At 53.6% G+C, this 70,191-nt stretch overlaps 1 protein-coding gene across 12 annotated transcripts; it reads left to right on the plus strand.

The window, feature by feature from the left end:
* The first annotated feature begins 7,626 nt into the window (after window positions 1-7,626).
* TNK2 (tyrosine kinase non receptor 2) lies at window positions 7,627-49,561 on the plus strand. 12 transcript variants are annotated; one of them, XM_075556276.1, is made up of 15 exons: window positions 7,627-8,151; window positions 30,227-30,407; window positions 31,438-31,508; window positions 33,271-33,525; window positions 34,519-34,671; window positions 35,042-35,319; window positions 37,130-37,256; window positions 37,530-37,676; window positions 37,795-37,889; window positions 42,622-42,816; window positions 44,988-45,079; window positions 46,234-47,582; window positions 47,675-47,770; window positions 47,899-48,026; window positions 48,818-49,561. In XM_075556276.1, exons 2-15 carry the CDS (start codon window positions 30,245-30,247, stop codon window positions 48,822-48,824), a joined length of 3,156 nt encoding a protein of 1,051 aa, XP_075412391.1. In that variant the 5' UTR covers window positions 7,627-8,151; window positions 30,227-30,244; the 3' UTR covers window positions 48,825-49,561. The 12 variants fall into 12 exon arrangements, with proteins under 12 accessions (XP_075412391.1, XP_075412389.1, XP_075412385.1 ...); XM_075556274.1 differs by lacking the exon at window positions 7,627-8,151 and adding an exon at window positions 23,931-24,055; XM_075556270.1 differs by lacking the exon at window positions 7,627-8,151 and adding an exon at window positions 24,553-24,649.
* Window positions 49,562-70,191: the final 20,630 nt, after the last annotated feature.

A 70,191-nucleotide genomic window follows, 5' to 3' on the forward strand; every position in this document is an offset into this window, starting at 1 on the left:
ATGTGGACCTGACTACTGGAAGCAACCCCTTTTGTAAGATTTGTAACAAAAATGAATGTGGAGTTAATGGTTCTGGTGCAACAGGGGTGGGGGTGGGATGCGGTGGGGGGCGGGGAACGAGAATCCTATCAGTGCTAGCAGAATGGTGAATTCACAGAGCCGCGAAGTTGTCCTGTGAGAGCTTCGGCGCCTAATGATGTCTGACGAAAACACGAAACTCCCTCAACCGCCTGAAGGACAATATTACAGCAATTAATCAAAAAGAAAAGCGTCAAGTCCTCGCTTCCTCTCCCCACCCCATTCAACTTAAATAGTCTTCATCTTCCACAGTCGTACCATTTCTAGATATGTCTTGTAGAGACTGCAGCCAAGTTATCTTGAGAGATCATAAATGATAGCAATTCTTTGTCCATTTGAAGTATATACGTAGCTGTAACAAATCACCCTGTCAGTGGTAACCACTGTCCATGCAATTGAACCTCTGGGATCCAGAAAGCTTTTAAATTGACTTGGCTCTAACTCAACTGTGAAAAGGCTCCTCACACGATCACCTTGCTGCTGATTATATCGCCTGGGGGCTCTGCCATCTTCTCTTTTCCTCCCCTGCCCTCCCCCCTTTCTCCCTGCAGCAGCCCTCCAGCTTGGGGTTCACAAGGCACTGCCATGGGGTCAATTCTGACTCATAGTGACCTTATAGGGCAGGGTAGACCTGCACTGGAGCAGGGTTCTGAAACGACGTCGATAGGAGGGTAGAAATTCTCATAATTCTCCCTCAGTGGGGTTGGTGGTTTTGAACTGCCAACTGTGAGGTCTTTCCGAGACGAGACAGAGCGAGAACTTTAATGAATAGATTTACCGAGGGAGGTTCTGACCCATAGTACAGCATTGTGCTCTGTGGGGTACATCTGCAATGGTGGGGTAACATCTAGGTCGTTCTTTTTGGGGGACAGTGACTGTGTATTCTTCCCATCGTCTCTCGCTGCTTCCTGCATCATTCAATATTTTGTCCGGAGACTCTTTCAACTCGGCTAATTCTTTTGCTTTAAGATATGCTGGTTGTGCTCTTCCTTTCTGGTTTTCTAACTCGAAGTTTTTGCACATTTCATTGTAATATTTTACTTTGTCTTCTCGGGCTGCCCTATGAGCTTGTCTCTTCAGCTCTTTGACGCCATCCCTGCTTCCCTTATGAGGAAGAGTGAGTCTCAGCACTTCTGACATCCACTTTGATCTCTTCTTTCATTGCTGTCTCCTTAATAACCTTGTGGCTTCCTCGTGTGGGATATTCTTCTTCTTCTTCTGTTTATGTGTGATATTCTTGATGTCTCCCACAGCCCATCAGATCTTCTGTCATTAGTGTTCAATGTGATGAATCTGGTCCTGATCTGTTCTTGAAATTCAGGTGAGATAGAGCCAAGGTCGTATTTTGACTCGAGTGGATGTGTTTTAATTTTAATTGTCTCCAGGTTTAACGTGAATTTGCATATGAGCAATTGATTGTTCCACAGTTGGCCCCTGGCCTGGATTTAATTGTTGATACTGAACTTCTCCATCATTTCTTCCCAAAGATGTGCTCGGTTTGATTTCTGAGTCTTCCATCAGTTCATGTGAATGGTAGCCGTGTGTGGTGTTAGAAAAAGGTATCTGTGATGATGTTGTTGGTCTTGCAAAATTCTATCATGAGACATCAGCTTCTTTTCTATTATCCCGACCATATTTTCCAACTGCTGCTACTTCCTCTTTGTTTCCAACGTTTGCATTCTGATCGCCAGTAATTATCAATGCATCTTAATTGCATGTTCGATCAGTTTCAGACAGAAGATATTGGTAAAATTCTTCAGTTTCTTCATCACTAGCTTTAGTTGGTGGTTGGTACATAAGTCTGAATCATAGTTGTATTGACTGGATCTTCTTGTGGATGGACAGACATTATTCTATCACAGATTATTTTTATACTTCATTGGTCAACATTAACTCAAGAGCGAGAAGTTTGCTTTTAGATTTGGGGGTCAATTAATACATTGTAATGACTTTTTAAGGGTTCATGAGAGAGGGGGAGCGGGGAGGGAGGGGAGAAATGAGGAGCTGATGCTTGGTGCTTACGTGGAAAGCAAATGTTCTGAGAATGATGAGGGTAACGAATGTACAAATGTACTTTATATAATTGATGTATGTATGGATTGTGATGAGTTATATGAGCCCCTAATACAATGATTAAAAAAAAGAAAACCAACAATTATTGACTTTTTAAAATTACGTTTTGAGCTGGGCATTTAAGTTGCTTCTTGTACCCTATTTCTTGTCCTGGGTGCTGAGTGCTTGGCCTCACTCTGAAAAGGGGCTGCAATGGTGACTCGGCCGTAGAATTCTCACCCACCACGTGGGAGGCTGGCTTTGATTCCGGCTGAGGCCCCTCATGCCCGCCAGTACCCTGCAAGTAGAGGCGTGCGCACGTGTTGCTATGGCTCTGGTCAGGGTTCTGCAGAGCTCCCAGACTGAGATGGACTCGGAAGGAAGTCTGGAAATTGACTTTTGAAAATAAGCCAAGAAAGCCCCTATGGCTGGAGGACCAAGTCAATGGCAGCTAGCAGCAACAACAAAGACATGTGGGCTCTTGCATGTGCCTGGGCGTAGGCTCTCCTTCCATCAAAAATTACATCATTCTATTTTCTCTTCTGTTATATCCTCTTGGGGGAGGAAGAGATAAAAAGAGGGGGGGGATGAGCCACTCAGAACCCAATAAATTCATTTCACCTCCCACTAATGGATTGCTATCACATTAAAAAAGAAAAAAAAAAGCTCTATTAAAAAAACCAGAACAGAAAACCTTTTAGCCTAATCACTCAGTGACATCTGCCATGCTTGCAGTTATAAGGCCCCACCCCCGCCGAGGATGACTTCGCAGCCTTCTGGCTTGCCCCATGGTGCAGACATCTCCTGGTGGAGATCCTGAAGGGCACAGGCCTCCCTCCCGCAGCTCGGTCTCCCTCACTCAGAACCAGACTGGACAAGTCCTCCTTGCAGAGTGGCTGCTCTGTGGCAGTGACCCTAACACTCCAGACCTGGGAGAGAGAGGCATGGGCACGTTAAAGGGCTGGGGTTACCTCTGCAGCCTCACCCAAATCTCCCTGAGCCTTGTGCTTGCGGTCTGTGCCTCCTCTCCTCCATTCTGCTGCCAGCTCCCACTAGTCCCAGAGTCACACAGTGATGTGGAGATGGACACAGCCCCAGTAGCATGTCCCAGCACAGCCTGCATGCTCACCCTGCAGTGACTTCAGTGGGGTGTTAATGAAGAATAGGGCAAGTCAGGTGGGGAGCAGGGGCAGCGGACAAGAGAGCTCTCTTCTCGATGGAGCTTAAACCTCTAAATCAGCGTTTCTCAACATGTGGGTCTCGACCCCTTTGTAAGTTGAACAACCCTTTCACAGGGGTCGCCTAAAATCATCGTAAAACACATTATTTCCGATGGTAATAGGAACAGAGACGACACTCCTCTATCTGTCTCCAGGAGGGTCTGCCCACATGCAGATATGCCCACATAGAGTACAGGCGTGAAGACTGTTATCCATGCTACACATGCTTCAAGACAAAACTTCATTGAGTTGTCATTAGAAATAAATATTTCACAATATGTAATGACATTGTTTGATGATTAATCACTATGCTTTAATTAGGTTCAAATGGTAACAATGAAAATGCATCCTGCATATTAGATACTTACATGATGATTCATAACAGTAACAAAATGACAGTTATGAAGTAGCAACAAAAATAATTTTATGGTTGGAGGTCACCACAACATGAGGAACTGTATTAAAGGGTTGTGACATGAGGAAGGTTGAGAACCACTGCTTTAAATGCTCCTGCATCATCAGGGCTGGTGAGAGATAGAGGAGGGGGCGACTGGAGACGAGGGGAGTAGGGAGCGAGGGTCAGGGTGAGAAGGCAAGGTTCCCTGAGAGATCACCCCACAGACCAACCAGGATAGATCAGGACCCCAACTTTGTTTGATTTGGAGCTTGATTTACTGGTAGAGAAGTTTGCTCCAAATCAGGTGTTTGCATCTATTGATCCTAAAAATCTAGTTGGTTCAGCTGTTTCAGTGGTTCAGAGAGCAGATTATGAAGTTACAACCTTGGGTTTAGCATCTGGCTTCACTAGTTACCAGCTGTGTAGCTCTGAGCAAGTCATTGAGCTGGGCATCTGCCCGTGGGGCTCGATGTTGTGTTCCTCCCTGGGCTGCTGTGGATGGAACAAGAACTGATACATAGCCTCAACCCCATCGAGCCCATTCTGACCCATGGTGACCCTGTAGGACAGAGTGGAACTGCCCCACTGAGTTTCCAAGGCTGTAATTTTTACAGAAGCAGGAGGCCACAATGCTTTCCTACAGGGCCGCTGGTGGGTTCAAACTGACTGCTGACTTCAGGTGGCCTTAGAGCACTTCACCACAGTGCCCCAGGCCTCCTGACCCACATCGACATGGACAAAAATCAAGCCGACTGCCCCAGAGTCCACACATAGCCACCGTATAGGACAGAATAGTAGGGCCCCATAGGGTTTCTAAGACTGTGAATCTTTACAGGGGCAAACAGCCTCATCATTCTTCCCTGGAGGGCTCTTGGGCTTGAACTGCCGATCCTGTAGTTAGTACCCCAGCACTAACCCACTACACGAGCTGGGTGATGGGTTTTCCCTTTAGAAAGTTTCCACCAATCTTAGCAATTGTAATTACCAAAGGAATGTTGGGGAGGATGGGACGAGGACTCCTCCTCAGGTCCCTTCCCTCACACTAAACACCCTCTTGACTTTCTCCCTGGAGGTCAAGCAACAAGGTGGGAAACCTTAGCCAGGTAGTGGCTAGAGGTGAGGATGGGGTCCTGCCTGCCCCAGGCCCTCTGCTGGAAAAGGTGGATGCTGTTCACACTGAGCACTCCTTTCGCAGAAGGTTATGGTTTCAACCATTTTTGAGTCTCCACAGAGATTCATGCAGTCTCTGGTGAGCTGCTTCTGACCCTTGGACAAAAAGGCTGGCTCTCAAACAGGGCATGCTCCCTGTGACTCCCCCCCTGCCATGCAGGGAGGGGCAGCTTCACTCTCAGGAACTTGCCTGGTGTGCCCTTGATAGAATGGGGTACCAGGGACATGTGGTCAGGAGTCACACCTGAAATGGGAGGGGGTGTCCTGAACCCGCTTTTGTAAACTTCTTTTTCTGCAATGCAGTCTGTTGCTCAGCCACGGGCCCTTTCCTACATCTGTAAGTCTGCCTGCGCCTGTGGGGAATTCATATGTCATCTATCATGATTTTGTGCTGACTTCCCTTAGTTCTTCACGTTACAATTTAGTCACGGGGCCAAATTCAGATGCTATGAAGATGTCATGCTCCCCACAACCAGATGATTGCTTTTTTTTTTTTTGGCCTGTGTTGTCTTTGTCCTGTTTAAGACATAAAAATAGGGTCTCTATAAAAATATTTTAAATATATATATTTGAATCTGGGGTCTTTTCATCCCTCAAAATCACCTCTCCCCACTTAGAATCTGTGGGTGCAGGAGAAACGCAGCCTTTACATACAATGTTATCAAATGATTTTGCCCCGCCTCCCTCACAGGGGAAGGCTCTCCAGCCTAAGTCCCGCCCACCCCACGCAGACCAGGGTTTGGGGAGCCCATTCCCTCTGGTTGCATACTTGCAGGCTTTCTGGTCAGGGTACGTGGGCTCATTGCAGGAGAAGAGAGCTGCACTTTCATGGTCCCTACATGCTTCCCTAGGGAGGCCGGTGGTGCACTGGTTCTGCATTGGGCTGTGATCCCCATGGCCGGCAGTTCAAATCCATCAGCAGCTCTGCGAGAGAAAGACTGGGTTTTCTACCCCTGTTTACAGTCTCTCAAACCTGATGGCTGTGAGACGGGCTTCCCTGGTGTGTGATCCTCAGGACAGTTCCGCCCGGAATTGCTTTATGATTCTGATTTCTTTCAGATGATGTAAAGTCAGGAGCGGGGTGCTGTGTCCCTGAGCTTTTGTATTCTGAACCCGCAGTCCAGGGCTGCCCCGGTGGCCTGAGATGCTGTATGCGATGCCACTGGGAACCAGAGCCTGGCTTTCTCCTGTGGCTGCGGGCAGGGCTGGCTTCCTTTCCCTCGTGCACAGCGGGCTGGAGCCCTGGGCCGCCAGCAGCCGGCCACGCAGCTGGAGCGCACCCGCCGCCCTGCGGAGCCCAGGAGCTCCCTCCCGCGTCGCGACGGGCACCCGCGCCAGGTCCCCTGCGGTGCGGTTCTTCTCTGCCCTGGAGGGCCCTTAGGGGTCAGAAGTGACTCGGTGGCACCTGCTTGTTTTTTTCCTCCCTTCGTCTGGGACCGTTTCTACTTTCATGTCACCAAGGGGAAGCAGTGCCCAGTGCAGCCATCCCTCGTTCAAACCCCATCTCTGCCCCGGCGCTGACGCAGTAAGATTAGGACTAGACGCCAGCCTGCAGTGAAATACTGGCTGGGACATTGGGAGCTTTCCAGCCCAACCTCCTCCTTCTAGACACGAAGCACCGGAGGCCAGGTGAACGTGACCTTTGACACGGTCACCCACTAAGTCGTTATGTGAAGGGCTGCCGACGAAGGAGACTCCCATTCTAGTGCTCTTTCATTGGGTCCCTTTGACCCGTCCGTTGGCTTCATCTACCTTTGCGCCCTTCTAAGGCACCACAAAAAGCCACAAATGGGGCCCCAGCGAGGCGCGTGATTACAGGGAAAAAAGAACGCGCGGGGGCGGGGACGGGGACGCGGACGCGGACGGGGCGGGGGCGGGGCCGGGGGCGGGGCGTTGAGCTGCTCCGGGCTCTTTAAGTGGGCGGTCCTATCCCGAAAGGCCCCGCCCCCAGGGGCGGCGCAGGCGCAGGCGGGCTCCAGGAACCCTAGTTGGCGGCGCGCGGGGCCGCAGCACCTGCGGGGGCCGGGGCGGGGCGCGGCGCCCGGCGGCCCGACGTCGACGCTCGGAGGCGAGGGCCGGAGGCGGCGCAGGAGGGGACGCGACCCGGCAGGCCCCCTGCCCCGGGGCACCGGGCGGAAGGAGCTGGGCGCGGGGTGGGGGGAATCGGTGTGAGTGGGCGCCGAAGGGAGCACCATCTGGAGGGGCGGGTCTGCGTGGCCTCAGGGGGGCGAGCGAGTGCGCGGGGCCGGGGAGACTAGGGGCCGGCGGCGGGGCGCGCAGCAGGAGCGCGGCGGGCTCTGCCTCGCGCTGCCGGAGCAGCAGCCGCAGCGGGTCGGGGTTCTCAGCTGGGGCCCGCAGCAGCTCCGCGGGCTGAAGCTCGGCGTGGAGGAGCAGGGCGGCGTGGGTCCGGCCGTGCAGGAGGAGGGCGGGGTGGGCCCGGGGGTGCAGGAGCGCGGCGGCCGTGGCCGGGGGGCCAGCTTGCCGGCGGTGTGGGGGCCGCGGGACGGAGCGGGCTGGAGGGGCCTGCCACCGTGGACGGGCTCCGCGGGCTGGCCTGTGGTGCAAGAGGAGGGGCTGGGGCCCCGAAAGCAGCACCAGGAGAAGGGAGGAGGCAGCCCCGCAGTGCAGGAGCGCGGGGAGGCTCGGGCCGGGGTGCAGGAGCGGGGGGAGGGGAGTCCACGCAGACTGCAGCAGCAGCCCGAATTCGGGGACAGCTCCTGGGGGGCCGAGGGGGAGGAGTTTGAAAGTTCCGGGGAACAAGAGGAGCGGTATTGGGAGAGCAGCAAGCACCCCAGCCAGGAGGCAGTGGTCCTGGGAGCGACCCCTGCTCGAAGGGAGAGACTTGAACTTGTTGGGAGGGCCCGGCTTGTCGGGCCCCAGGGACCTGAAGGGGAGGGGCGCTTAGGGGTGCAGGAAGAGAATTGGCTGCCCGGGGTACAGGAGGGACAGGTGTTTCGGGCTGTCCAGGAAACCTACCTAGAAGGGAAGGGGTCCCAGGAAGGCGAAGGGCCCCCTGAGTGGCACAGGACTCGAAGGCGCAGACGGAGGAGAAGGTGGTAACTCCAGGGCAGAGCATTCACAGTGGGTAGGATGTAGGGCCGCGAACCCGACAAGAGTTGAAAGGCGGTGCCCCAAGGAGACAGGCTGTGGCCTGCAGGACACGATTTTGCCACCTCCGTCTGAGCATCATCGAAGCCGTGTCTGCAGGGAGGCCGAGGGAGCAGAAGGCAGCAGGTAAGGAAATCCGATGCTGGTCTCCAGACTGCCCTTATCTTTAGCTTGAGGTGGGAAGCCCCGGTGCAGCCTTCAAAAGTGAGGCAGGATCTCCCCCGCAACAGCACTGCATATGCCAACTGGAGTGATGGGGCATCTCCCTAGCGTCTAGACAGCAGTCTAGACTGGCTGGGTGAATGCCAGGCATGGGCAGAGGGAAGAGACGGGCAACTCCAGGGCTGTAGTTTCAGGGAGCCCCTCACTTGCCTCCCCATGGAGAGAGGAGATACTGGGGCCTCCATTCCCTTCCTGGGATGGTGCAGTCAGCACAGAAAACATTCCAGAGGAGGAGGAGGCAGCGGCGCCTGAACAGGACTTGCTAGGAGACACCTTATCATTTAACCTTGTTGGGCACGTGAGCTGAAGTGTGAGTGTGGCAGCAAGTGGCTTGGGCACGAGCCTGACATGCTCCCGCCACACCTTCTTGTCACAGCTTATTTATGCCGAGGGCCATGAGCCAACGATGAATAGTGGGCAGAAGGGCTGAAAGCTGTTTGTGAAGCAGCGTAGACCCCAAGCTGATGTCTACTCTGTTAGATTCTCTGCCTGCTTTGTGGACTGAGCCCTGATCTCTGCCACCCTTTGGAGGTGGGCAGAGGTGGCACCATGGGTTCTGCATTGTCCAGGGCTGCCTCCCCGTGTAGCTGGGAGACTGGGCTTGACAGGAGAGGGCTAGATTGGATTTACTGTGGATTGTGGCAGGACCTGGCTGCCAGGCCCACTCCTCTTTTCTGACCCAGGACAGCTTGGTGAGCTAGCTCAGGGGCCTCAGTTGCTGGGCTGTTCCCAGCTCCCTGGCACTGTCTGAGTTCTTGTCTCCCTCACCTTGCGGTGAGGGTGTGTGTGGGCAGGATGGCCACCTACCTGGGTCCATGTCAGTCCCAATCTGAGGAATGACTCTGAATCAGGTGGCCCTGGACCCCTGCCCATACTGGCCTGGGTGGGGCTACTGCTCCCGGGTGGGGGCGGCATCCCGGGTAGGTAGCCGCTGGGAATGTGCTGGATGAGCCGGTTAGCCTGCACTTCATGCAAGCCCAAACCCGTCTGTCAGCCTCGTCCCACTCCAAACACAAGTACACAGGAAGTTCAACTGCTGTGGTCACGGCCTGGTCACTGGGTCTTCTGGAGTGACCAGAGGAGAGAGGCCTGCATGTTCTAAACACGAACCCACAAGCACCCAACATCACTCACTTGTCTCAGGCTGCGTTTCTTCAAGGCTTCGGCATCAGGCAGATCTGGGTTTAGATCCGGATAGAGCATTCATTTGATATTTAACTGTTTCAGGCAAGAGAATATCTTTGGGCCTCAGTTTTCTTGTCTGTGAAATGGAGAGAAGACTTAGACCTAGCTCCCAGTGCTGTTTTGAGGAGGAATGAGTGTAACACCCCTGGCCCCATGCCCCAAGCATGGCAGATGCATGATCCACAGTTGATTTTAGATCCTTCGCTGGGCCTCAGCTCACGGCTGCAGGAACCTCCTCCTGGCAAGGATCCAAGGGGAGCTGAGCTGGGTGTCCTGAATGTGTCAAAGCCAGACCTGTGTTCTCTAAACCAATCTCTGCCCACCCTGGAAATGGATTTAAAACAATACAAAAACCTTTATTAAGGTGTAATTGACATGTGGTAAACTGAACATACATAAATTGGCAATTTAATAAATAACTTAAACCATTATCACCAACAAATTATTGGACAGATCTGTCATTCCCAAACCCCTAATGGTTCTTTGTGGTCCTTGGTAATCCCACCATCTGCCTCTCCAATGCCATTTCCCTTCCCCACTGACCTGCTTTTCTGTCATGGTACTATTGTTTGCATTGCTTAGAATTTTATGTAAAGAGAATGAGACAGTATGTACCTTTTTAAAATGTCTGTCTTCTTTCACTTTATACTTATTTTGAGATTTTTAAAATTGTAATCGTCTGTGCTGTGATAGTAATCATCCGTTCCTTTGTATTACTGAATAGGTGTTCCATTGATCGAATATGTCTCAACTTATTTTTTCACCAGAAGCGCACAGTATAAGAGTTCTAGTTCCTCCGTATCCTCGTCAACCCTTCATCTGGTCAGTCTTTCCAATTTTAGATATTCTCATAGGCCTGTCCTGCTGTCGCATCGTGGCTTTAATTTGCGTTTCTGTAAAGTTGGCACATTGGAGGTGTTTCATTTCCTCCGACCTCTCTGAGCTAGAGAGACTCACTAGCCCTGAGCAGCCCAAGGCTGAGTCCTCTGAAGCAGAGGTCAGACATGCCTCCTCTCTCCAGCCTTCCCCCAAATCTGACGCCAGCCATTCCTCTGCTCTGCAGAGCTCCGTAATGCACTGCAGTGGCCATACAGAACTCCCAGACCATACTCGGAAGAAGAGGGTTTATTAAGGAAGGAACAACGTACAATTCAGGATCAGAAATGCCCAGGAGGTAGTTCTTTGATCAGAGGGTGTTATTTCCCTTGGGCTCTCAGACCCTGACCTCTGCCCAACCTTAAGGCAGAGGCTTACTCATGCAGTGGGGCACCTCCAGGCTCTTTAGCCCCATCAGTGAGTGTCCAGAGGTGCCCATTGCACCCAGCAGTGATCCTCTGCCCTCACGTGAACAGCTTGTGACCCTCAGGGGCCAGGAAATCCACCATGCCTTCCACTGGTGTCCTAATTCTGCTGCAGCTTCTCACCCTCCCAGGTGTCACTGTTTCCTGGGTTGGCTCTCAACCATCCTCATGCCGTGACCCTTTCATACAGTTCCTCATGTTGTGGGGACCCCAACCATAACATTACTTTCATTGCTACTTCATAACTGTAAGTTTGCTACTGTTAGGAATTGTAATGGAAATATCCGATATGCAGGATATATTTTCATGGTTACCTATTGAATGTAATTAAAGCATAGTGATTAATCACAAAGCAATATATAATTATAGTGAAATATTTATTTCTAATTACAAATAAATGAAATGTCTTGAAGCATGGTGTAGCATGGGTAACAGTCTTCATGCATCTGTGGGTGTATCTGCATGTGGGCGGACTCGCCGGGGGACGGCTAGAGGAGTGGTATCTCGGTTCCTAAGACCATCGGAAAGATGTTTTTTCTGATGGTCTTAGGCGACCCTTGTGAAAGGATTGTTCGACCCCCAAATGGGTTGAGACTCGGGTTGAGAACTGCTAGTCTAGGAGATTCCAAACACAGGGTCCAAAAGATGTGCTCTGCTTCCATCTAAGAAGTTGTAGCACCCCAGACCGCCCTCCTGCCCCCCCAGCTCTGAGGTTAGCTCTTGCTTAAGCCTTGTTGGATAGCAAAACTCGCCAATTCCATAGTTAGGATTCCTACCCATCATTCCTACCCAAGGGGGCCATGTATCTTGTTTGTGCTATTAGTCAGCTGTTCCATCCTCTTAGTGGGTCATAGACAGCTTATTTGCAGGTTTTGCTGGTGGTCCTGCCAGGCAAACACCGGACTGCTAGCTGTAACACTGGTGAGTCAAACCTACCAACTGTTTCTTGGGAGAAAGATGAGGTTATCTGCTCCTGTAAAACTTTACAGCCTTGGAAAGCCTGCTTGCCAAAGGTTGCTGCGAGTCTCAATTGCCAACCCAAGGTCGGTGGTTCGAACCATCAAGCTACTCAACAAGAGCAAGACAGCACTGTTCCCGGAAACGTTTACAGCCTTGAGGACCCTATGGAGCAGTTCTCTGTCCTACAGGGTCTCTGTGAATCAGAATTGACTCCCTGGCAGTGGGGGAGGACCCAGTCACTGCGTGGGAGCCACACAGACCCACGGGAAGGGCTGTGCTAAGTACATAAGTCATTCTCTGCACTGCACCTAGGGACTGATGCGCATCTTTTCACGTGCTTGTTTATTTATTTATTTACATCGATGTGTCTTTAGTGAAGTGTCCGTTCAAGTCATTTACCACCCCACCCCCATTTTACCACTGGGTGCTTTTGAGAGTTTCCTGTACATTCTGGATACGGCCCATTTATTAGATACATGAGCTGTAAATATTTTCTTCCGGACTGTGGCTTGCCCTTTCACTCTGAAGCGTATCTTTGGAAGAGCAGAAGTTTTGTGGTTTAATGCCACCCAATTTATTGTTTTTAAGTATTGTGCTTCTGGTGTCTTAAGAAATGCTTGCATAACCCAAAGTCACACGGTCTCCCTAAAGTTTCATAATGGGAAGTTGCACATTCTGGTCTATGGTCTGTTTTGGGTGGATTCTCGTCTATAGCAAGAAATATGAATCAAAGTTCTTTTTCCCCCCCTTGCATCTGCAAATTCATCTGTTCTCGTATCAATTTGGGGAGAGTTGATTTTTTTTTCTATTTCTTTTTTTTTTCTTGAGAGTTAACATCTTCATAATATCGAGTCTTCTGAGCCATTAACAAGGGACATTTGTTTGCATTTGCTGTAGTCTCTTTATTTCGGTTTTCGTCAGTTTCTGCCTGCTGTGTTTTGTACTTTTGTGTATAGGTCTTACATAGCTTTTACCAGATATCTTTTTACTTAATTATTATCTAATTTGATGCCATTGTAAATATCACTGGAGGCTTTTTATTTGAATGATATGCTTCATAAAATTTCAATTTCCATCTGTTTATGTTGTTAACCTAAAAATACAATTGATTTTTTTCAAAACTATCTTATTGGGAATTGTTACAGATATTATATCATTCCATAGTTCAGTCACGTCAAACAGTATTGTATAATTGCGACCACAATCAGTTTCAGAAGATGTTGCCAACCAGATCAAGGCCAACATGTATCAGAGGGGAGATCAAGTGACAGGTTTTGACTTTTCAAGTCAGGATTATTATTTTGATCTGCTATAGTCGTCTCTCTAATACTCTCAGTTCAGCAATTAGTTTATTGCTAGCCCTCAATCGTGGATAGAGGAGATACAGTGGATTTTTATATCCTGTAACCTTGCTAAATAAACTGTATTATTAGTTCTGGTAGCTTTTGCTTGTAGCTGCTTCTGGATTCTCTACCTATCTTACCAGCTGCTGATAAAGACAGTTTTACCTCTTCCTTTCTGATGTTTATGAGTGTTACTTTTTTTCTTACCTGAGTGCCATGGCTGGGTCCTCTGGCATAATGCTGAGTAGAACAGGCGCTGCCTTGCCCTTGATCTACACAGGAAGGTGTTCAGTCATTCGTTACTAAGTAGCTTTTTATGCGTGATCTTTATCAGGCAGAGGTAGTTTCCTTCTTGTCTTAAACTTTGCTAACACTTTTCATTAGCAACAGATGTTGGATTTTCGTGAAATCCTTTTTCTATAGCAATCAAACTGATAACAGCAGCAGTTCTCAACATGTAGGTCGCGACCCCTTTGGGGATTGAATGACCCTTTTACAAAGGTCGCCCCCTTCATTAACAGTATCGAAGTTACAGTGATGAAGTAGCAAAGAAAATAATTTTATGATTGGGGGGGTCACCACAACATGAGGAACCGTATTAAAGTTTCACGGCATTAGGAAGGTTGAGAACCACTGGATTACAGGATTTCCTTTCTTAGTTTGGTAACAGGGTGAGTTGTATTAGTTGAGTTTTTGAGTGTTAAACCCTCGTTGCATTTCTGGGACAAAGTCTGTGTGTTTGTCAGGCTGGACTAGAGAAACAAATCCATAGACAGTCATGTGTATAAGAAAGAGTTTTATATAAAGGAGCAATTGTATACTTAAAAAAAAATCCCACTCCAGTCCAGATCAAGTCCGTAAATCTGATATTAGCCGATACGTTCAATAGCAATCTATAAATTCCTCCCCAGATTGATGAAACACATGCAGTGACACCAAAAGCAGGGAGAACACAAGCCAGTGGATGGAAAGTCTTGTGGGTCCAGTGGCGGTGGAAGCATCTTAGCGCTCGCTCGTGTGGGTCTCCACATGGCACCTCCAGCTCCAGGGCCCTGGCTCCAGCAGCATAACATATCTGGCTTCCACGGAGGAATCCTCGGGAGAAAGCCATGCCCACATGGAGGCTTCATTGGCTATATCCTGATTGGAAGGCTAGACTCCACCCCTTTGCAAATTGACAGGAGATTATGTAACTGACCCGCTCTACTTGGCTTGATGTGTTATCCTCCCTATATGTTTTTGGATTCTAGTTGCTGATATTTTGCTAAGACTTTTTACGCCTATGTTATGAGGATAGTTTTCTTATAATGTTTATGAGATGCAGCTTTAATCTATTGCAGTCTGCGCTCAGGTGGTATTAAACCAGTGAAAAAGTCCACTGCCATCCAGTGGATTCCGGCTCATAGTGACCCTGCCTGGGATTGCAAATCTTTACCAGAACAGACAGCGTCAACTTGCTCCTGCAGGGCAGCTGCTGGGTTTGAACCACCAACGTTGCAGTGTGTAGCCCAACCATTGACAGCACCGCAGAGCTCACGTGATACCGCTGTCTCCAGCAAACCAAATCCGTTGCCCCCAAGCTGATTCCTATTCACAGCAACAGCAGAGGGCAGGCTAGACCTGCCTCTTCCTTCCTCCAGAGCTGCCGGCGGTTTCTCACTGCTGGCCTTCCGGTTAGCAGCTAAATGCTCGAGTATTATACCAGAGTGCCTCGGTAAATATAAGGACTTAAAAACAGCATCGTGACGAATGTAAACGCTTAGACTAGAATACAGTATATAGAATGTTGAAAGTACCATGGACTGCCCAAAAATCTGTCCTGGAAGAAGTACAGCCAGGATGCTTCTGAGAGGCAAGGATGGCAAGACCTGGACTCATGGACTTCGGACACGTTGTCGAGAGACCCGTTCCTGGAGGAGACAATTGTGCATGTTCAGTAGCGGGGTAGTGAAAAAGAGGAAGACTTTCAACAAGCTGGATTGACACGGTGGCTGCATCACTGGGATCAAACATAACAGCGATGGCACAGGATTGGACGGTGCTTCCTCTGTCACACATAGGGGCACATCAGCCAGGCCCGGCGTGACAGCACTGCACAGTAGCATTACAAAAACAAGGACGTCTCATCCTTAATGTCTTTCGGAGCCCTGGTAGCATGCTGGGTACGCACTGGACTGCTAACCTCAAGGTCCACAGGTCAAGCCCCTCATCTGTTCTGCAGGAGAAAGATGAGACTGTCTATTCCTGTAAAGATTTACAGAGCATTCTGAAGCTCTCTGAGTTGGAATCTATGCAGTGGCAGTGCGTGGTGGCAGCTAATGTATTCACTGTCAAAAAGTCTACGTCTACATACCATATGTACTTGGGTATAAGCCGACCCGAATATCAGCCGAGGCACCTACTTTTACCACAAACATGGCCTAAGAAATGTGCTGAAGCTGGGCTCTGTGGTGCAATGGACTCCTAACTCTTCCCAACAATTAATTCAAAAAGTGTGCGGAAAAAACTCAGCTTATACACGAGTATATATGGTATATTATAAACCCCACACTACATTGATATTGATGTTACTTTGTATAAACAGCTATCTTTTAAAGTGACTTTAAAAGTAAGAGGGAAAATATCTCTTTGCCGTATAGTTGGGATTTTCAGTGCTCTTCAGTTTGTTACAGAAATCTATATTTCTAGTGGTATTTAATTTCCCCCCTGAAGGACTTTCTTCTTATTTCTTGCAGTGTGGATCTGCTGCTGCTGAATTCTTTCAGCCTATGCATTTCTATAAAGCTTTTTTCAAAACCTTTGTTTTTGAGAGACGTTATTGCAGTAGAACTTCATGTTTTCCTCTGTGAGTACTTTAGTAATGGTTTGCCACTGTCTCCGCATGTCCCTCTTACACAAGAAATCTGCTCTCGCCCTTATTTATGTCTCTGAATGTAGCCTGTCTTTTTCCTATCTCTGGCTGCTCTTAAAGAGTCCCCCTTTACCACTAACCTAGAGTAATTTGATTGTGTTGTGCCCTGGTTTTCTGCATGTTTCTTGAGCCTGAGGTTATTGAGTTTTTTGATCTGTGGGCTTATCATTTTCATCAAATATTTCAGCCATTATGGCTTTATTTTATTTTTGTCCCCAATTCTTTCTTTTTCCCTTTTTCACCCCCCTCCTTATTTCTCTTCTAACTAGGATGGGTTTCTCCTCCCCCCCCCTCTTTATCCCCTCCCACATATATGCACACACATACGTATGAAACCACCATACACACATAGACACACGTATACACATATGCTCATATCAAACTCACTGATACCAAGTCGATTCTGACTCCTAGCTCCTCTGCAGGACAGGGTAGGCCTGCTCCTTCATGTTGCTGAGCCTGTAAATCTGCCCAGGAGCAGACAGCCTCGTTTTTCACCCGAGGAGTGGCTGGTGCACTGGAACTGATAGCCTTGTGGGTCGCAGCCTGATGCTTAACCCCAGCACTATCAGAGCTCTTTTATATGTGCTTTAGGCCACATGAAAAGGTCCCATCTCATAGATGCTTTTTTTTAAAAAAATTCTCTTTTTCTGTTTCTTTTTTGAATAGTTCTCTTGCTGTATCTTCAAGTTGTTTCTTCTGCAGTACCTAATCTGACTCTAATTTCATTCATTGTAATTTTTCTTCTCACACATTGTGGTCATTTCTCTCAATATTTGACCTGTGTCTTGTCTCTTACCTTTCTGAACACATGGGATGCAGGTGTATTCACTTTTAATGTGTTTGTCCACGGCGACCCAGCTGTCACCTGGGCCAGTTCTGGTGGGCTGTCACTTATCTTCTTTAATGGGTCATGGTTTCCTGCTGCTTTGCATGCCTGGGAATTTTTCTTGGATGCCGGACAATGTGCATTTTAGCGCGTTGCTTGCTGGGATATTTTTGTATCCTTACGAGTACTCTTGAGCTTTGTTTTGTGATGCATACCGGGGTTGGAAAAAGTCCAGTCCTTTTTTGGATGTTGTTTTTAATATTTGTTCAGTGGGGTCAGGGCAGTGCACAGAGCAGGATTTGATTAGACTCTACTCCACTGCTGCGGCCGAAGAGGCACGTCCCTGGAGACGAGGGCATCATGCTTGGTGTGGTGGGTCGGGTCTCGGTGAACAAGAGGAATAACCACGACAAGCTAGGTGGACATGTTGGCAGCACCAGTGGGTCAGTAATAGCGACCACAGTGAGGGAGGCGCAGGAGCGGCTGTGGTTTGTGTTGTGTGTGGCGTCACTGTGAGCAGGACCTGGCTCGCAGCCCCCTTCTCCCCCCCCCCCCCCCACACACACAACAGCAGCTGAGGCAGGGTCTTCAGGTATTCCCGCCAGTGCTTAGTTTTTCTCAGGCCGCCTGCTGGGGACAGCTGCTCCTCCAGGCCTGCGTGAACACTGGGCCCTGGTCTGACTGCTCCAGTGTTTCCCTCACTTGCTGTGGAGATCAGCGCTCCGCAGAACATTCCAGGGGGACCCTTGTGGAGTGAGCCACCTGCGTCTCCCGGGACTCTCAGCCCCATCTCCTTAAACCCGGGGGCCGGCTGAGTTCCAGTGGCCCAGAGAGGCACAGGGTTAACCTTTGCTTCCTGTCTCTCAGGGCCCCTGCCCTTCATTGCCCACTGCCTTTCGTTTAGTCTCTTTGCTGCATCGTTTTGTTTCAGGCAGGAGGGTAACCCTGGTTCTTGGTATTCACACTCGGCTAAAGATGAGGACTTCCCTTTTCATCCTTCCATTCTCTCCCTTCCCAGCTTCCAGCACACTCACTTCAAACTAACCAACCAACTAACCAAAAGTTGCTGTCGCCTGGTGCCCCCCCCCCCACCCCATGTGTCAGGAACGCTGGGCCGTTGGGTTTTCGGTGACTGATTTGGGGGAAGTAGACTGCTAAGCCCTTCTTCCTGTGAGTCGCCTGACCGTTTCCGCCAGCACCCCAGTGTGCCGGCTGCTTTGTACTGCCAGCAACTCCACTGCCTCTGCGCCCAGGCCTCGGGACTCCCTTCATCCACTGGCCTGTAAACACGGACGCTGTGACGATATGCGGTTAACTGGGTGGACCTGCCCTGTACGGCTTTTCGTTCTCCCTGCACTTTTTGTTGCTTTTTTTTAAACTGGTGTGCTTGCTCAGTTTTCTGTGTACCATTAGCTGTGCAGGAGCCCTGGTGGCATCGTGGGTAGGAGTTGGCCTGCCAGCCTCTAGGACAGCATGTCAAAACCACCAGCCACTCCCGCGGGAGAAAGGTGACCAGTAAAGAAGGCCAGTCTCAGAAACCCGTGGGGGCAGTTCTACGCTGCCCTGTATTGATGCTCTGAATTGGAATCGGCAGCTACCAGTGAGTTTGCTTTTGGGTTCTTCAAACATGACTGAGGGTAGATGCTCTCTCCCTTCCATCCTCTTGAAGACGTTTCCCAGAGCCCTGCGGCAGTGGGACTGGCTGCTCTCCCTTGAGCTTCCTGGGGGTGGGCGTCACTGCCTGTCTCTGGGGGAGCGCTTATTTCTTCCCTTCTGTATCTCCCCCTGGGTTCATTCTTCTGACAGCTCGAGAAACACTGGTCTACACCCCATTCCATTCATCCAGCCAACATTTCGGCGCACCTGCGGTAAGTGAGGCGCTATACAGGAAGTGAAGGTGGGGCGGGGTGGGTATTGAATTTTTCTGCGCCTTCTTTTGGGTTTTTTGTTCCCCAGGTGTGTGTGAGTGTGTGTTTCAGTGTCCCGTTCTTATTTCATGGTGATATGCAAGAATATAATTCCATGCACTGTTTCCTCGCTCTGAGGCTCCATCAGTGGGAACGTTCCTCCCCCAGGTTGCTCTTTCTGCATGTCCGGCACCCCCTGTTGCGTGTGAGAGGTCATCTTTGAGTCTGCTCTTGCTGATGGGCGGAGAGCACACTGAGAGGCCTGGCTTCGTGGAACAGGTAGAGAGAGGAGGACTCGGGTTTCAGCATGGCCACATGCTTACCTTGTTCTCCAGGAGGTGGCAGCCCCCCATTCTCAGTCAAGCCTGTGGGGCTCTGTCCACAGAGCTGCAGCTTAGCCTCTCTAGGGAGATAAGTCCCTGGCCTTTGGCAAGGTGGGGAAGGGCAGCCACCGGTGGCTTCGTGTTGGGGGAGGAAATCTAGGAGTTCTACTTCTTCTTCTTAAACAGCTTTTAAATAATCCTCAGTATTTCAGATGTTCCCAGCTGTCCCCTCTCCTTCCTGGTGTGTCCATGGCCCCCAGGTCCCTGCCCTTTAGAGGATCCTCTGCCACAAGTCAAATGCTTCTCAGCTTGGGATCTGTGGCCCTTGGCTGCGCTGTCCCTTGTCACTGGCTCATCTGCCCTGCAGCTTTCTACCGCTCTCCCACATTTGGGATGTCATTCCAATATATCCATATCTATCTAAATATATAGCTACATAAAATATACGTATATATATATATCCTTTTGTTAGAGTTTTTGTGGGGGTTGGGAAGGAGTGACATTATATATACAGGTGTGCAATCTGCCATCTTTACCTGGGCACCTCTGTCCTCTCTTTAAACTTCCTCACAGAATCTAGGAAATCATTCGGTATCCCAGACATGCGTGGGAAGGGATAGGGTGAGACCCCAAACCCTGCCCGTTGTGTCCCACACCCTTGAGCCAATTTAGTATACAGTCAGGTATGGACGGGACCATCATTTCATCCCTGACTTTCTGGGAAAACGATGGACCGGATTCAGTGGGCTGTGAGGTGTATACCTTGAGGCCCTAACATTTCTTTCTCTCCCCGATTTGGGCCTGGCCCCTTCTGAGCCCTCCAGCCTACTCTCAGGCTCTCTCTTGGGATGGGTGCCCTGCAGTTCAGAGGCCTGGCTGCTCACCACGCTTCCTTTCCCCACCCCACCTCCAGGGCCCAACAATAGGCCCCTTCAGCTCTGGTGCTTGCTGAGGGGGTGGGGTGGGGCCTGGGTGACCAGCTGGGTGCCTCTGCCCAGCCCCAGAAGAGCTCCGGGATGGCTGACTGCTGGGAGCTGGGCTACAGTCGACCTGCTTTCCGGAGACCCCCTGCTGGACCTTGCTTTGAGGCTGCCTGGCGAGGCTGCCAGGTGAGAGGCTGCTCTCCGCAGCAGTGGGCATCCTGTCCCAGCGCCTGGCGGGCCTGCTGTCCATGGGCACTGAGAGTCTGTCACACACAAGTGGTGGGTGGAGGGGGGTGGGGAGTGCAGGCCAGGCCTGCACTCAGAGCATAGCTGGTGGGCACAGGCCAGCCTCCCAGTGCTCACAGGACCCTCGGGGACAGAGGGAAGAGTGAGTTCCTGGCAGGCTGGGTTGTGGGGTTTAGCCAGGTTCTTTCCTCCTTTCCTGTGCTCCCCCTCCCGCTCCTCAACGGGGCTTGAAGAAGGCAAGGCGTGAGGATGAGCAGTCTCTCAGTGGGCTCTGCCTGGCCACCCTGTTGAGGGTTCCCCACCCATTCTTCTCAGCAAGTCTGGATGCCTGCTAAATCCAGACCTCCCATCAGCCCCTGGGGAGTCTAGTGGGAAGGCCAGTGGAAGGCTGCCTTCAGCATCAGAGGCCGAGCTGTCCCTGGGCCTGGGAGGACGTTGTGGGGAGTAAAGTTGTTTAGGGGGGTCTGAAGCAAGAGTGGCTGTCAGGAGCCTGACAGTCCCTGTCCCCATGAAGGTACTGGCGTGAGGCAGGCTCTCCCTGCACGTGGCTGGAAGGCAGCTATGCAGCAGGCTCCCTGTATGTTGTTGCTGTGAGAGAACAGCGGCAAGTGCCCCTTCTCCAGGGTCCGTCACCAATGCAAGCCCTTTCCAGCACCCTCCTGACCAGTTTCCTGCCTTCAGGGTGAAGTAAACCAATGGCAACCACATAACGTAAGAACCTTCGTAGAGACGTGTGCAGAAGGCTCTTAACGTTGACTTGCGGTGCTGATGTCAGGTGTCACAGGGTTGGAACATGGTGGATAAGCAAACACTTTAGAACATTCCTTCGGCTTTTCCACACGCACTGTTAGGTGCCGATTCGACTCTTGTTTCCGATTGATGCTTTAACAAGACACCCTGGAGCCCCGGCTCCACTCGGGGGCAGGAGTCGGAGGGTTACAGAAGAGATGCCTTTTCATTGGGTCTTGACGCGTATATAGGAGTTCACCATGTAGACAAAGATGTAGCCACAGAACAGATCGGAGACATTAAGGTACAAGAGCAGGGGGTGAGCTGCTGCTAGGGCCTGTCCATTGACTTTGACTCCTGGTGCCCGCACCCGATAGAGTAGAACCGTCCCAGAGGGTTTTCTTGGCTGGGGATGGTTCTCTCTCGCAGATCCATGAGGTGGGTTTGAACCAGCAGCCTTTCAGCAAGCTGAGCCCTTACCCCTGTGGGCACCAGGGCCCCTGAGGGGTGTCTAGGGAAAGGCAAATATTGGGCTTGGTTGAAACTTCGAGACACTTGAGGGGACTGGTAAGAGATGGAACTCAAATCTGCAAGGAGTGGGTCCGGAAGGAATTGGTGTGCCCGAGGGGAAAGGGCTCAGCGCAGAGACGGGGAGAGGTAGCCAGGCGGCCATGACGGGTCTGTGCTCCGAAGCACACAGCAATAGGACAGCCGTGTCCTGGGCTCAGTGTTCCTTCTCCATTGTTTCTTCACAGCAGCCCCCACGGGATAGAGGAGGAAGCCAAGGCTTCGATGTTGCCCTAGCTAGTTAAGAAACAGTGCAGCTGCGACAGAGATAGCACATGTGGGCGGCTCTACCCGACAAATTAACTTTCTCACCGTTTCCAAGACCCAAAGTCTGATTTGCCGCCACTGGCTTCCTCTCTCTCCGTCACGCTGGAGGAAGTCTCGGGCCTCTTTGAATTCTGCTTCCGGGTTTCTTGGAAATCTTCACGGGACTTAGCATCTCTCCTACCACATCTCTCTGCTTGCTTCTCTCTCAGATGTCAGAAGGCACCCTACACTAATCCTACCTCACTAGCACAACAAGGATTCCCCCCACTCCCAAATGGGGTCATCGCCCCATTGTAGAGAGTAGGAAACACAACACTTATTTTGAGGTTGGGGGTGGGGATGCAATTTAATCTGTAACATACGCTAAGTCATTTGCCCAAGGCTGTCCAACTAGAAAATGACAAGAGCCAGGATTGGAGGTCCAGGCTGAGGGACTTATAAACCTGGTGGGAGGTTAGAAGCAACCTGTGTTTGTGGCCTGCACAGGTGGAGAGGTAGGGGCAGGAAGAGGAGGGACCAGGGATGAGGCTTCTAGCCCAGAGCACAGCACCAGTTCCAAGGGAGCTCAGGGTGGTGGCTCTGTGTCCACATCTGGACATGTGGCTCTGGCTCCCGGGGTTCAGGAATAGACAGAGTGCACGTGATGCCAAGTGGAGCCCTAGTTGAAGAGCAGGTCCCTCCCAAGGAGCAGAGCTTCTGAGCAGAGAAGGATGGCATTCGGGAGTTTTAGGAAATACTATGTCTTAGAAAATAGCCAAGCTTTAGAAAGAAGGGGAAAGAGCTTCAGGGCCCAGCATGGGGCTTGTGGGCCTGGCACTGCTGGCAGACACACCTTGCCTGCCCTCAGGATCTCACCGCCATGCCATGCTCCACTCTGCTGGGAAGGAGTGGTCCCCTGGTGACCTGGAGCTAGGAAGGGTGTGGACAGAATAGTGTATGTCTGAATCACCCCCTTCTCTTCCTGGGCCCTGGCCAGCCTCCTCCCCGCCCCCATGTGATGCCAGGCCCAGGCTGCTCCGGAGGTGTGCAGTGTGCACTTCGCTCTGGGATAAGGTCCCGGGGGACCAGCCTGGTCTTGGTCCAGAAGTGTGCCCTACACACCCAGTGATGAGGTAAGGCTGCTGGAGCTGGCTCCTTGAGGCAAGATAGTCTGGTTGAAGGAGGAGCTGTAACTTCCCACCCCCACTCCACCCCATGTTGCTTTTCCTTCTTGAGTTTGGAGGAGGCAAAGGTGGGGAAGGCCGGCTTGCAGGTGGGGTTGGCATCTATTCCTGAGAATAGGGTAGGTTGTTTTGGAAAAATCCTCTTGGCCGGAAATTGCATGTCACGTCTGCTGGTGTGGATTTGCCGCTTCACTGTTGCTGTTGGAGGGGCAGGCTGTGGGGAGAGGACAGCTCCTTGCTAAGCAGTGGAGGGAGGCATGCTAGGGGGTATACTGTGGTCCATGTGGGGTAGAAATCTCAGTGAGGTGATACCAGGGAGGAGGCAGGGAGAAAATGGGCAAGTTTGGATCAAGAAGGGATGGATGAGCCAGGCCTTTTCAGCTCTGCTTTCTCTCAGCCCCTTGATTGTGCACTGCAACTGTTCCACAAACTAGTCGGTGCCTTAGATGGAGAGGAGCTTCTGCTTAGAACTGAACCACACTTCCAGCTGCCCTGCCTGGCTTACCATTCCTCCTCCCCAGCATCCTGGCATGTGTGAAGGGGCTCCGTAGGAGGGCCAGCTATGGTCTGAGAACATAGGCAGGGCCCTCCTGAGATCCCTGTCCCCAGCCTGAGGCCCAGTGGGGCAGCAGCATTTTCCTTACCCCATTCCCCACCAGGGCTGACGGTGGCCCAAATACCTGGTGCTGAGGAGTCAGTGGATGCTTCGGATGCCAAGGAAATGAGAGGCTGTTCGGGTGACACCACAGAGCCTCGGGGCTGGAGGGAGAGGAGCGGCCTCCCACCGCCAGCCTCTGGTGGGAATTCCTGGGCTGGCAGTGGCCTCGCCGCCACGCTGGATGCGTAGGGGAGCGCGTGGAGGTGACGTGAGCTCAGCGTGGGTATATATTGGAGCAGCTCCTCGCGGTCACTCCTCCGAGGCCAGCAAAGTCGGCCCTGTATGCCGGCCTCCCCGCCCCCGGTGGCCGTGCACACTCACAGCCAGAGCTGTATTGGGGCGCGGGGGAGGGGTCTGGAGAGGTTAGGCGGGGAGAAGTCAAGGCCGGGCTGTGGGGCGTGGCCTGCTGGGCTGGGCGGGGGCGGAGGCTGCCTCCCAGGGACGCTGGAGCTGGATTTCCGCACTGCCCGCTGGCCAAGTGATGGGAGCCCGGCAGGTGGGCACATTTTGTGCGAGGGGTGGGGCAGGTGGAGGGGTGGAGAGACAGACCTCAGCCCGGATGTCCAGACGGAGGGCTATCACGCAGACGCGGGATGGAGATGTCCGTGGACTTCTTGGATGGACTGCCTTATCTGGGAATAGTGGAGCGGGGAGGTTGAATGCACAAGGGCCTGGGAACTTTAGAGCCCTGGAGGGGTCTGCGACTGCACCGCCGTCAGCGAGGGGACCTCCCTTTATTCCCCCGTAGTCCTGCAGCTAGCATGCCCCGGGGTCGGGTAGGAGCCATGGACGGAGAGGCCCGCTGCTCACTGGCATGGAGTCTGGGAACAAGGGTGGGGAAGGGGAAGGCTGGCGGCAGACCGGTTCGCGAGGCCCGAAGCGGAGCCCCAGGCCCTGGCTGGCGGCCGCCCTCCTCCCTGGAGGATGCTGAGCCCGCCCCCTCAGGACGCAGAGCCGTGACGCGTGCCGGTGCTGCTGGAGGGCGGAGGCTGAGCGAGCTCTCCCTCCCTGGTCCAGACACCGGCAGGTGGGCTCCATGGGGGAAAGATCCACTTACCAGCGCCTGGCTGGGGGTGAGGAGGGCCAGCAGGTAATATGCGGAAGGGTGGGGTTGGGGGGTAGCCAGCTACCCTGGCTCCAGTCCCCGTCATCTGCAGATCATAGAGGGCCCACCCTGTTGTATCAGCTTCGCAGGAGTTCGGGGTGCTTACATTCGGTGACAAACCCTGGGAGGCTGAGTAGTGATATATATTTGTGGGGGTGGACGGGGACGGTGATGCCTGTGGTGGTTAGCTGCTGACATCTGTCTTCGTGTCCCTGGGTCCAGCCAAGGGCCCCAGATAAGCTGCCGGGCACCCTGTGGAAGCATTGTCCGGAACCAAAGTCTTGTATAGACACTGAGACCCTATGCTCTGGACTTTCCCTCCGAGTGCCCCTTCAACTATGCATATCAAAATCAAATGCCCCTGCTTGCTTTGGAAAATAAGGTGACTATTACAGGGCTTCTTCCTCTCCCCAGGGAGATCAAGCAGTTTCTCCCGAGGCCAGCAGAGGGCAGTGGCTGACAGGGGAAGGGGAAAGGGAAAGGGGAGGCTGCTAGGGACTGAATGCCTCTGGACTGGGGGAAGGGGCTGTGGGGCTGGGCCTGAACTCTGACCACGCCCCCAGTGCTCTTACACCCCACCCCCTGCCCCTTCAGTTCCCCATGACTATGAGCTGGCAGCCAGGGCTTGTTCTTGTGTGGCATCCAAAGGAAGGGCCAGACAAGGGGCTCTGGTGGCTTGGGGGCACATCTCTCTGGGTGGTTAGAATTCGGCACCTGGCCATCTTGCACTGGAGTAACCCTGGTTAAACTGTCCTCTGGAAGCTTGGTCCTTAGGCCTCCTGCAGGGTGGTATCTGATGGTGTAGTGGGGAGGTTGCAGGCTTTTTCTTCTTAGTTGTGGGTATGGCCTGAAAACATTTGGGGCAAAATCAACTCTAGTGTGGCCTCAGCCTGACCTTTGTTTGCCCTTGGCCTGCCCTTTAGCTCTGGGCTCAGCCCCCAGACCGATGACATATTTGAAATAAGGAGGCTGCATCCCAGCTCCAGAGCATGGATGGTGGTAGGGGGCTGACTGCTGAAGTGTTATCCCCACCCTAGGGGTCAGTGGAGACCTGGCTGTCAATCATTAAGTCAGCATCAGGGACCATGAGCCCTGAGGGCCCCCCCCCCCAAGGAAAGCCTGGGATGCAAGGACAGGTTCCAGCTACTTACACCCCCCTCCCCCACCCCACCCCACCCCCAGCCAGCTGCGGCCTCCTGCACCGCTGCCAGCTGGACGGGGACAAGAGAGCAGTGTGCAAGAAATGGGGGCTCCCAGGCATGGAGGGGCTGGAGGACTTCCTGCAGCTGTCAGGTGTGTCTGGGGGCTGCAGCCGGGGGATGTCAAAGCAGCTGGCCCTTTGAGAAGGAGCAGAGGGAGTGCTTGTCAGCTCTAGGAACCTGGGGGCCCATTGGGGCTTTGGGGGTCTCTTGGTTCCCCCTAAGTTGGGAGTGTTGATTTGTGTGTGGAATGACAGAGAGACAGAGATCCTACAGCTCAGGGATGGCTTCCTGGCGGGGAATTGGGACAGGCTTGTTTTCAGGGGGCTTTGGATCTTTCCCAGATGGCCTGGAGAGGCCATGCACCGGGTGTGTGGGCAGCAGACAAGGCAACCCCAGGGGAGGTGGAGATCTCTTCCCCCCCTTTCTTGGCTGGACCGCCCCGCTCTGGCGGGCTGCCGGCCCCTATTTCCGTCGGGCACCAGGGTAACAGGGCCACATTAGGGTCTGAGCCAGGAGACGCCCAGCCAAGGCTGGGGTGGGTGGGGGAGGGTCTCCAAAGGGCCTGCATGCAGGCTTCAGGGCCCACTTTCTGGGTCCCAAGCCCCTGGCTCAGGCTATGTTCTAACCTCTACAATCCTAAAAGAGTCTGTGGGGGTGGGGGTGGTGTTTGCAGGCCCCCTTTTGTGTATTGCTACTCCATTCACATAGCACCCGCTCCCAAATCCCAGGCATTGTCTACAGGGGTGGGGGCTGGGGTGGGAGCCAGAGACAGGGGGCCTTGTGTTTGGGGAGGCAGGGGGCCAGTGCGGGTGGCCGGGAGGAAGAACTCCCCCCACCCCCCCATTCCTGCCGCCCTCTTGGCAGTGATTCAGAAAGGTCCTTTTTCAGCCAGTGTCAGAGCTGTGCTACTGGGTGGGAGGGCAGGGAGGGCGGACAGGCGGGTGGGGGAGCCCTGGAGCAGGGCTGGAGCTGTGGCCACTGCACTGGAGAGGAGCTGGAGGAGCAGGACAGAGTCGGGCTGCAGCTAGGAGAGAGCTAACCTGCCCTCTGAGACCAACCAGCTTGCTTCCAGCTGGGCTTCCCACAGCAACAAAGCAACAAGAGGCCGCCCATTCTTCTGCCCCATTGCCCACCCCCTGCGGGGCCCCTGGGGCCGATTCCTCTGAGCAAACCCGCATTGAGGCCTCTGCTTCTCCACGGCCAGGCGGCCTCTGGGTCTGAGCCTCAGTGGCCCCGGCCTCCAGCTCCGTGGAGATGCCGGCAGCCCGTCGGTTCCCTGGCCTTGAGCTCTCCTTCCCTCTTCTGGCCAGACTGCGCCGACGCCTGTACACAGTGAGTGGGGGACTGGGGGTGGCTGAGGGGACAGTCCAGTGAGGCCTGGACCCAGCGGCCTCTCCCACTAGCAGCTGTGTGCTTGTTGGCAAGTGTGACGGAAGTGTGCACAGGGGCAGGTCAAGTGTGTGCGTGCACACGCCGGCCACGAGAGGGGCACGCTCCAGGCACACAGGATGCATCCTTGCTCTCTCCTAGTCCAGCGTGGGCAGGGCTGGAGACACTGAGAGCCGAGGGAACTTGGGTGGGGCTGGTGGGAATGACTCGTCAGGGTTGCCCAGGGCTCTGTGGCAGAGACAAGCCTCGGACCCTTACCCCTCCTGGGACCCCAGTGTTCTTCCCAGTCTTCCCACACCCCACCCTCTGTCCAGGCAGCCCCACGCCCCTAGGGCAGTTCCCAGCTGAGCAGGGGAGGACAAACCAGACTGTGCTCCCTAAATAGTTTCCGGGAGGGACCCTTGGGGTTTCCCCTTTCCTGACCAAGCAGGGCTGGGGAGCGGCTGCCTCCTGCCCCAGAGGAGAGGAGCGCTGGCGGGCCTGGCCCCCTGGGCTGGGGCAGCAGGCTGCTCTCCCTGGTGGGTTAGGAGCCCACGCCTCAGGTGATTTTGCTGCCGGGAGAGGCAGTGCTGGGCAAGGCCAGACCGTTAACAGAGTCAGCCTGGCGGGTGGTTTTCACCATGCACCTGTGGGGCTTGCTTCTGGAAAGAATAGCAGCCCGCCCACTTCGCCCCCAAGGGTGTAACATGGTTCTGTGGACGATAAACGAGTCAGTGCAGCTAAACACTTAGAGCTGTGTCGGTGTACGTCCTGATCTAAGCTGAAGTATTAGACTTCGTTGTTGTTGTTCCTCCTTTTAAATCAACAGAAACGCGACCTGTCAGTAAACCCTGGGTGTGTGTATGTGGGAGGGGGGTGACCAGCTCTAATATGAAGGCGGGTGACGCAATGGAAGATCACGGGTGACCTGCCACGTCATCTGTCACTGCTGGGACATGGCCACACCAGATGACATGATGAAGCTACCTTAGTCAGGTGCTAAGACCTCAGGTAGCCCCCACACACCCCAAAGGTGATGGCCGCACATGCCAACTGGAGGGGAGCTTTGAAACAAGAGAGGGTGCTGTCTTTATATGACATTTTCCCCTCCACGTGCCGAACAATTTTTGTCAAGTTGTGAACAGAAAGCAAGGTTTGGTGTGTGTCTGGTCCCCATCCCCCCGAGTCCCAGCCCCCGTTCACATGGCAGTTGGATTCCAGGAAAATGCCTCAGCACAGTGCTTTCCTGCTCCTGTGGAAATGGAGCCAGGTTCGAGGTCGGGGTGGCCACAGAGCAGCCCGCGGAAGCCAGAGCCTGCCTGGGGAAGGCAGCGATCTGCCTGGGGGCAGCACAAGTGTCTCCCGCTCACAGAGATCGAGTGAAAGGAGGCATGACTGCACCTGTCAAGCTGGAAAACTTGGGAGACCTGGAAAAGCAGGGCAGCCCCGTGGCATTCCGGCTGTCACGGGCGCCACTTCATGAAGGGACCAGCTTGTGTGGCTGTCCTGCAACGACAGGTCTCAGCTACCGTCCACGTCTGAATGCCACTCCTAGTTGCTACCATGTGGATTGCCACTCCTTGCAGCGCCCCCACATGCTTGCCGGGCTGGAACGGGGCACTGTAGAGTCCCAATGGCCAATTGTCCGTGGATCCGCAGGCCTTTCTCCCAAAGCAGCTGCAGATGGGCTTGAGCCTCAGCCTTCCAGAGAGCAGCCGCTGAGCACGTTTACCAGTGGCAGTTCCCAGGGACTCCTATGCTGCAGCCCCCAAACTTTGTGACAGCTGACATGCCCCTCTCAGGCTGGACAACCCTCTTAAAGGTGCAGCATTGGGTCGGAAGATCAGCCATCTGGTCCGGGCCCTTGGTGGTAGAGCCTGGCTTGAACAGAGACTTTCTAATCCCAATTGGTCACTCCGTGTTCTGCCCTGGGCTGCCCGAGACAGTCTGAACTCCTGGCACCACTGGCAGGATGTCTGGGAACTGTGGGGGCAGAGGACTCACACTGGGCCTGGCCTGTGAGCGCCTGCCCCGCTCAGTGCAGGGTGTGAGGAGACTCAGGCACAAGACCACCTCTGAGTGGTGGAGAAGGGGCATCTCCTGGTCTTTTTCTTCTTGTCATTTGCTCAGTCACACTTGAACAGGGGTCCTGGGCTGGCCTTTGGAAGCCCTCAGTGCTGAGAAGTCTTCCTCGGCCTCTAGTGACCTGGGCTGCTTAGTGATGAGGGTTCCACTGGTCTATTTCTCTGAGAAACAGAGCGTGTTGGACAGAGGTCACTCACTGGTGGCTCATTGGCTGACAGTGGCCTAAGATGTGTTTGGTTTGGCCAGCCCCGGTGCGTGTTTGTGTGTGTGCGTGAGAGAGAGAGAGAGAGAGAGGTTTGACTGATAAGTGACTACAAGGACGGAATCAGTAACGTGTGAAATTTGGAGTGGAAACAGAGTCTGCAAGGCTAAGTGCAGGCTGGTGGCAGCTGGCTTGGGGAAGGGTTGCTTGGTGACTGTGCAGAAAGAATACCCTTTGGATTTTTTGTCCTCAATATCGACTCCTCTCAATGGCTGGCTTGCAATTACGCAAGCATTGCACTGCCTTCAGGTGGGCGAGTCAGAGGCCAGCCTCTCCGGCTGTGTGTGCTTGCACGGCTAGGTGACTGAGTGGCTGTGGGGGGAGGCTCTCTTGAGAGCGGGTGGAGCCCAGGTAGGCTCATCTGGCCCAGAGCTCTGGTCCTGGAGGCCGTAGGGTGACACCTGACTCCCGACCCCTGGGCCGGAGCTTCATCCCAGCCGCCCAAAGTCTGGCCTGTCACAGTGGTATGGGGGTGCCAGGTTCCTGGGCAGATGTTTTGGGAAAGAGCAAAAGGCAGCTTGAGCCCTTGTAGACAACAGCACCTTGGGATGTGGGTGAGCCCAGGGCATCTGGGGCAGGGTCCCCCATAGCTCCGTGTATCCTGCGGCCTCTGAGCCTTCCCACCCCCGGCCTGTCACCCCACAGAGGCTGGGGAGCAGCAGCATGCAGCCGGAGGAGGGCACTGGCTGGCTGTTGGAGCTGCTGTCTGAGGTGCAGCTGCAGCAGTACTTCCTGCGACTGCGCGACGACCTCAACGTGACCCGCTTGTCCCACTTTGAGTACGTCAAGAATGAAGACCTGGAGAAGATCGGCATGGGCCGGCCCGGTAAGTGGGATGTCAGCCTTGTTTGTCCCCTCCCCACTGACCCTCTACTGCCTGTGCCTGCAAGACTGGGGGCTTCCCTTGGGGCGGGCCGCTGAGCATGGTGGGAGGGCCTGGTACGCACAGAGAGCAGCCTGGGCCCGTGAAGGGGACTGGAGCAGCGCAGGCTGGTTCGCTGAAAGCTGGGGCACGCGGGATTCCTTCCATGCCACTTTGGGATCCTGCAGACATTTGTGGGGTGTATTGCTGCCCTTTCCCCCCCCCCCTGATGGGCCTAGGATTCAGCCTATTCTGTGCATCGTTCTGAGCACCAGGCGTCAACATCCGAGATCTGTGTGGAGAAGGGAAGATACCCTGCCAGCCCGCCCCAAGTGGCTTGTTAATTTTCTCATTGCCTCTGTCTACTCAGCCCTGTAGTGTCCTTTGTTATCAGTCAAGAGTTGAATCAAAGGCAGAGGATCTGGTTTGTCTCTGTCTGTCCCTCTGTCTTCTCCTCTCCCAGCCTCTCGCGTGCACAGAGTTCTCCAGTGCACGCTGAGCTTGTTTCTTACATGTGCATTTGCCTGCAGTATCTGCACGTCAGCACTCCCTTTAGGACCGTAGAGTCCAATGGTTTGCTGGGCATAAGACCCGCTAGGCAGCCTTGTGCCCAATTAGAGACTGACCCATATTACTTTCTGGCCAGGATAGTTAAGCCTGGTGCTGACAGCTTAAGCAAATTATATAAGAGAAAACCAAAAAACCCAGAAAATTCTTACTTGTGCCCTTGATTTTACCAAGAGCTGGGTGCAGACCATGCCTGTTCAGCTTTGGTGGGTAGGCCAGGCCCCTCCATCCAGCAAGGGGACTACAGCCTCAGAGTGGAATGCCCTGGACTTCTGGTTACAGACGCCCCTGGCTGTTCAGGATTGGTGTCATTGCTGCCACTGTCTGAGGCAGTGCCCAGTGGTGAGCCCAGCTCTGTTGGGTGGGCAGTAACAGCCCTGGGGAGTGAGGCCATGCTGATCACCCTGGGCTTCCCCTGACCTTGCAGGCCAGCGGCGGCTGTGGGAGGCGGTGAAGAGGAGGAAGGCCATGTGCAAGCGCAAGTCCTGGATGAGCAAGGTGGGTGGACGCCGGTGGGATGGCAGGGGCAGAGCTACGGCACACCCCCACGTCCATCCTAGGAAACCTCCCTTGCCACTGGGCAGGCCTAATCTCCCCATGCTCCCCTCCCATTCTGTCCAGGCCTCCCTGCTCCGGGTCTTATCGGGCTGGGCAATTGCAGAACTGCCTGGCTGAGTGTCACCTCTGCCCGAGACTGACACTGAGCTGCTGTTTGCAGAGCACACAGCTCTGCCTCTGGCCCTCTGGGGTCAACAGCAGACCTGGCTGGCCAGCCAGCCTTCACTTGAGCCCTAGCTCTGCTTGAAGAGTGGACCCTCCTTCCCCCACTCTCTCCAGTGGTCATCTGGCCCAGTCCACAGCTTCCTCTGCACAGCCTACCCCCTCCCCAGCCTCTGCCCTAATTTAGCTCTCTGGTGTGAGTTCCTGGCCTGACTCAGTGGAACTGTGCCCATTGTCTGGGAGACAATGAGAGAGGAAGTACGCCAGCCAGCCAGGGAGGACCTTCCTTTCCCCACTTCTGGCAGGGGGCTGGGGCCTGGGGGGGATGGGGGGGCAGAACAGATGGGCAGGGATTGGGCATCTCAGTCTGCCTGGTGGCAGTCCAGGCAAAGGGGCTGTCTGTCTCCTGAGAGCCTGTGGCCTCTTCTGGGGACACTGTCCTGGTCCTTTGCCCGGGTTTTAGGAAAGGGCGCGCGTGCTTGGCGGGTGAAGGCGGGGAGAGGAGCCCCTTGTGTGCTGTGCAGGGCAGCAGGGCTGCCTGCCCAGGCTGTCAGTAAGCCTCTGTAGGCTCCCGCCATTCCCTCACAGCCTGATGACAGTCCCTCCCTGCAGGGATGGCTCTGAAGAGCCCTGTGAGCTGGACTGTCCCAACATGTGTAAAGGATTCCAATTTGGGGGGTGGGGGTGGAGACACACCGAGAGCCAAGGCCAGAAGATGCCCTCTGGTTACATGGCCCCCAACCCATGCAGAGAAGGCCCTGCCAGCCTTGGGGGTACCTGGTGGGGGTAAACTGGGCAGAGTCTGAAGCCTGAAGGGCAAGCTCTGGGTGCCCCAGGGAAGTGGCCATGTCAGACTGTAGGGCCTGCTCTGACCAGCTAGGCCGCTCTCCTACTCCTTGACCTCTGTCCCCATCCTCTGCAGCCCAGGCCTCAGAGTGCCACCCACCCCCCCACCCCCCCAGCTATAGGCGCCCCTCCAAAAGCCCAGCTGTCTTCCCAGGCTCTTCCCCAGCAAGGACTAAGCTGCGTGTGTGACACACACTCTCTCTCTAACCTCAGACTAAAATTATCCCTCTCCTGAGTAGGATAAAGGAGAGCTGACTCCCTAGGAAGGGTGGAGACAGACAGCACCAAATGGTCACCCCAGAGAAGGGGCCAGGGCTAAAACTGGACAGGGCGGTGTTTGTAGAGGCCCCTCGGACTCTGCTCCATCTACGAGGACCGGGGCTGGCGTCTGCTGAGCGAGGAGGGGGCAGGGGGGGCCACACACAGGAAGGGAGGGGTGGGCAGAGGGCTGGTGGAGACACTTACGTCACCTGCCCGGATGGGGATGGGGCGGGTGTACAGGCTGTAGTGGCCTGTCCCTGACCCGGTGGTGGCTGCAGGCGAGGGTGTGGGTTCTGGTTTGGGGTGTGGCCTGCAGGGAGTGTAGGTCCCTAGGCTGGCTGCCCTCGGCCCCTCAGCAAAGCTAGGGTTCATCTGAGGATGGCAGGTGGGCTGAGCAGGACAGGCAGGGCTGTGACTGGCTGTGGGGCCTCAGGCTCCCCTCTGGCCCCGGGCTGCCTTCACACAGGTGTTCAGTGGGAAGCGGTTGGAGGCTGAGTTCCCTCCTCATCACTCTCAGAGCACCTTCCGAAAAGCCTCGCCCACCCCTGGGGACCCTGCAGGGGAGGGGCGCCTGCTGAGCCTCACCTGCCTCATCGGGGAGAAGGACCTGCGCCTCTTGGAGAAGCTGGGGGACGGCTCCTTTGGCGTGGTGCGCAGGGGCGAGTGGGACGCCCCCTCAGGGAAGACGGTGAGTGCCGGCCTGGGGCCTGAGGGGTGGGACGTGCGCTGGTGGTCAGTGCTAGTGAGGTGTTGTGACATGTGACCCCGAGGGGCCTTGAACAAGCAAGCTGCTGGCCAGGGCAGGTGCAGTCTCTGTGTCTGCTCTCCAGCAAGGTCCCGGCCTCTGAGTTTCTGCTCCGGCATGGTCTTCATGTGGCCTGGCCTAGCTCTTCCCATGTCAGCTCTGCTTGCTTAGGAATCTCTCTTCTTATTTCACAAAAGACACCCCGCACTGATCTTGACCCCCTTCCCCTCTAAGTACGACTGTGACCACAGGCGGCTGGCTGAGAGCTTCGGGTTCACAACACAGGTTCAGCCCTTCACAGACAGACCCAGAGAGACTGGCAGGGCCCTTTCCCTGCTGGGGTGGGATTGGGACGGGGCCGGTCCCCTTTGCTCGGGAGCCGTGCTTTGCACATTTCTTCTTTCCTCTTTCAGTCCTGGAAGTAATAGTGCTCCTACAGGTTGGGAAACTTAAAAACAAGAAAGAATTCAAATTGCCTGTCATTCCCACCCCCCACCCACCCCCGCCTCAAGTATTTTCTTGAGTTTGCGGCCTCAGATACATTATACTCAAGAGTGGTCCGGAGAGTGGTGACGCCTGCTCGGCTCCCCCAGGGCCCCTCCAGAGATGGAAATAAGGCACCCCCACCCCTAGCCCCACAAAAGTTCTGGCTTCTCTCACCATTGGTTACTTTTTCCCCTTGGGATTAGATTTCAACCCTTTTCCTTCGACACTAAAAACATTCTTTTAACACTCTGTTTTATTATATTACATTGACACTTCTTCACCTTGAGAATCCCCTCAGCAAGGGAGATGCAGGCAGTGCCCCCGGGTGGGTGGACAGCCGGTTAAACCTGGGCACTGAGCCTCCCAGTGACTGGAACCTGGATCTTTGAGCCGAACTGGGGGAGGGGTGGACTGGTCACAGAGTCAGGACCTGTCCTGACTCCCCTGCAGGTGAGCGTGGCTGTGAAGTGCCTGAAGCCGGATGTACTGAGCCAGCCAGAGGCCATGGACGACTTCATCCGGGAGGTCAATGCCATGCACTCGCTTGACCACCGCAACCTCATTCGCCTCTATGGGGTGGTACTCACGCCGCCCATGAAGATGGTGAGTGCTGCTGGGAGGGGTGAGGGCTAGCCCCGCCCCCTGTGCCTCACTTGGCCCCCAGAACCTTATTTGATCCCCAATCCGATATGACCAGAGAGTGAGTCAGCTCAGCCCAGCACCATGTGTCCACTGGCACGTGTGCCCAGTTCGGGGTCTTGGCAGCAAACGGCGCCCCTAGGAGGGGCCGGCCCTTGAGGTTCATCTTTGGGATAGCTAGCCTGAGCCTTTGGGGGCTGCTGTGCTCCACACCCCAGTTTCCCACAGAAAGGATCTGCCTGGAAGAGGAAGCCCAGCCAGGGGACATGTGGGGCCTGGGTACCGTGAAGGGGGCTGATCTGACGTGCCCCTGCGGCTCCCACTGTGGCTTCAGGTGACAGAGCTGGCACCACTGGGCTCGCTGCTGGACCGACTGCGCAAGCACCAGGGCCACTTCCTCCTGGGGACTCTGAGCCGCTACGCCGTGCAGGTGGCTGAGGGCATGGGCTACCTAGAGTCCAAGCGCTTCATTCACCGTGACCTGGCCGCCCGCAACCTGCTGCTGGCCACCCGGGACCTGGTCAAGATCGGGGACTTTGGGCTGATGCGCGCCCTGCCCCAGAATGACGACCACTACGTCATGCAGGAGCACCGCAAGGTGCCCTTCGCCTGGTGAGGGCAGGTGCTGCTGCTGCACAGGGCCTGGGTCTACCCAATCCCCGCCCAGCTCTGGGCCTCAGAGCTCCCTGGACTTCTGCCCTGCACAGCCTTGCCCCTGCTTTTGCCATCAGGAAGCCTCCAGGGTCCCTGTCTGGGTCTCAGGGATAAGAGCCCTTGGAAAGGGCTGTGGACTCAGGTGGACAGCATTCAAAGGCTTCTGGGGGTTCCGTCTTTAGGACCAAATCAGAAACGTGGGGAAGTTAGCCCAACCGAGTCCAGGTAGAACCAGCAGCAGGCAGGGCCTTGTAGACGGTGGTTTGGGGTGCCCCCACCTCTTGTACTGGTACCTGGCCCTGCCCTGCCCTTTCCTGAGACCATCATGGCCCCATGGCACCCGTAGGGGGGTGGTTTCCCTGCTTTGGGGTTGGGGACTGGTTCTGTTCTATTTGCCAGCACAGTGGTTTGGGGGCACCCTCAGCACTGGGTTGTAGAGTCTCCCTGGTTAGTAATGGACTTTATTTGGAAGGGGCCCTGGATTATGCCTGCTGACCTGGAGTAATTAATAGCACCCCTTCTGCACTCAGCTTCCTGGTTTGGGGTGGTAAATTAATAAGTTCCCTTGAAATTTTTTTTTAATCGTTGTACTAGGGGGTCATACAGCTCCTATGACAATCCATACATACATCAATTGTGTATAGCACATTTATACATTCACTGCCCTCATCCTTCTCAAAACATTTGCTCTCCACTTAAGGCCTCGGCATCAGCTCCTCATTTTCCCCCTCCCTCCCGCTCCCCGCCCTCACGAGCCCTTGATAATTTATAAATTATTTCTGTTGCCGTTGAGAATATCCACAGCAAAAACCTAAGCCAGTTCGAGTTTCCAGTGGCGGAGAGTGTGCTTGTCAAGCTAGTGTGGCCCTTCCCCTCCTGTTCTGGGTGCTTTGTTCTCTAGGAACAGGGGCTCCACCCTGACGCTCCTCTCTGATCATCCCAGTCGAACCCAAGAAGATGGTTCTGAAAGGAACCTAGTGCTCCAGGCAGACATCCCTTACTAGCTAATGCTAAATTACTGTTGGGTTTGAAGGTTAGTTAGGGGGCTCTTTTGGAGGAAGGATTAAAAGTTATCTCAGGGTAGTCACTCGAAACTGTGGTGTCCGTGATAATGTGGCGTCCTCCATTTCCCCCTTTTGTTCAGGACAGCGCTGTAGAACACTTGCTGTCCGGCCACCTTTCTGCTGCAGCCCTTGTCTGCCCTGGGAGGGTGGTGTTCGAGTCACTTCAGGGCCCCTAGTCTCTTGAGTGGCAGGGCCAGCTCCGGTCACAGAGAGATCTTTGTATCTGCCTCCAGGGCACCTCAGCTCACTGGAAGATCCCTTTCCTAGTCCCACCCCTCACCCAGGAAGGCACCCCAGAGGGAGTGTGGTGGTGCTGGGTGAAGCCTGTGGAGTAGTTTCTACACATTGGGGTTCGTGCCCAAGCCCTAGCCAACTTCCCCACCCACTCCTTGTCCCAGGGCCCTCCCACCGCCCCACCCTTAGCCCAATCAGAAGCCTCCTAACCTTGCCCTGCTCCACCAGACCCAGTGCCACACCGCCCCTCTCCCAGCCCAGGCTGTATTTCAACAGAAGGCCCAACTGACCTTCTGCCTCTATGCATCTGTATGATCCAGGGACCACCCCTGCCCACTGCACCCACTCTCTGGGGCCTGCAACTGAGTCTGGCACGCAGAGGGAGCGGCAACGGTGACTGAATGGGCTGGTGCAGGTGGTCTAACAGGCCTCTGTTTGTGTGGCCATACGCCCCCTCCCCTCACCGCCAGGTGTGCGCCAGAGAGCCTGAAGACACGCACCTTCTCCCATGCCAGCGACACCTGGATGTTTGGGGTGACGCTGTGGGAGATGTTCACCTATGGCCAGGAGCCCTGGATTGGTCTCAATGGCAGTCAGGTGAGGCACTGGGGGCATGCTCCTTATAGAGTGGGGGCAGGGAACGGGGTAGTTCCCAGCCTGGCCTTTTGTGGTTGTTGGCTCTTAACTGGTCCCAGGTCCCAGTCCCCTCCAGTCCCCAACCCCATGCCCAGAGTTGGACAGCTGAGATAGGGGACTGCCACAGTGTTCCCAGGGAAACAGCCAGAAGCTGCTGGAGGGAAGGTGGGCAGTGAAGCACCAGGTGCCCTGCTGGCCCTCTGACTCTGCAGCACCCTCCCACCCCCACCCCAGATCCTGCATAAGATCGATAAGGAGGGCGAGCGCCTGCCCCGGCCTGAGGACTGTCCCCAGGACATCTACAACGTCATGGCCCAGTGCTGGGCTCACAAGCCAGAGGACAGACCTACTTTCGTGGCCTTGAGGGACTTCCTCCTGGAGGTGAGGGCAGGGCTGCCCCCCCCAGGAGCTGGGTGTCCAGGAAAAGGGAGGGATCACCCCGTCTTCATGGGGGACCCTAGGCTCAGGCCAGATGGCCGGTGACCTGTCTTGCCCCCAGGCTCAGCCCACGGACATGCGGGCCCTTCAGGACTTCGAGGAAGCGGACAAGCTGCACATCCAGATGAATGACGTCATCACCGTCATCGAGGGAAGGTAGGGTGGCGCTGGCCAGGAAGGAGGGAGGCCAGGCCCGGGTCTGCTGCCAGCCTGCACGTTTCCTCGTCTGGCCCCGCCTCATTGCCCTGCGCCCCTGGGCCCAGCCCTGGCTGTGTGGGGCAGGGCCAGACCGCCATCATGGTTGGGGCTGGCCTGGCCTCGGGGCCGGCAGAGAAGCGAGGAGGGACTTGGGGCAGGATGGCTTGGGAGCTCCCGAACATTCCGGCCCTGGCCCTCCCCCCCCCTCCCACCTGGCTCCGAACTATTGACTCTGGGAGGGCCTGCGCCAGCCCCACCCTCTTCCTGCGGGTGATGGGGGACCTCTCTTCCCGGGAGCCCTCTCTGCTGCTCTGGTTCCTGGACGCCCTCCGCCCTCCGGGGTGCCCCCACCCCAGCCTCCCCTCCCCTGCCCACTCGGTTCCCCGCCCCTCCCGCCCCCACACGGCGCACACGCGTCCGCCTGCTGCAGCATCTCCCTGAGTCACCGCACCTCAACCTGCCGCCGCCGCCGCCCTCCTGCCCGCCGGCCCGCCCCTGTTATCTGATCCCTGGTGTCGGAGGAACTGGTTGGGGCAGGGGTGAGGTATCTTTGGGGCAGGGGGTGAGCCCTGAGACAGGAAGAGAGGGTGAGGCCCAGAAAACGCCCGCACCACGCTGCTCCCCCTACCCGGACGGGCAAGCACTGGGCAGAAGGGAAGGGGGCTGCCTCGCTCAGCCTTTTCTCCCCAGACTTCAAGTTGGGGGCCTGTGGCCCGCGCTTAACCCTTGAGTCTCCAGGGAGAGCTGGCGAAAGAGGCTCCCTCCCCCCACCTCCCCACCCCTCTGCGGGCCTGAGTCCAAACCAAGCGACAGGAGCCCCACCAGCGCCCGCTCCTGGCTCCGTGAGGCCAGGGAACCCACACTTGGGGCCCAGGGGATGAGGCTGACACACCCTGCCAACACATGGCCCGGAGACGGGCTTCTTATGGGGTTAGGGGGGGCGGTGAAGTGTGGGTGGTGGTGCAGGAGAGCAGAAAGCTGCTGAAGGGAGGCCTGGGAGAGGCGGTGGGTTTGGAGCCGAGGCACGATGCTCCGGGGAGCTTGTGGAAGTAGAAAGATTAGGGGTGCGGGTCCTGGGGCATGGGGTGGGCAGAGTGGCTGCTCCTGCTCTCCTGGGAGCCCCTGGGCCAAGCAGCACTCCCTGGGGCCAACAGGGCACTCCATGTTTAGGGTGTGTGACCAGCTGGCGCCTACACCCCAGGTCACAGCCAGACAGCCAGAGCTGAGGCGGCAGTGGTGGGTGGGCAGAGGAGCCGCGCCCCCTAGGGCCTCCCAGGCCAGGGGAGGCCCCAGGGCGGGCCGGCCCCACCCTTCCGTCACAGCCTCCACTTGGCCCCAACTTCTGGCTGCAGTCTCTCCCTGCCAGCAGTGTGAGCCCCTGCGGCCACCAGTGCGACTGGGACCACAGCACCTGCCCTTGGTCCCTGCAGTCACTTGCTTGGGTGCCGGGAGGTGAGGGCACGAGGTGTGCAAGCCGGTGAGGAGTTGTGGGGTGGTGTTGGGGACCCAAGCTGTAGCTCTGTACCCTTCTTCCACATCCCCGATAAGGGGTGTGTGCTTGGCTGACTCCATCTCTGGTATTTTTTTTGGGGGGGGGGTGTCCATCTGCCTGTCTGTGTGTCTGAGCCTGGCTCTCCACGTCTGTGTTCTGCTCAGCCTGGAGTTCCTTCTGCTTCCAGCGTGTCTGTTCCTGGAGCAGTCTAGGTGACTCCGGGCTGAGTGCTCCCCAGGGTTCAGCAGTGGCTTTGGGAGGACGGCCCCCAGGTGACCATGAGCTCTCCACAGGGAAGCAGAACTGGCCTTTGGTGGGAGAACCCAACCAAACCACCCACTGCTGGCAAGTCAGTTCTGACTCAAGACACCCAGAGTGGTTCTGAGGCTGTGCATCTGCACTGAAGCAGACAGCCTCAGCTTTCCCCCACAGAGTGGCCAGTGGGTTTGAACCGTTGACTCTGTAGTTAGTGGTCCAACCTGTGTCCAACACCACTCACAATGCTCAGTTCCAAACTCATTGCCACTGAGTGGGTTCTGACCCACAGCGGCGCCCTAGGACAGGTAGGCTTGCCCTGAGGCTTCCTGAGGTTAAAATCCTAACAGGAGCAGAACGCTGAGTGCTGGGTTCAAACTGCTGGCCTTGGAACTCACACCGCCCACCACCTCTTATCTCCTTCCTTTAGTGAAGAGGTGGGGAGGGGGAAACTAAGCCGAACCCACTGCCACTAGGTCAATTTTGACTTATAATGATCCTATAGAACAGGGTAGAACTCTCCCCCTGTGGCTTTACTCCTGTAAAGATTTATATCCTCCATCCCACAAGGCTGGAACTCCTTACAGAAGTAGAAAGTCTCATCTTTCTTCCATGGTGTTACTGGTGGCTTTGAACTGCTGACCTTGCAGTGAGCAGCCCAACATGTAACCCATTATGCCACCAGAGCTCCTTGAGAAGGGGGCAGGGTATTAAAACTCCATTGGGGGCCCTGGTCCTAGTAGCCTCCTGCTGTGTGCTTGTGCATGCGTGTGTGTGTGTGTGTGTGCGCGCGCGTGCACCTGTGTGTGTGTGTTGAGCCAGAATTTTGTGTGTGTGTGTGTGTGTGTGTGTTGTGTTGAGCCAGAATTTATCACTGGGCCAGGGCTAAGGGCTACTTAGTAGCCAGGGCTACTTCCAGAACTGGGGTTACTTCAGCCAGCTCTCTGCTCAGGCCTCAGTTTCCCATTTTGTCCACCTCTTCTTGTCTGGACACTGTTGGGACATCTGAAGGGCGGCAGGAAATATGAGTCTCAGGCTGGGCCCTCTTCTTACTCCCCCGGGACACCCCATCTGTCTCTGCTTCCATGACTGCCGGATGGTGTGCCTGGCAGTGCCATGGAGACCGGGTCTGTTCATGGAGGGGGAGGGGGATGACCAGACCAGTCTCAATTCCCGGTCCCACAGGGGATGCAGGGGCAGAGAGATGCAGAGAGAGTTGGGTCTGAGCTTTGAAGGGCGTGCTGCTTCTGGGTATACTTGGGGTGTCATTCCCACAGGGCCTCTCATGAACTCCCTTCCCTCCTCCCCCCCCCCAGAGTTAGCATGTTCTCTTCTCAGCAGGGTTCCGGGGGCTGTGTGTGAAGGAGGGTGGTCTGGGTGCTCCCTTTGCTCCCACAGATGGGTGCAGAGGAGGTGGTGCTGGGCCAAGGGGAAGGCAGAGAGGAGGGCCTTGTGCCGGCCTGACCATGCCTGGGTCTGCGTGCACAGGGAGGAGTGGGCACAGCTGAGGGGGGACCAGGTCCTGGACACCAGCTCAATCTGCGCCCAGCATGGCGTCTCCACCTCAGCCTCGGCATTCCCACCGGAGTTAATGAGCATCCCGGAAGGTCCAAGGTCTAGGCCCTGGGTGGGTGTCTGGGCGGAAGGGGAAGGTCCGGCTGGTGGAGCCGGAGGTGGGGAGAATGCCTTGGGGCCAGGTGTACACACACACACACACACACACACACACCCCACCCCCCACCACCACCACCACCTGCACCCCCACCCCGCTGGCCCTTGAGCTCCGAGATAGTGCTCTCTTTGCTCCCTGGCCGGACCCTCCTCTTGTCAGGTGTTGTCCTCTTCTTCCTTCCTTCCCACTTGGGGGCTGCTGGTAATCACAGGCCGGCTGTGTCCGGGATGGGTGCCCCTGTTTACGAGGAGATGGACCCCTGCCCTTGCTGGCCACTGCCGCAGCAGGAGGCGACATCACCCCCCCACCCATGCTGGTGCAAGTGTCCTCCAGCATCGCCCCAGGCCTTCCCCATGGTTGCACTTCAGAGCTCCCAGTGGAGTTACATGTGGGGGCTGGCAGCAAGGGTATGGAACAGCAGCATGTGGCGGGCACCACTTGGGCCTGAGGTCCTCTGTCCCCATCATCAAAGAAACAGTACCTCACAGCCTCCCTGGCTTTCTCCACTCCTCCCCCATGCCATCCCGACCCTGGCCCAGGGTCTTGGGTTAGATACTGTGCCCAGCTGGGGACCTGGGCCCCACAGCAAAGGGCCTGGCTCTCTCTCTGGACTGTTTTACCAGAGAGCAGCTCCCCAGGAGCCCCTGGGGGTACAGTCAGCTAGTGTGCTCCTTGGCTGACTGCAGGGTTGGAGGGTCAATCCCACCCAGAGGCACCTGGGAAGAAAGTCCTGGAGCTTGCCTTCTGAAACCCCGTGGGTCCCCTGAGGCAGGCCTGCTCCATGACAGTGAATTCTGGGCTTCCTTCCTGGGAAGGGTGGGTGGGGGGGTCCTGCAACCTCGCCAGAGGTATGGTGGGAAGCCTGGGAGAGGAGACACCCGCACCAGGGAGGGAGACCTTGGGCTGCCCAGAGCTGCCCACACGTGCCGGTCTGCACAGAGGAGGCGGATGATAGCCGGAGGGCTGGGCCCCAAAGCCCACTGCTGAGGCCCAGGGGCTCCCGCATCTCAAAACTGGACTGAAATGTGAAATTGATGTGTGTCCTGAGTTGGCTTGATCTCTGCCCACGGGCAGGTTCTGTGTCCTCACGTGTAAGCTGTAGGCATAACTGACCTGCCTGCCATCGCCCACACCAGGCCCAGGGTGGCTGCCAGGAGGTGGTGGGCTGATGCTCCTGCACCCTGAGTCCTCACGCTTCCCTTCTGCAGAGGCGGCGGATGTGAGCAGGTCCCCATCCCCGCCCAGGGCTCACTGTCGCCTCTCTCATGCAGGGCTGAGAATTACTGGTGGCGTGGGCAGAACACACGGACGCTGTGTGTGGGGCCTTTCCCTCGCAATGTGGTGACCTCCGTGGCAGGCCTGTCAGCGCAGGACATCAGCCAGCCGCTGCAGAACAGCTTCATCCACACAGGGCATGGGGACAGTGACCCCCGCCACTGCTGGGGCTTCCCAGACAAGATCGACGAGTGAGTGCTGCCTGTGGCCGGGCCCCAGGCCTGGGGCTCCCCACTCTTGGTATCATCACCCCACTTTCTCCCCAGCCTCACTCTGGCCATTCTCCTCTCCTGGCACACTGCCTGTCCCTCAGGGGCTGGTGGGCAAGTCTCTGAACTTCTGAGGCTTGGTTTCTTCATCTGTAAGGTGGGCTGTGAGGATCCAGCTCTCTGGGGGAGACTGGCTGGTGCCTTCCTGGTGCTGGCTTCTGAGAGACACCCCTCTGCTGGTCTACCTCTTCCCAAGTCCACCTTCCCAGATCCTGTGAGCCTGGAGTCCACGGCTGCCTTTCCACAGGTTGGACGCCAAGGTCGTCCATTCCAGAAGCGCCTAGCCCCAGTTCTACCAACGTGGGCAGCAAGAGGCCCTCCCAAGGCAGGGACCTTGGGAGCACAGGGTGCCCTGGGCCGACCTGAGAACTCCCATGCACTGCTTATCAGCATCCCACCTCACCCCACCATCCCCACTCCTGACCCCCCCTGAGGCCCTCGGGAGGTCTGCTCCCACTACCCCACCCTGACGGCAGCCTGCCTCCTATCCACCAGCAGCAGCTTCCGTTTCTTCCCCTCTCCTGATGCCTTGGAATCTGGTGAGATAGGGGTTCTGTGTGGGGTTGCTAACAGCAAGGTCAGCAGTTCGAAACCAGCAGCTGCTCTTCGTGAAAGAAAGACGAGGCTTTCTCCTCCCATAAAGCCTCAGACACTGAAGCCCACGGGACCATTCTACCTATAGGGTTGTTGTGAGTCAGCAGCGACTCGGTGGCAGTGAGTTTGGAGCCCAGGCCTGTCCTGTGGGCCCTCGCAGTTCTTTGGGCTTAAGGACCACTGTCCTGAGGGGTGGGTTGGGTTTGAACTGTGTCACAGCGCACCCATGGACTTGGGGGGCCCACAGGCAGAAGGACACTTCTGCTGTGGGATAAGGGTCTCTCTGTCTTCCCCTCCCTCTGCAAGCCCCCAGCCCCACCCCCACCTGCTGTCTCTTCCCTCATCTCTGAGCACCCTTCAGTTCCTGAAGACCACACTCTGCTGCAGGGAGGGATATGGCGGGGGTATAGATGCCGGGGCTGGGATGATCCTCCCCCCCTGGACACCGGAGTCTGGAGAGGTAGCCTCTGTCTGGGTCAGGCGGAGGCGGGAGTGGACTGTGTCCTTAGCCAGAGCCCCTGTGAGTGAAGCGGGTTCTGTGTTGGTGTGGCCACCCCACCTGGCGCAGTGCCCGGGCGGGGGCCGAGGCTTGTTTAAAGGACAGGCTGAGATCATCGGGGCACCTGTGCTCCTGGAGCACTGGGAGAGGAATTAGTCACTTCCTGTGTGCCCCGCCCCAGGGACCCACCTTGAACTCCAAGTGCCAGGCCTCCGGACCTCTGCTGGCCCCTGACCTCTGCAGCCTTCTCTGGCTGGCCCCTCTGGACCCCCGGTTTTACAGGGAAGGCATGGCAAAGCGGAGCCCTTACCCACCGGGACACAGAGAGGGGTGGGGGCCGGGTGGGGGTGGAGGGTGGGGCAGGTGTCTCTTGCCTCGAAGAACTTTTGAAGGCCGTGGAGAACAGGGCGAGTGTTTAGATGCCTTCCAGAGGAGGCCCCATGCCCTCTGCCCCGCTCCCCAGCCCTGCCCCATTCCACCCGCCCTGAATCAGCCCCCGTGACTAATCTCAGATACTGACAGTTGGGCAGGGGTGAGGGCAATCAGGAGCAATGTGGGCAGGGAGGGAGCCACCTCTGCTCCCAGCCCAGGCCCTGTACCTCTGGCTGTGGGGCACAAGGGTACCTTGCCCACCCTGATGGCTGCCTCTGCCTAGCCCTCCCAGCAGGCATGGCAGAGACATTGGATCACTGGGAGGTGGGGGAGCCTTGGGAGGACCCACTCTGCCCTGTGGGGTGGGTCTGGAGCCCCTGCAGCCTCCGCTCTGCAGCCTGGGGTGGGGTCTCCGGCCTCTCTCCACCTGATGCCAGCAGCAGCGGGGCAGGCTTGCCACTTAGCCTCCTGTCCGATGAAGGCCTTTGTCAGTATGGTCCCTGGACCCCTTCCAGATTCCGTTGGCTGCCTGGCCCTGGGGACCAGCCCAGAGTCTCTGCAGGGGGCTTCCTCCAGCCAGCCTAGCCTGCTGCTGTGTCCTCTGACCCGGCTCTCTGCCCGCACACAGGCTGTATCTGGGGAACCCCATGGACCCTCCGGACCTGCTAAGTGTGGAGCTGAGCACCTCCCGACCCACCCAGCACCTTGGAAGGGTGAAAAGTAAGCTCTCACAACTCCCTGGGGTCCCCGCTTCTTTGGCTACCCAGGAAGGGGGCAGCAGGGGACAGCTGTGTCCCTGGCTCCTGCTCGCGTGGGGTGGAAGGAAGGCGAGCGGCAGCTGTATCCGCCGAGGTGGGCACTCTCGGCCAGGCCCATCTCGGCCCCCTCCCCGCCCTCCTTGCCTGTGCCTTGCCCAGATCCTGGCTTTCCTCACTTCCCCCTGATCCCGCTTTCCTCGCCCGAGCCAAAGCTACCCCCGGGCCTCACCAGGCCAGGAGCCTCATGCCATCCGGACCCTGTGCCTGCCCTTCTGGAGCTCTGGCCCCATCCTGCCCGCTCCCTCTGCTGCCTCCCATTGGCTGCGGGGTTTGTACATTCATCAGCCATTCACCACTCTCTCTCTCTGTCTGCCTTTCTCCACCTCTGCCCGCCCTTGCCTCCTGTCTGCCTCTGTCTCCCCATCCTCTGTCATCCTCCTCCTGTCTCGTCTGCATGGCCCGTCTCACAGGGGAGCCTCCACCGCGCCCTCCTCAGCCCGCCATCTTCACGCAGAGTAAGTGGGGCTGTGCCGGATGCCTTGGCTCCCGCTCCCTCTCTCCTCTCCTCTCTCCTCTCCTCCCAGAAGGTACAGAGCCTGGCAACCAGTTGGGCCCAGTTGGCAGTGTGTGCTCTGAGCTTTGCTGCTGACCTAGCCCAGCAGGCCTGCCTCCCGCTTCGTGGCCCCGAGACCCGGGGCTCCCAGAGCCTGCCCTGGCACCAGCTTGGCCTGCTCTGCCACTCTGCCCCTGGGGCATGGAGAGGCCCGTCTCCCTGGACAGTGGGGACTGCCTGTACCTGCACTAGTGGTGTGCGTGGGGCGTTACTAACCAGGGGCCCAGGGAGGGGCTCTGTGGGTTTGTGGTGGTGGAGGGGCCTCGAGGCAGGCGAGGGTGAGTGTGCTTGCTCCCATGGTGGTGGCAGGAGCCCCCAGCCCAGGCCAGCGCTGACCACACCCCAGACGTGCGCCTGGTGAATTCAGTGGTGCTGCCTTTGGAGGAGCAGGGTTGGAGAGTTGGTGGGAGGTGCCGGCTTCCTTCTCCACTCCTGCCCGCCCCCTCCCTTGCCACCACCTGACTGTCCTCCCTGCTGGGGTGTCCCTTTCCTTTCCGTCATAGAGCCAACCTACGACCCTGTGAGCGAGGACCAAGACCCCCTGTGCAGCGACTTCAGGAGGCCAGGCCTGCGCAAGCCCAGCCTGCCCAGAGGGCTGTGGCTAGGGAAGCCGTCCGCCCGGGTGCCGGGCACCAAGGCCGGCCGTGGCGGCGGGGGCGAGGTCACACTAATCGACTTCGGAGAGGAGCCCGTGACCCCAGCCCCACCACCCTGTGCCCTCTCCCTGGCACAGCTAGCCATGGATGCCTGCTCCCTGCTGGACAAGACCCCGCCCCAGAGTCCCACGCGGGCACTGCCCCGGCCCCTGCATCCTACGCCGGTGGTGGATTGGGACGCTCGCCCCCTGCCCCCGCCGCCCGCCTACGACGACGTGGCCCAAGACGAAGATGACTTTGAGGTCTGCTCCATCAATAGCACTCTGGTGGGCATGGGGGTCTCTGCTGGGCCCAGCCAAGGCGAGACCAATTACGCCTTCGTGCCTGAGCAGGTGGGGCGACCCCCACCCCTGGAGGACAACCTGTTCCTTCCGCCCCAGGGTGGGGGCAAGCCACCCAGTTCGGCCCAGACAGCGGAGATCTTCCAGGCCCTGCAGCAGGAGTGCATGCGGCAGCTGCAGGTGCCCCCCGGCTCACTGGCCCCCTCGCCCAGCCCACCGGGTGACGACAAGCCCCAGGTGCCACCCCGTGTGCCCATCCCCCCACGGCCCACACGCCCACGAGGGGAGCTGTCTCCAGAGCCCTCTGTGGAGGAGGAAATGGGACGGTGGCCTGAACCTGCTTCTCCTCCCCGGGTTCCCCCTCGGGAGCCCCTGTCCCCGCAAGACTCCAGGACCCCTAGCCCCCTGGTACCACCTGGCAGCTCCCCGCTGACATTCCGCCTCTCAAGCTCACCGGGGAAGACCATGCCCACGACTCAGAGCTTTGCCTCCGACCCCAAGTACGCCACACCCCAGGTGATACAGGCCCCTGGTCCTCGGGCTGGCCCCTGCATCTTGCCCATCGTCCGAGACGGCAAAAAGATCAGCAGCACCCACTACTACCTGCTGCCCGAGCGCCCGCCCTACCTGGAGCGGTACCAGCGCTACCTGCAGGAGGCCCAGAGTCCCGAAGATCCGGCCCCCCTGCCTGTGCCCCTGCTGCTGCCACCCCCCAGCACCCCGGCGCCCGCTGCCCCCACTGCCACTGTTCGACCTATGCCTCAGGCCGCTCCAGACCCCAAAGCCAACTTCTCCACCAACAACAGCAACCCAGGGGCCGGCCTGCAATCCCTGAGGGCTGCTGCCCGGCTGCCACAGAGGGGCTGTCCTGGGGACGGACCAGAGGCTGGACAGCCTGCAGACAAGATCCAGATGGTGAGCGCCAGGCCTGGCTGCATGCAGGGTGGACAAGGCTAGGGGGGCCCCCAGATGGGTCCACATGGTGCTGATGGGGTGGGTGTGCCCAGCTGCAGGCCATGGTGCATGGGGTCACTACTGAGGAGTGCCAGGCTGCCCTACAGAGCCACGGCTGGAGTGTGCAGAGGGCCGCCCAGTATCTGAAGGTACCACCACCACCTCCTGCCTGCTCTGGCATTTAGGGACCCTGAAGGCTGGTTCTGCCACCCCCATCCCTGTCCCCTGGCCCTGCCCACACCCAGTGTGCCCCACAATGCCGCCCTTTGCCCTGCAGGTGGAGCAGCTCTTTGGGCTGGGTCTGCGGCCGAGGGGTGAGTGCCACAAAGTGCTGGAGATGTTCGACTGGAACCTGGAACAAGCGGGCTGCCACCTCGTGGGCTCCTGCAGCCCCACCCACCACAAGTGAGCGAGCCCACCCTGCCCCTCTGCCCGGCCAGGAGGGCTGCACACGCACCCCAGCTGGTGGGAGGGAGGGCACCCATCTCGAGGAGCCAGCAGGTTCTTTAGGCCTGGAGGTTTCCGTTCTTGGCCACAGTCGGAGTGAGAATTTGGAGCCCTCCAGGTTGAAAACGCTGCTTCCTACCACGGTCCACGTGGGCCGCAGTTAGTCCCGTCTAAACAAAGGGCTCTCACCTCTTCTGGTCTTCCTTCAGGCCAAAGCATAACAGAAATTAAAATTATAATGGTAAAAAGAGTGACCAGCTCCCACCCCCAAATTCATTTTACTTCCTTTCTGCGAGCTTTAAAGCGCGCGTGTGTAAACAGCAGACTGTAAACACATACGTGGAGTCCTGATCAAGTCAAAGAGCAGGGAGCAGGGTCAGACAGGTACGCGGTTTGAGAGTCGGCAGCCTGCATGCCCACCCCCACCCCGCACGTGACCCTGGGCAGTGCTCCCTGTTCCTGGATGGGGCTGCCTGTCACCCAAGAGCCGGCACACCCCACTGAACATCTGTTAGGCGCCGTCTCTGGCGCTTCTATGAAGTTACAGCCGGATAAGCTTAGGCGTCGCGGTAGCGCCCTCCACCCCAACACTCTTAATGCTCTATTGTTTGATTGAAAAGGGCGCGGAGGACATCCCAGGATGATACATTCCAAAGGTATTGGCCAGAGCGACAGCAGAAGGCACGCTGCCCTCTAGTGCAGCGAGCCGGCTGACCAAGGCCGTGTGCTTCTTGTTCCCCACTCTTCAGGCGCTGAGCCAGAGGGCCTTCCGAAGGGATCACTGGAGCCCACCCATCCCGCAAGGGTGGGGTGATGTCCCGCCGGGCCTGGAGGACTTGTGGGCAGAAGGAGGTCACGGCAGCAGGGACCGGGAGCCCCACCTGCCCGCCCCCACTGCCGCCTTGCGTGCTTGTGCAGCCTTGGCGCCTCCGGGTAGGAGGGAGCCCCGTGCAGGCAGGTCTAGGGGCCGCCTAAACAGGCCCTGCTGGCAGACCTGCCTTGGGCTCCAGCACATGGCAGTGACTGGAGTGGTGTCCCTGGCTCTGCCCAGGGAACCAGACTGAAGGGTAGCCAGGCGTGCCCTACGAAGGGAGGGTGTGTAGGCTGCCGAGGAAGGAAAGAGGACCCATCCCCTGCAGGCCATCCCGAAGACGGACGGCCCCTTCTCCAGGGTCTTGGTCAGCATGCAGCTTAGGCCTCCTGTGGACATGCCGTGCTGGCTGGTCTTAGTAGCATGTGCCTGGAAGTAGCCCGAAGCGGCTCAGGAACAGAGACCAGGTGCCAGGCCACTCTGGCAGGGACCAGGGCCCCAGGCCCCAGGTTGGAAGGAGACCAAGGGGGCAGCTGCCCTGGAAGAGTACCAGGGCTTCCTCTGACCCCAGCTCTGCCCCTGCGCTGTTCCATGTTTCCACCAGCCTCGTCGCCAAAGTTGCTGCCCCGGCTATTGATTCCCGCTTCTTCCAGAGAATAAAACTGGTGTCTATTTTACGTTACAGCTTGGTCCGGGTCTGTTTCTTTTCATCTTGGTCAGCCGCTTGAACACTTTGCAAAGCTCTCTAAGCCATGTGGCCCGGCTGCCGGCTTGCAGCACCGGTGGAGGCACGGGGAGGGAGTGCAGGGGTGGGAGGTCTGACTCGTGCTTGACGGAACCACTGACCCTCACGGCCCATGAGTTTTGCTCCCCAGGAGAATGGCCAGAAATGAACTCGATGAGCTGCAGCAAACCCCAAACTTTAGTGACTAAGAGAGCTTCCTATATGAATTAGTTTTTAACTTACCATATATACTCGAATATGAGCCAACCCGAGTATAAGCCGAGGTACCTAATTATTACCTGGGAAACCAGGAACACTGATTGACTCAAGTATAAGCCTAGGGTGGGAAATGCAGAAGCTATTGGTGAGTTTCAATAAAACAAATGAAAATAAAATTACTAAAAATTGAGACATCAGTGGGGTCATGTATTTAAAAATTTATTTTAAATCAAAAACATAAATAAAAGGACAAGTCATTTAACATTAGTAAACCAGCACAGTCAGTGGAAAATAGGTTCAACAAAAACAATAAGGTATCAACAATGATACCTGAAGAGTGCTATTCCTTGAGCTCAATCAGCAACCAAGCTAAACTGTAAAGAGTTAAAATCCTTCAGAACTGGATCCCTCATCATCATCCGTATCCCAATGCAGAGCTTCAGCTGGTGTGAGGTCATCATAGACGCTGTCCTCACTGAGATCGCCATCATCACCATCACTGCTGTCATTTTCATACAAAGCGCAGTCTTCACTGCCATCCATAGCATTACTAATACTACATTTCTGGAAGGCACATCACACCACGTCTTCTGGAATGTCTTCCCATGCATCTCGTACCCTCTTTGCTATTAACTCTATGTCAGGCTTCCTAAGATTTCCTCCTTATGTTAGTCGGGCTTGACCAGATGACATCCATTCATGTCACATCCTTCGCACACCGTCTTTAAAAGACTTATTCAAAGATACACGTCATAGGACGGCTCTGATTGGTTAGATGTGAGTAAACAAACATTCAAAGCCCTGCAGTGTCAGCGGGGCTTTGAATGAACAGCAGAGAAACGGCAATCACCCGAGATAATGGGCGCTCATCCCATTACCTCGGGTGGGGTGGGGGGACAGCGAGATGTTACACCTCGCTGGGGTACCACTGACCCGTGTATAAACCGAACCAGTTTTTCAGCACATTTTTTGTACTGAAAAACTCGGCTTATACATGAGTATATACGGTATTTTAACTGAATCAGATATTTACATGGCTCCAAATTCTAGGTAGGGACTGCGTAGATCACATGGGTGCAACGCAGCCCGTTGGGTACTATCATTGGGTGACAGGAACTGGATGCCAGCACACCTCAGCCCCAGGTGACAGCAGAACTGCCCCAGAGGGCTTTCTAGGCTGGAATCTGGGAGCAGGTCCCCAAGTTTTCCATCTGCAGAGCCGCAGGGTGGGTGCAAACCACCAAGCTGTTGACTAGCAGGCAGGTGCTCAACCATTGAGCCGTGTGAGCTGCTGCTAATCTTTTGACCAGTCCTCTTGATGAAGAGACGTTTGGTTATTTGCAATCCCCTTGGACTAACAATCACGTATGAGGGAGGAGTTTTTCACAAACAGGTCAACCTGAACGATGAACCCTAAGAAGTGGAAATCCTGGATCAGAGTATTCCCCCCCTCCCCGCCCCCTTCCGGGCGCCTGCTAACCCGCCTTGAATGTTCACTCCCACAGGTCTGTGAAGGCTTGCTCTGTCGCCAGCTTGACGTGGTGCCAGTCTGGTGGGAGGGAAACAGTTTGTGTGGTTGATTTTTGCGATATTTTCCCATGTATTTGGTGAAAGTTTACCCAGCAAGTTGGATTCCCATCTGACGGCTTACACACACATTGCTCAGTGACGTCAGTACAGTTTCCACAGTGTGCCAACATTTGTACTCCTTGTGTCCCGGCTGTGTCCCGTAATTCTAACTTACATTCCCTTTCCAAAGAGCCTTGTCAAGTAACAAAATACACATAACGTCGGGCACTTCAGCGACTTGCCACGTACGACAGCGGCATGGATCACAGCCGTCGCGGTGTGCTCTGTTTCCGCAAACCTTCCCCTGGGTTTAGTCATGAACACAACTCGCCGCCCTCGCCGCCAATGAGCCCATGCCGACTCCTAGTGACCCCGGGACAGGGTAGAACTGCCCCTGCGGGTTTCCGAGACTCACCTCTTATTTTTAAACAGTTTTTTCTTCAAATGTCAGATTTCTTTATTTCAAACGTGCACATTATCATGTTCATTTAAATACAAAAAGTTCCTTTTTTAACAATTTTATCGACACACACAACACTATTCAGTAGTTCGATTGTACACGAAGAGGGTACAATCACTACCACAATCCGTTTGAGGACATTTCTTCTTTCCTGTACTCCTTAGCTCCCCGTTGCCCTCTAACCTCCCCTGCCATGCCCCCAAGGAACCCATTAATCTAGTGACTGCCTCTCTAGATTTACCTGTCCTGAATTTCATATATGGAAACTCACAGTCAAAAAGGAAGTGGGACATATTAAAAACTACAACCGATTTAAAACGGTCAAGAGGGAGATCAAAGGATAAGGTGTTCCAATTTAACCTGGCCCCTCTGCAATCATCGCTCTCCAGTGCACTTTCCGTGATCGCAAGGCTGTTCACGTCGCTGGAGGCTTAATCCATGTGGATTTACCTTTACATTTTTTTCATATTTCATATTTACACCGACCACTGTCTCCCTTCCCTACTTTTCTGTTGCCCGTCCCCCTGGGAGGGGTTATATGTAGATCATTGTGATAGGTCCCCCTTTATCCTCCCACCTTACCTTTACCTTCCTGGTATCTCTATTCTCATTACTGATCCTGAGGGGTCTATCTGTCCTGGATTCCCTGTGTTGTGAGCTCTCTTATCTGTATCAGTGCACATGTTCTGCCAGATTTGTAAGGTCGAATTGGGGTCACGATAGTGGGGGTGGGGAGAGGGAGAAAGCATTAAAGAACTAGAGGAAAGTTGTATGTTTCATCAATGCTACACTGCACCCTGACTGGCTCATCTCTTCCTTGTGACTCTTCTGAAAGGGGATGTCCAATTGTCTACAGATGGGCTTTGAGTCTCTCCTCCGCCCCCAACCCCCTCATTCATATCCATATGATTTTTTTTGTTCTGGGTCTGAAACAACTTTTAAATGGGGTTTTAGAGGGAGATCAAATGATAACATATTGCATTGTAACCTAACTACGTCTGCCATGGTCAACTTTACAGTTATCTCTGTCCGATAACACGGCTATTCACGTCCATCCACTATGGTCAAAGGGGAGTCACCTGAGGCTTAATCTATCTGTGGACCCTGCAACTGGGTTTTGGGATTCTACCATCATCCATAGCCTTCTGAAAACCAGGTGTTCACCATGTAAGCTCTACTGCCGTTTCCTTTTTTGGGTTTGAATTATACTCTTTATATTCCTTGGATCACACCGCCTGGTGTGCTTCTTCCATGTGAACTTAGTTGACACCTCACTCAGATGGTTGCTTGTCCAAAGGCAAGCCTTTAAGAGCCCAGACATAACCAGGCACCACCTAGTTTCTTCACCACACTTTGCTACAGCACCATTACCTTCAGTGATGTCTCCATAAGGGTGAGCATTAAGCAGGGACATGCCAAATAAGAAATCATTGTTCTTAGATTGGGGCTAGAACTAAGTGCAAGCCCCAAACTCATTCATATATCTATGGTTTATATATTTCTCTGGTTCACCTTAGAGGCATGATTGTCATTTTATGTTAGAGAACATTATCAACCATCTCCCTGAAACATAAGGTAATTCTATTGATAGCGTTATTAATTTAGCCAATGATATAGGCACTTTTGAATTCGTTTCTACTCAAGCTTCTGTAAACTATACCATGGACTAAGCACATGATGACCTTAGACACTGGCCTTATGGGGAATATGGCATCCCTGAAAGGCCACACCAGAGGGACTTGACCGGAAAACCCATCGAACGAACTGGGCCCTACCTCAAAACTACTTGTAGGCCTTGGACTTAAGACTGAAATTCCCTGATGAGAGAAGAAACAAATGACAGCCACCTCCAGACTGTGGGGTTGGCGGTCATTGGACCTGGGTTAGGATCCCTGTCTTAGGGGGTGTCCAATGAACGGGGACCAAGAACCACCATCTATTCACTGTCCCAATGCCCTCTTCACATTAACATGGCATGCATTAATCTGAAGGATAATAGTAAGAACAACTCATGGATTTCAGCTTGCAACTGCATTATATTTGCATGCCCTTCTTTTCTCAACAGCTCCTTAAATTCTACTATGCCTTTGGAGAAATTATTGATGTTCTCGATGGAATCATTGATTGATAAGGTGCTTTTATTTTATCATAAAATTATACTAAGACCACTAAGGTAAACCAGAGGCCTACCTAGCCTGGGACAAGCAGATGAATTCTGGACTCCCACTTAATTCTAGCCCCAGTCCAAGAGCAATTAGTTCTTATCACATGGACCAGCTCAACACTTGCTTTCATGGCATGATCACTGAAGATAAGGGTGCTACAGCAAAGTGTGGTGGAGAAAGCAGAGATAGGCCATCAATTGGAATAGTGTCTGGGGGTCTTAAGGGCTCATATTAAAACAAACAGCCATATAAGCGAGGAGTCAACTAAGTCCACACGGAAGAAGCACATCAGCCTGTGTGATGCAAGGATGGTCAATAATAAAATCCAAATATGATGAAGAGAAAGGTATCACAGCTCATTTGTGAGCACCCAATTTGTCGAAGGCTCTGGAGGCCAATGGGAGCCCCCAATCCACCTGCAGAGTACCTAGTCGGATGAAGCCTCTTGCAGATGCCCTCTGGTCACCATCGAGGGATAAGAGCAGCTTTGCTTCCGGACAGGGATTACTGTAAACTTGACTATGGTGGATGGAGCCGTGGAATATGATACCACAGTTGACCTCCCTCTTGACCCAAACTGAATTTGTTCTAGGTTTAAATATTTCTCAATTATTCCATGACTGAAATTTTCTCTCTGGCATATTTTAATATTGCTGGTGGTCATTTATCCCTTTCTCTGAATTTTATTCTTATTTTTATGTTTTTGTTTATTATTTCTGATGTTTTCCAGTTTATGAAACACAGAAGGATTGGGTGCCTAGAGCCAGAGCTGATACAATGCTTCATTGGGGATGAGAAAGGAGCTTGAGGGGGATTGGGGAGCAAATAATGACTGCAGGAGCGGGAGGGTGCACGAGAACTGACGGTGATGATGTATATACAACTCTTTTTAAAAGCGGCTGAACTAAGGAGTGTATGTGAACTTTATCACAATAAAATGATTAGGAAAAAATTTTAAAACGATTGAGAAAAAGACATGAGTCGTTGACTTATACAGACTAAATCCTTAAGTAACTGGACACTTTACACAAACAACGGGGATCATAATAGGGAAAAACTTTCAATAATAGTCATTGACAGCAGCAGAACCACACCTACCAGAATTAATGCATGTCATAATAAAGCAAGGAGGCCGTTAAATTAATAAGTATATGATCGTCCCAGCCCACCCTCCCGGGGCACCCTCAAGGCAAGAGATCCAAACCAAAGTCCAGTGACAGCCAGTTCTATACCCTTGGGATAGCAGTCATCCGCTGTGTCTCCCACTGCGGATTTCAGCTTGAAGTTCAAGGGCTACAGGTGGGTTTGAGGTAAAGCCCAGTTCCTGTAGTGGGATTTCCACATCAAGTCCTGGTGCGGCCTGTGCTAGTCTCGGTTGACTAGAGAAACAAACCCATAGACCATCAAATGTGTCTAGGAACTTTATATCCAAGCGTAATTGTATATTAAGAAAACATTCCAGCCTAATCCAGATCAAGTCCATTAAGTCTAATATTAGCCCATGTGTCCAATACCAGTCTCTAAAGTCCTCTTCAGATTCACACAGCACATGCAATGACGCCGAATGCAGGAAGATCACAGGCCAGCAGGTAGAAACTTGTGGATCCAGTGGCAGTGGAAGCATCTCCACAGTGGCGTGGCTCTCCATGTGGCTGCTCCAGCTCCAGGGCGCTGGCTCCATTAGTTTAGTTCCATGTGACTCGTCAACAGGAATGTCTCCCAGGGCGAGTGTGTGTCCTGCCTCCAGGGGAGACAGCAGTTCCCAGAATCCTCAGCAGAAGGCCATGCCCACCCAGTGGCCTCATTGGCGATGACCCGATTGACAGGTTAGACTCCATCCCTTTGCTCAAGTTGATTATGTAACTGCCACATGGCCTATGGAAAGGACAGAGTCTAAAGACCCAGTAGTCTGTAGTAGATGGCATGGTCACCAAGGTCTAGATAGAAACTAGGTCAAAGGTGTCCAATTAGAAACAGTACCAAGTGTATTCTCCTCTTGAGTTCTTTATAAGTAAAGTGCTTTTTCCCAATGGGTGGTTGCTCCTTCCCATTTTCCTACCAACGGGAATGTCCTCGCCTTCTTTAAGACATAACTGCCCCCCATCTTGACTTGGATTTCCAGTAAGGGTCACTTAACACTCGGGTAGCAAGCTTGGCTGATTTGGGGTGGCCTTAGCACAATGTCGTATGGTTTCTCCTTCTTACCCCATCTTGAGAAACTGACCCCAGCTGACCTGCAATCTGCTCTGTCTTTCTCCTAAGGAGCAGCTGGTGGTTTCGAACAGCTGAACATGCAATAAGCCAAATGCAGTCGGTCTTTTTCTGAGGGAACATGGTGTTTACGAGAGAACTTTTATAGTCATATGCCCTCCGATTTTACTAACCATTCACTTTACAACAAAATACAGAGTTTTTAAAATGCAAGTTGAGGAAGTGTACATGCATTGAATAAACAAATGCTTCAGAAATCCTTATCGGTGCATTACTATGAACAGAAATATTTTCTAAGGAAACAAGAAAGCATTACTTGTATTCCTCCCCTTTTCCAAATTGCCCAGCCGCCGTGGGTAGAGGCTGGGTGCTCCGGGAGCAAACACTCTCCCTCGCCCCTCAAAACCACTAAGAAGACACTTTTGTTTCTATGTATTTGCCTCATTCATATCAGTATGTGTCCTTTTTGTGAATGACATTGAATGAAGCTACCCCATGTGTATTTCCTTTTCTATAGCCAAAAAGAAAAATCCAGTGTCATGGAATTAATTTTGACTCATAATGACCCCATCTATCGATACAGAGTTTCTGAGGCTGTAGATAGTCACAGGAGCAGACAGTTCATCTGGTGGATTTGAGCCACTGACCTTGCAGCCCAACACTGAACCCACAGCTCCACCAGGGCTCCTTTAGCTGTCTGTGAACCCCCTTCTTCTATTTAAAAAGAAAAGTTGGGTTGTTGATCTGTTTTCTTCCTGGTTAGGGGGAACTTTTTATGGCTCAAGGAGATTAGTCCCTGAGCTGCACACATCATCCAGACTTTAGGAAAAGTAAATCATAAGCAATCTCTGATCACATGGCTTTGGTAAAATCAAACGAAGTTCCTCTGGGCTGGGCCTGGCCTCATCTTCCTGTGTCTGCCATTCCACAGGGAGAAACCGCTATCTGCGAAACTGCTGAGGGCCAGGTGCCCTGAGCTTTCAGAATAGAAACGTGCAATGCATCCTGTTTACAAAGACTTGGGATTAAACATTGGTCAAATATCAAAGGGAAAAGGTAGTTAGGTAAACTTTGGCCATGACTATTGGTTCTCGGAAAAGTTACGTAACCACTCTGAGCCTGTAAACTGTTGTTCCGGTGCCGTGCCGTTCCCTCCAACTCAGAGGGGCCCAAGAGCAACAGAATGAAACCCTTCACCGTCCGCACAAGTGTTGTGATCTGAGCCCATTGCTGCAGCCGCTCTGTCAACCTGTCTCTTTGAGGGCCTGCATCTTTTTCACTGCCCTTCTACTTACCCAGCATGCTGTTCTCTCCCAGACAACCTCAGTGCTGTAGTGGATTACATGGTGGGTTGCTAACCACAAGGTCCAAATTTTGAAATCACCAGCCACTCTGCAGGAAAAAGATGAGGCTTTCTGCATAGGAGGTCTGGTAGGGCTTGATCAAGGGCAATGTAACCGAGATGAATTACTGAAACCCAAGTGAAGGCTGAGCATGATAATGGGACAAGAGGAAAGTAAAAGGAAATAGAGGAAAGAACTAGGAGGCAAAGGGTATCTATAGAGGTCTAAATACAGGCACGTACATATGTAAATATATTTATATCTGATGATGGGGAAATAGATGTATGTGCATATATTAATAGGTTTAGTATTAAGGTAGTAGTAGATGGACATTGGGCCTCTACTCAAGTACTCCTCCAATGCAATACTGGCATTCCATGATGCTCACCTTCCCGACACAACCACTGAAGACAAAGCGGGTGCATAAGCAAATGTGGTGAGGAAAGCTGATGGTACCTGGCTATCAAAAGATATATAGCATCTGGGGTCTTAAAGGCTTGAAGGTAAACAAGAGGTCATCTAGTTGAGAAGCAGCAAAGTCTGCATGGAAGAAGCACACCAGCATGTGTGATCACAAGGTGTTGAAGGGATCAGGTATCAGGCATCAAGGAACAAAAAATCATATCATTGTGAATGAAGGGGAGTGCAGAGTGGGAACCCAAAGCTCATCTTAGGCAACTGGATATCCCCTAACAGAAGGGTCACAGGGAGGAAATGAGCCAGTCATGGTGCAGTATAGCAACAATGAAATGAAACATACAACTTTCCTCTAGTTCTTTAATGCTTCTACCCCCCCCCCACACACACACACCCACACTATCATGATCCCAATTCTCCCTTACAAATCTGGCTAGACCAGAGGATATACATTGTTACAGACAGGAACTGGAAACACAGGGAATCCAGGACAGATGGACCAGTGCTGAGCGTGGCGATACCCGGAGGGTGGAGGGAGGGTGGGGTGGAATAGGAACCAATCACAAGGATCTGCATATAATCTCCTTCCAGGGGGATGGATAACAGAAAAATGGGTGAAGGGAGACATCGGACAGCATAAGACATGACAAATAATAATATTTTATAAATTATCAAGGGTTCATGAAGAAGGGGGGCAAGAAGGGAGGGGGGAAATGAGGAGCTGATACTAAGAGCTCCAGTAGAAAGAAAATTCTTTGAGAATGATAATGGCAACAAATGTACAAATGTGCTTGACACAATGGATGAATGTATGGATTATGTATGATAAGAGTTGTGAAACTTGGGACTGAAAGAAAAAGAGTTGTATGAATCACCAATAAAGTGATTAAGAAATAAATAAAATGAAAAAAATTAAAAAGATAAAAATATAAACTTTATTTCTCAAAAAAAAGAAAAAAGATTTACAGCTTCAGAAACCCACACGGGCAGTTCTACTGAGAGTCTCCATTGACTCGACAGCAGTGGATTTATTTTTTGAGTTTGTGGTTTCTCCTGGTAACACATCCAAAGTACATGAGACTGAGTCTCACTATCTGAGGCAGTTACAGAATCTCCTGTCAATTTGCAAAGGGGTGGAGTCTAGTCTGTCAATCAGATTGCAGCTTGATAACCTCATTTGGAGGTGCAAAGGAGATAAAAAGCTCACTGGAGGCCAGACCCACATTCTCTGCTTGTCTCCCTAAGAGACATTCCTGTTGAAAAGCCACATGAAGCTACGCTGATGGACCCAGAGCCCTGGAGCTGGAGGAGCCACGTGGAGATGCACACCAGTGTGGAGATGCTTCCACTGCCACTGGATCCACAAGACTTTCCACCCACTGGCCTGCTGCATGAGTCTGAAGAGGACTTAATAGACTTACTAGATAAATGGACTAATATCGGATTTATGGACTTGATTTGGACTGGGCTGGGATGTTTCCTCAATATTCAATTGCTCTTGGATGTAAAGCTCCTTCTTAGATACCTATGAGTGTCCCTGGATTTGTTTCTCTAGTCAACCTGGACTAACACACCATCCCAGAAGCATTCTGCCTGGACTTTTTTCAAAACAGCTTTGTTGGTTCTCGGTCAGTTCACAGTTCAATCGTCTTCATCCACAATGTAACTCAAATGCATCTCTTCTCTCCCAGCTCTCCTTCTTCCCTGGTCAGCTTTCAAATGCATATGAGGTGATCAGTAATGCCATGGCTGGGCCAGGCGTTACATGGTTTGGTTTCTTGACTGCTGCTTCCATGAGCACTGACTGTGGATCTAAGTAAAATTAAATCCCTGACCATTTTGATGTGTCTCCATTTATCATGTTGCTTTCCATTGGTCCGTTGATTTGCAAGCCACACTGAAGGCCATTTCCATCGGTACGTGCTTCAAGTCCTCTTGACCTTCAGCAAGGAAGGTTGTGTCATCTGTGTATCACAGGTTATTAAGGAGTCTTCCTCCAAACCCGATTCCATTTCTTCATAGTCCAGGTTCTTGGATTATTTACACAGTCAAGAATTACAGTCTCAGAAACTCACAGGGGCAGTTCTACCCTGTCCCCTATATAGTCACCTTGAGTCAGCATCACCTTGAGGGCAGTGACTTTGGAGATAGAGATTGCATAGAAGGGAGAAGGGATATACAACCCTGACAAACACCTTTCCTGATTTTAAACCACGCAATCTGCCCCTGTCTGTGTACATGTTCCACAGAAGCAGAATGAAGTTTCTGGGATCCCCATTCTTCTCCATGCTACATCCATAGTCTGTTATGATCCACACAGGCAAATGCCTTAGTATAGTCAATAAAACACAAATGAACTGCTTTCTGGTGCCCTCTGCTTTGAGCCAAGATCCTTCTGACACCAGCAATGATATCCCTTGTTTGATTTCCTCTTCTGAATCTAGCTTGAATTGTTGGCAAGCAGGTCCCTTCAGTAACATTTTACTTGCATGCGGCAGTCAGGATATTGCTTGATAATGTCAGCATTCTGTTTGGTCACCTGTCTTTGAGACGAGCATGAACATGGACCTCTCTCTATTGTGTGGCCAAGTAGCGGTCTACCAAGTTCCGTGGCATAGATGTGTGTGCTTCCAGTACCGCATCAACTGGTGGAAACATTTCGATTTGTATTCCCTCGATTCGTGGAGCCTGGGATTTTGTTAATACAGTGTGGTCTTCTTTCACTACTATTGGTTCTTGGTCATATACGACCTCTTGAAATGGCTGAATGTCGCTCAGTTCTTTTTGGCACCGTGATTCTGTGTAGTCCTTCCCTCTTTTGACGCTTCCTACCTCTTTCAATGATCGCCCACGGAATCTTTCAATATTTCTTTTTGAGGTTTGACTTTGTCTTCCGTTTTCGCAGCTTCAGAAACACCGGGCATGTTCCTTCCTTTCGTTTTTCTAATTCTAGGTCTTTGCACATTTCGTGAAAATGCTTTACTTTGTCTTCTCAAGTTGCCGTTTTGAAATTTTCTGTTCGATTCTTCTTTGCTGTCATTGTTCAGCTCTTTGACTTCATCATTTCTTCCCTTTGCCTTAGCTGCTCTATAGGCAAGTGCGAGTCTCATAGTCTCTTTTGACATCCACGTTCACCTTTTCTTTCTTTCCTGTCTTTTTTTCCAAGCATTTATTGGCATATAATTCACATATCATAAAATTCAATAGTTCAGTCACATCAAGAAGAGTTGTACAATCATCACCACACTCGGTTTTAGAACATTTTCTTCACTCTTTTACTCATTAGCTCCCAATTTCCCCCATCTTTTCTGACATGTCCCACAACTCATCTGGTCTTTGGTTGCTAGTTTTGAATGCGTCAAATCAGTTCTTGAGATGGTCTTGAAATTCAAGTGGCATCTACTCAGGGTCATGTGTTGGCTCTCATGGACTTGGTCTAACTCTCTTCAGCTTCAACATGAACCTACAGATGACCCACTGCTAATCTGTTCCAAAGGTGGACCCTGGTCTTGCTGGGGTGGACAATATCGAGATTCTCCATCATCTCTTCCTACCGATAGAGTCAAATTCATTCCTGTGGATTGCATCTGGTGAGATCCACATGTACAGTCACTGTTACTGGTGGCATCGCTTCCAACAACACAACAACACAGCAACCACCACAGTCTGCCAAACTGAGGAGTGGCGGAACCTTTTGACTAAAAACAACAAAGCCTCCCTGCCACAGAGTCCATTCCGACTCATAATGCTCATATGGTTAGAGTAGAGCTACCCGGTGGGGTTCTGAGATATGAATCATTATGGGAGCAGAGAGCCTCATCTTTCCCCCCGTGGAGCACTAGCGGCCTTGAACTGCTGACCTTGGGGTTGGCAGCCCCACTTGTAACCCACTGCCCTGCCAACTGGAGAATAAGTCTTGCTTTACAGACTGGAGTGAGGATTCAAGGCCACGTAAGGGAACCATTCGGCTTGTGCACGTCCACATGCATATCCCAGGAACAGAATCATCATGACAAGTTTCATTTCTCATGTTTCTGCCGGCCTGTCCCATACAATACACATGGCTTGCGGCTCTGCATGCAATTGTATTTCCCTCCTCTTCCTCTTATTTTAGGAAGCAGATCATTGTTTTGCTGGACAGTGATCCCACATAGACAAAGTGGGGAGTTTGGACTCCGTTAAAATGTACGTGCCCCGGCAGCATTTCCGAATCCATACGGAGCTCGTGTGTTTCAGAAAGCCTTTGGGCATAAAGAGCGGAGGGGGAGCTATGCTGCTGGGGCTTCTTAAGGGATCAGGAAGCCCAGTGTGCTGTTTACACAGAGATACCAGGGGCTTCAAAACATTGGTGGGAAAGTGGAATTAAAGGTAATGGAATTTTCCCACAAATTTTTGAAGCCTCCACATATGTAATGTGTTTTTTGTTGTTGGGACGTACACCCATTCCGAGCCCCCACATGTTCAGTTCAGTGCGCTGAGCACATCTTTGAGTGGTGTGGTAGTTACAAGATCTGGTGTCAATTTGAGGATTCAGAGTGAAGGGGTGGGGTCTAGCCTGTCAATCAGCTTGCTGACAAGTCTAGCTTGATGACCTCATTTGGAGGTAGTAAGGAGGTAAATAGCTGGCTGGAGGCAAGACACATGCTCACTCGCTTCGAGACATTTCTGATGAGAAGCCACATGAAGCTATCCTGATGGAAGCTGAAGGAACCACGTGGAGACCCCTGCCAGTGCTGAGATGCTTACAATGCCACTGAATCCACAAGACTTCCCACCTACTGGCCTGTGATCTTCCTGCATTCAGCGCCATTGCTTGTGTTTCGTGAGTCTGAAGAGGACTTTATAGACTGGTATCGGACATATGAGCTAATATTGGCCTGATGGACTTGATGTGGAATGAGCTGGGACATTTTCTCAATACTCAATTGCTCTTGTATATAAAGCTCTTTCTTATGCACATGTGAGGGTCTATGGATTTGTTTCTCTGGTTTGCCCAGACTAACCCAAGTGGTTCCACCCTTCTCCTCCTCCTCCTCTGAGTTGCTTCTGCCTGTCACCACAAGCCCACTGCCCTCAGCTTCCTATCTCATCATTCAAAGTGTTGTGCTCCATCTGATCCCATGTAGACCCTAAAAGAGTATAACACTGAAGACGGACATTCTTTACTAGTTAAACACAATGCTCATTTGCTTTTAAGAAGACGGCAAGCATGATTTAAGGGTTTAAGATGCAAAGTTTTCTCAGGGCAATAGTTTCAGGAATTCAGTAAGCCCCCAGGGCCCCAGAGAGTCCAAGTTCCATGCGGATTTGAACCAGTGCATGGTTCTTGCTGACCATCTAGCTCCCCAGATCCCAGGTGTCCCGCTGGGTTCTTGTAGGTAGACTAGAGAAACAAATCCACAGAGACTCATATCGTCATATGTATACAAGAGAGAGTTTTATATAAAGGGTAAGTATACATTAAGAAAACATCCCAACCCAGTCCAGATCAAGCCCATAAATCCAACATCAGCCCGCCCATATGTCCGACACCGATCTACAAAATCCTCCTCAAACTCACAAAACACATGCAAGAACGCCAAATGCAGGAGGTTGGCCGAGTCAGTGAGTGTGTAAGCATCTCAGTGCTGGCAGGGTAGGTCCCCATGTGGCTTCTCCTCAGGGATGTCTGGCAGGAAGTGAGCCTTACCAGCTGAGCAGGGAACTGGCTAAGGCAGTTCCACACTGGTTGGACCATCAAAGAGCAAGGGACAAGAGAACAAGAAAGGCAAGGCTCACAACCATTTATCTCTCTGCCCTTCAATTAACCCCACATGTGTTTATCGGCCAGGTTGGCATAATCAACCTTAACTATCACAGGTAGCTAGAGACAGGGCGTTGTCCCTCCCATGCCTGTACAGGCCCCCTAGAGGTTGGAAGGGAATCAGGCAAGCATTAAACATCTATAGAGACCTTAAATGGGCATGCTTAAAATCAGGCCCCAAGCCAGGTGGGCGGTACACCTGGGAAACCCAAACTAGGCCCAGACCCATGACCCCACCCATGTGGGTTTAATTCAGCCAATGGGGTCGGTCAATGCCTTCGACCGCGCCTCCCAGCCAGAGGATTGAAACACCCTGGTCTCTGACCCTGCTCCTCGCGGCAGGTGGAGGTGGGAGGCGTACACTCCACGCACCGCCTGGGGGACCTAGGTGCCCGCCCCGGGCCTGCTTGGGACCCACATGCGCCCGTGCTGGGCCTGTTCGGGACCCACGGCCCCTTTTTCCTCACACCCTCTCCCCCAGCGCCCGCAGGGCCGCCCGTGTGGGTGCGCTGTGCCACGAGGGCGCTAGTGAGCCCCAGAGCGGCTTCCCTGAAATTGCGTGTCCCCTTTGGAGACTGTAAAACCGGAATCTTCTCCGTCCTTCACAAAAACCCACTTGGATCACAAACGGGCTTCAGTGTGCGGATTCTTTCTGTGCGAAGCCAAGAACCGAGGTCTGACCCCCCTCGAGCAACCTTCACCTTCGCTCCAGCCTCCAGCTCCTGCCAGCATCTCCCGGATTTGCCGACAAGCCCTTCAAGGGAGGATGCTGAGAAAGCTGAGTCAGGCTGGTTTGCCCAAACGGACGATCAATAATGCAGCGAGGCCACGCTGGCACCTTCCCAGGGCCAAGGTCTGAAGAGGGGGTGCAAGCTGAGTAGGCACAGTCTGGCCCGAGAGACTGTGACATCATTCTGGCAAGATGGCAAGTGACTTTAAAATCCTTCTGCTCCAGGGGCCTTGGAAGCAGAGCAGGAGGTGACAGTGGGGGTGGGGGTGAGCAGTGCCTGTGCTCTGAGGGGAGGTGGAGACATTGCATAGGGCTGCAGCTGTGACCACCAAGATGCCCGGCACCCACCCTCCTGCTGTGGAGTGGGGGGGATTCCTGTGATCCTGGAGCAGGAGGCAGCGAAGAAGGCCTCGCACAGAAACGCTGAGAAGTGCCGGCTCTGGCATGGGGCGCCCAGGGGAGAGTAAGCAGATCATGACGTGGCCTGTGGAGGAAAGTGGCTTCTAGGGCGTGCTGGGAGCTCAAAGGCAGATGGGTTATTTTAGCAAATTATTTTATTCAGCACGTTTAAGGTGAAAATGTATACAACCCATTAGTTTCCCACCGGTTATTCGGGGATAGCAGTTACCTGCCTCCCATCCTGTCCTCAGTCTTGCTCCTTCCATCCAGGCTGTGCTGTTTCCTCTTATTTCCTGTCCCTGACCTCCCCTTCCCTTCAGAGGTGACAGGAGCTCAGCCGTCTGACCTTTGTGAGCCCATGTGATCTTAGGGTTAACTATCATCTCCGGGAAGAGTCTCCGGGAGCCCTCTAGTTCAAGCAAAGCAGTGAATCTGGACTGTTTCAGCAGGTGAGCTCTTTCCCACGTGTTTCTCCCCTCCACTCAGGGTCATCTGTGGTGGCCCGGATCAGGATGGTCACTGGTGGTGGTGGTTAGGGTCCCTTGAGCCGCTCCCAGCCCCTAGTGACCCTGTGAACAAAAGAACAAACCACTGCCGTGTCCCACGCCCTCCTCACACTTGTTCTTGTTCACGCCCACTGTGGCGGCCACTGTGTCCATCCATGTCACCGAGGGCCTTGCTCTTTTCACTGCCCCTTCTCCAGGGACAGGTGGCTCCTGCCAACATGTCCAAAGCATGCAAGATGAAGTCTTGCCTGTAAGGAGCACTCTGGCCATACTCTGCCAAGACAGATTGATTTATCGTTTTGGAAGTTCATGGTACTCCCAATGTTCTTTGGTTTTCCTTATTCAGCGTTCATCTTTCACAAGCATAAGAGGCAATTAAAAATGCCATAGCTTGGGTCAGGGGCACCTAGCTTCTTCAAGACTTTGAAAGAGGTCTTGGGCTGCAGGTTTACCCAATGGTATGTGTCATCGGATCACTTGACTGCTGCCTCTGAGCACTGACTGGCTCCAAGCAAGACGAAATCCTAGATACCTTCAACTGGTAGTGGCAACTGAGACAAATCAATTTGTGAGCAAATGAATAATCCAGAAATTTGAACTTGTGGGAAGGAAGGACAGCCAACTCCTAGAATCCATGAGACCAGTGGTTGAGGAAGGCCAATCTCGTGCCTGCCCCCCGGCAAAATTATTACTTGAAAGATCTCTGAGATCAAGAAGAAAGATGGGAGGGTAAGTTACAGTCTCCGGGGCGGGGGTGGGGGTAGGGGTGGGGTGGGGGAGCCAGTTCTACTCTGGTCTGAAGGGCAGTCCGTATTTTGAGAACCTCCAGTTGTGTGAGGCAGCAGCACCACCTATCGGCAAAGTGTGATATTGCAGCTGCTCAGACAACATTTCAGATCGGAAAAGGGATATTAAGATCTGGTGAAGTCATTGCCCAATCCATCAATCAAGTCCTAAGCAGTTGGTCCAGCTCCATGGCTGCTTAGAGGGGCCTAGCTCAGGGAAGCTAGGAGGGGTGGCGACAGATGGGGTTGGCCGGGATTTAATTAGAAAGGGGGTGCGGAGGCATTGCGCAACTAAACCAGGGAAGGAACCTGCCTGCTCTTGGCTGCCTGGAAGAGCGCTGAGGGCTGAGCACAGGGCAGACAGTGACTGACAAGCTTCATTTGAGAAGCCCCGCCTCCACTGCATTGGCCTCGAATGCCATTCTTCTGCTTGTCATGCGCGACCATTACTGAATTTAAAAACACAGGAAAGTGTAAATTACCCTGAAAGCCACCTCGGTAGCCAGGTTGATCTATTTCCTTCAAGTTAAAATGTTTCCTGTGCCCACGGATGTTGTATGGATTATGGTTTTCAGGTCCCAGGTGGCACCAGGGGAGCGCTGGTGGTGCAATGGCTTTGGGTTCTGGGTGACACAGTGATTGGCACTCACGTTTGGTGGATTGAAGCCACCCAGGGGTGCTGTGGAAGGGAGACAGTCCGATTCTGTAAAGATGGCAGCCAGGGACACCCTAGGAAGCACAGCTCTTGGTGACTGACCCTTGTCAGAATGGACTCTGGGCACGCACCACAGTTTTAAAAACAACGCACCCGGCAGGTGGTTCTGGTTGCAACTTGCCCACCTTAGCATTGTATACCTCAGCCATTTTTCCTGTCTTTAATCCTTCGACTCAAAGGAAGAAGACAGCCTCGTTTTCAACCTGTGACTTAAAAAAATTTTTTTTTATTAGGGGCTCATACAATTCTTATCATTATAAACCTGTGACTTTTGACTTCTTCCTTCTTCTTTTTTTTAAAATCCAGCTTTTCTGAGAGGAACCTTTAGAAAACAATGGCTCCTGGTGGCGCAGTGGATTAAGCACCAGACTGTTAACCACAGGTCAGTCGAGGCTCCTAGGGAGAAAGACGAGGCCTGTCAGTTCCTGTGAAGAGTTACAGGGAACCCGCCTGTATAAGGCCGGGTCGACTAGAGAAACAAATCCAGGGACACTCATCCATGTGTGAAAAAGGGCTTTCTATCAAGGAGTAAATGGATATCAAGAAAACATCCTCCCACGCACACACACTAAAAGAGCACATGCCAGCCCTGTCCATAAGTCGGATACTAGCCCATAAAGTCCTCTTCAGACTCTGCATGCAGTGATGGAGAATGCAGGAAGCTCACAGGCCAGTGGGTGCAAGAGTCTTGTGGATCCAGGTGGATCCAATGGTGGTGGAAGCATCACAAGGCTCTGTAGGTCTCAGCCACCTGGCTCGCCGACAGGAAGAGAACCATATTTCGGTGGCACCTCTAAATGAGGTCATCAAGCTGTGGCCTGATGTAGCCACCCCATTCACTTTCCTATCTCCAAGTTGACACTGAATTTTGTGAGTACCCCACGTACAGAGCACGTCTACCCTGTCAATAGGATCGCTATGGTTTGTAACTGACTCCACAGCAGCAGCTTTGGCTTTTGACGCCTCAGTTGTTGTTAGTGGGTGCCACTGAGTCAGTTCCCGCCCATAGTGACCCTCTGCACAACAGAAGGGAGTGCTGCCTGGTCCCACGCCTCCCTCACAGTTGTTGCTGTACCTGAGCCATCGTTGCAGCCACCAAGTCAATTCTTCTCCTGGAGGACCTTCCACTTATTCACTGCCCCTCCACTTTACCAAGCATGATGTCCTTCTCCAGGGACTGGTCTCTCCTGACAACATGTCCAAAGTACATGCGACAAAGTGTCACCACCCTTGCCTCGAAGGAGCATTCTGGCTGTACTTCTTCTGAGACAGATTGGCTTGTCCTTTGAGCAGTCCATGGTACTTTCAATATTCTTCTCCAGCACCACAGTTCAAATGCATCGATTCTTCTTCAGTCTTCCTTGTTCAATGTCCAACTTCCACATACATATGAGGCAACTGAATTCGAATACATCAATAATATAAGACACTCTGTATAATGACAAACACAGAGTCTCACTTCTTTCTTCCCAGACAGTTCCAGAGAAGCCACCAGAGGCAGCGAGCAGCCCTCTCAGGGGCAGGCCTGGCCACTGGAAGGGCACAGCCTGGAGGGAGGGCCCTGGCGGCTGATCTCCATGGGGCTCAGGGAAAGACGCTGGCTGGAGATGCTGGCAGGCTGAACCGCAGAGGAACAATGGCAGGTCTGAGCTGGGTGATAGGCAGAGATGCTATGGGCTTGGGCTTCCTCCACCGCCCCAATCCATCTCCTGGGTAGCACTGCGTTTTGAAGAAGTGATTTGGCTGGGGTGCATCCTGGGGTGAAGAACATGCTATTTAACCACAGGTTCCTTTAACATGCCTTTGTTTTTCTTCCTCTCAGAGTTCCCTTTTGGGAGAATTCTTCTCTCTAGCTTTGTTTCTCTACCAGAAACTTTTGTTAACATATTGCCAAGTATACCAAGTTGGACACTAACTATTAAATTACAATACTGTCAACGAATATTCAAAGTATCATCTACTACCAAAAGACCGGACACCTCTGTCTTGGAAGAAGTATGGCCAAAATGCTCCCTAGAGGCAAGAATGGTGAGACTTCATCTTGCCTACTTTGGACATCTTGTCACGAGAGAAGCGCGTGATCCTTGGGAAAGTAGAGGCGTGCTGCAAAGAAGGGGGCCCTCAAGCAGATGGGTTGACACCGTGGCTGCAACAATGGGCTCAAACGAACATCAATTGTGAGGATGGCGCAGGACCAGGTGATGTTTCATTCTGTTGTACACCGGGTCGCCCTGAGTCAGGATCAACTCAACGGCATCCAACGAGTATGTCATTCAGTCATTTGTTCAGTCATCGGCAAGAGTTCCTGCGTACCTGGTATGAGCCTGGCACTGTGATGGGAGCCAGAGGTGCAGTTGTGAACCAAAGAGAAATAGGTTCTCAGGCATCGAAGTTGTTTAAAGTAAGGGAAGCTGTTGGCCCAGATAGTTCCCCCACCAAAATAAAAGACAGATTTCTCCAAGAAATCCCCCCCCCCAAATCTCCTTCTTTGCCTAATGATCATTCTCTTTATAGAACTTTTGGAACATAGAGAAATAAGATTTCTACTAACCCATGGTTCTAACACTTGAACACAACCATCATTTATCAGCCTGATGTTTCTACCCTTTTAAAAAACGTGTTCACTTCGTTCGGGAGAGGTTCATAAACACCTGGACCTGTGCTGAAATACACTGAGTCAAGTTCCTTTGGCTGGTTAAAGAGGTTCTTTCCATTTATCTTCTACTGTATTTACTGCCAAAATTAATTGGACTCAGTCTATTGCTCCTTTATCAACTCCTCTCAGTGCTTGGAATTTGATCGGGCACATCCCTTTGAGAATGAGAGGAAGAGCAGGATAGATTATAGTCACTGCTGTAGCAGACCTTCCTGAAAGCTCCATTCCACACATTTTCTGGTTGTTGGCTCAGGAGTTGAACCTGAGGATCCTTAGCGCCCCTGACTTTGGGTTCTGTCTAGGACAGTGTGCTAGGCCAAGTTGACTAGAGAAACAAATCCAATGCTCATTTATATGTGTAAGAGAGAGCTTTCTATTAAGAAGTAATTATATACCAAGCAACCAGCCCAGCCCAGTCCAGATCACGTCCATACATCCAGTGCTAGTCCATAAGTCTGATACTAGTCCATCAGTCCCTCTTCAGACTTTCATGCAGCCACATGTAATGGTAATGATGCAGAATGCAGGAACATCACCAGCTGGTGGGTGCAAAGTCTTGTGGATCCAAGGGTGGTGGTGGCATCACAGGGCTTGCAGATCTCACCATAGC

This window comes from Tenrec ecaudatus, chromosome 8 (genome assembly GCF_050624435.1).
Source record: "Tenrec ecaudatus isolate mTenEca1 chromosome 8, mTenEca1.hap1, whole genome shotgun sequence".
Taxonomy (NCBI): Eukaryota; Metazoa; Chordata; class Mammalia; order Afrosoricida; family Tenrecidae; genus Tenrec; species Tenrec ecaudatus.

Excerpts from the sequence above, each read along its gene's own strand:
- TNK2 (XM_075556267.1), top strand. The coding sequence starts at position 27,121 with ATGCCGGCAGCCCGTCGGTTCCCTGGCCTTGAGCTCTCCTTCCCTCTT. Across the intron at positions 34,672-35,041 it reads TCACGCCGCCCATGAAGATG|GTGACAGAGCTGGCACCACT; the intron begins GTGAGTGCTGCT and ends CTGTGGCTTCAG. Across the intron at positions 47,771-47,898 it reads GGGCCGCCCAGTATCTGAAG|GTGGAGCAGCTCTTTGGGCT; the intron begins GTACCACCACCA and ends TTTGCCCTGCAG.